At 46.7% G+C, this 58467-nt stretch overlaps 5 protein-coding genes across 6 annotated transcripts; 2 read left to right on the top strand and 3 right to left on the bottom strand.

The window, feature by feature from the left end:
• Window positions 18543-20975, bottom strand: LOC8063217. The gene is made up of 7 exons (XM_002465041.2): window positions 20582-20975; window positions 20338-20490; window positions 20015-20092; window positions 19801-19896; window positions 19465-19500; window positions 19164-19321; window positions 18543-19075 (listed from the first exon to the last, which is right to left on the bottom strand). The coding sequence occupies exons 1-7, from the start codon at window positions 20870-20872 to the stop codon at window positions 18913-18915; spliced, it is 975 nt and encodes a 324-aa protein (XP_002465086.1). The 5' UTR covers window positions 20873-20975; the 3' UTR covers window positions 18543-18912.
• On the top strand, window positions 27373-29608 carry LOC8066254 (uncharacterized protein At2g23090). The gene is made up of 3 exons (XM_002467618.2): window positions 27373-27630; window positions 27756-27796; window positions 29160-29608. The coding sequence occupies exons 1-3, from the start codon at window positions 27558-27560 to the stop codon at window positions 29277-29279; spliced, it is 234 nt and encodes a 77-aa protein (XP_002467663.1). The 5' UTR covers window positions 27373-27557; the 3' UTR covers window positions 29280-29608.
• LOC8063216 (guanosine nucleotide diphosphate dissociation inhibitor At5g09550) lies at window positions 33436-37257 on the bottom strand. The gene is made up of 13 exons (XM_002465040.2): window positions 37071-37257; window positions 36880-36942; window positions 36446-36529; window positions 36243-36350; window positions 35968-36140; window positions 35726-35837; window positions 34896-34976; window positions 34754-34816; window positions 34551-34652; window positions 34354-34478; window positions 33950-34160; window positions 33791-33865; window positions 33436-33679 (listed from the first exon to the last, which is right to left on the bottom strand). Exons 1-13 carry the CDS (start codon window positions 37155-37157, stop codon window positions 33620-33622), a joined length of 1344 nt encoding a protein of 447 aa, XP_002465085.1. The 5' UTR covers window positions 37158-37257; the 3' UTR covers window positions 33436-33619.
• Window positions 41535-44105, top strand: LOC8066253 (leucine-rich repeat protein 1). The gene is made up of 6 exons (XM_002467617.2): window positions 41535-41955; window positions 42524-42595; window positions 42679-42822; window positions 43038-43109; window positions 43191-43262; window positions 43755-44105. The coding sequence occupies exons 1-6, from the start codon at window positions 41732-41734 to the stop codon at window positions 43822-43824; spliced, it is 654 nt and encodes a 217-aa protein (XP_002467662.1). The 5' UTR covers window positions 41535-41731; the 3' UTR covers window positions 43825-44105.
• LOC8063215 (transcription initiation factor TFIID subunit 4b) lies at window positions 44146-57763 on the bottom strand. 2 transcript variants are annotated; one of them, XM_021464280.1, is made up of 14 exons: window positions 57575-57763; window positions 57305-57464; window positions 54527-55017; window positions 54116-54211; window positions 53086-53925; window positions 48078-48193; window positions 47918-48005; window positions 47668-47803; window positions 47531-47586; window positions 47398-47454; window positions 47162-47308; window positions 46427-46498; window positions 46097-46355; window positions 44146-44726 (listed from the first exon to the last, which is right to left on the bottom strand). In XM_021464280.1, exons 1-14 carry the CDS (start codon window positions 57608-57610, stop codon window positions 44575-44577), a joined length of 2706 nt encoding a protein of 901 aa, XP_021319955.1. In that variant the 5' UTR covers window positions 57611-57763; the 3' UTR covers window positions 44146-44574. The 2 variants fall into 2 exon arrangements, with proteins under 2 accessions (XP_021319955.1, XP_021319962.1); XM_021464287.1 differs by having other exon boundaries at window positions 53086-53913.

The following is a 58467-nucleotide window of genomic DNA, read 5'->3' as shown; positions in this document are numbered from 1 at the left end:
AAGTACCTGAGGGCAGTCACGGTGGATGTCGGAACCGTTCGTTAGGTCCCGAGGGCTCGATGCCTCCCTCGATGGGATCCCACTCTCGTGACACCCGCATGGGTCTCGGATATGACTTGCAAAGATGCGCCGACTCCCGGTAGGGTTCGGACCTTGGCCTCTATCGTGCTCATCTCCAGTCATCCCTCACTCAGTTATCCTGAGGCGACTGTTCGAACCTGTGTCGCAGGTCAGTCTCGCAACCTCTAGAACGTAGGTGGCCATGGCCTGGGGATTTTGGGCCTTAAAAGGCTTTCTTTAGGCCCGTTCTTTCGCGTCGGGGTCGGGCGAGACGGAATCTGACGCCCGAGCGAGACCTCCATGCGACGCTTGGTCAGCGGGGGGTCGGGCGCCGCGTCCCTTGGAAGGAACCGCTCTGACATAACTTTTCAGTGCGTTCCTTTTGAGGCGCGGCGCATGGGGACTCGAGACGGCTGTGCCGTCTCGCCCTGGTTTGGACGGGACGTTTCGTCTGTGAATTTAATGCGCGCGTGCGGTGGGCGCGGGAATCGGAGGGAGTTGGCGCTTCGAGTTTTTCACCTGAGTGGGCGACGGTTGCTCTCTTTCTCCGCTTGGCCTTCTTCGCAGGGGCGTGGTCGTGGCTCTCCCCTCCTATAAAAGCGGCTGTTGGGGGGCTCGATTTCTCTCCTCTCGTTCCTGCGCCATCAAGCCTTTGTCTTCTGCCCCTTCTCCTGCTGCCGTCTCTTCCACTTTCATCGCGCAGACTCTCCTCTTCCTCGCGGAGCCATGGCTGGTGTCGAGGCGTGGCCACCCAGCAATGTGACCAAGTCCGCGCTGGAAGCACGCGTGAAGGCGGGGATTCTCCGTCCCCTTAAGGATGTCGGGTTCCCGGAGTGGATTGTTCCCTCGGCGAACGACAGGGAGCCAAACCCGCCACCGGGCTACGTGGTTTGCTTCCTGTCGTTCTTAGACCGGGGGTTCGGGGTTCCGGCGGGCCGCCTGATCAGGGCCATCCTCCACTACTACGAGGTGGAGCTGCACAACCTGAATCCCAACTCGGTGTGCAGGCTGCCGTCTTCACCACAGTTTGCGAGGGTTTCCTGGGGGTTCCGGTCAACTGGAATCTCTGGCTTCACCTCTTCAAGGCGGAGATGTCGGCCCGCTATGTGGGGAAGGAGAAATTCCCCCTGCGGGCCGGTGGCTGCACCCTGCAGCTTCGTCAGCAGCGGGCCGGGCTGTACATATGGAGCTCGATGCCATCGTCGAACTGGGGGTGGCAGAGCGGGTGGTTCTACCTCCGGAACGACGGCGGCCTGCTCCCGAAGTTCACCGGGAAGATGGTGACGGAGGTTCCCATGAAGTGGGCGTGGGGTGCTCCGTCCGAGGAGCAGAAGAGGCTCGCCCCGCTTCTCGCGGGGCTTCAGAAGTTGCGAGATGCCGAAGTCACCGCGGCGACGGTGGCGATCGCCTTCCACAAGAGGAGTTTACTTCCGCTGGCGCAGCGGCGAGTGCCCATGTTTGAGATGACCCGGGGGGTCTATTGGGCCGGGACTAGGATGTTGGCCGAGCCGATTTCGGCCTCGGACATCACCGCCCGGGTCGAGAAGACGACGCACCCGGAGATGAAGAATTCTCGGGTGTTGCCGATGCGCCCTGAAAAGGGCTACGTTTCCCTGGTAAGTATGGATTTTTTACGCCTTCTTTTCGTTTCCTTCTTGCCTTTTTCTTGACTCCTGATCGTCCGCAGAGGATGGGGGTCGTCAAAGACTCCCTGCCCCCTGTCCCAGAGGACAAAGAGATCCGGGCCAAGAATCGGGCCCGGAACGAGGAGCAGAAGAAGGCCAAGGATGACAAAAAGGCCAAGGCAACGCGGAAAGCGCAGCGGCGGGAGATCTCCGCCAAGAATCATCGCGAAGCCGAGAAGGCAGGGGTCGCCCCGCCTCCGTCTCCCTAGACTTCGGTCTCGGAAATAGAGGGCGGAGGAGGCAGCATCGACTGGCTCGACGAGCTTGCGGAGGAGGATGATGTTATCCCTCCAGCCGGCGGAGGAATCGAGGCCCCAGAGGATTCGCGGGCCCGAGGGGGGGGTCGGAGGCCCCCCAGGGGGCCCAAGCGCCGGGGGGGGGGGACGGGCCGCCCCCCACATCATTGTGGATGATGAGGATAGCGCCCCTCATGAGGGTTCGGCCCCGGTGGGACCTCAGGAAGGGGAGAGGGCGTCGGAGGTCGGGTCCGAGGCGCTTCCGCAACCGGTAGTCCCAGAGGCTCCGGCCGAGCCCGCCCCAGCGACCAGGGCGGGAACTGATGCCTCGGCGGAGGCGTCGCAGGCTGAGACCGCCGCGGTATCTCCTGCGCCGTCGGCAGGCGAGGCCGGGATCGGACCAGCGGCCCCTGGTGCCGCGGGAGGCCCCTTGGGAGCTCCGAGCTCCCAGAAGAAGTCTGCTCCCCGAGCGAGGTACGCATGAGATTTCTGATTCCTCAGCTGATTTTTTGTTTTTCTCTTTCTTCTAACTTGAAGTTGTTCCCCCAGCCGCAAGCACAAGGCGCCCTCAGTGGCGCTGCCCCCCCTGAAGGCCGTAAAGAGGGGGGCTCAGTCGACTCCCGGGTCGGCTAGGCCCGTGTCTCCACCGCCTCCAGGCTACGAGGAGGCAGGGCGCCACCCGGGGCAAGATACGGGGGCGCCACAATCCCAAGGAACGGAGGACGCTGACCTCGGAGGCGCGGCCAGTCCTGCGTGCGCTGAGGAGGGGCGAGCCATCGTGGTGTCCAGCGTGGCACCATCATGATATTTGGGAGTTTGGAGTTCATGTCCCTCGGTTCCGGCTACGACATGATCCTCCTCCCGCCACGAGACGACGTCGAGCCAAGCCCCGAGCCGATCCCACCACAGTCAGTGCGTGGGAGACGTTCGGGACACCATGCGGGGGGCTCACGAAGGGGGCGTCAGAGATCTAGGATCTCCGACCCCACCACTGAGGCCAGGGTCCGTCCGGTCCTCCCCCCGCATATTCCTCATCAGGTCGCCCGCTCCTCCGGCCCGACAGGCGCTAGAGGAAGGGCTCGCGGGGCGTCAAGCTCCGCTCCCAGGACCAACAGAGGGTTATCGCGGCCACCCGTCCCACCCCGTTCGAAGGGGAAGGCACGGCCCGCGCCCGTCCTCCGCAAGGGGAACAAAGGGGCCTCGACGTCTCGTCCTCCTCCACCTGCGGATGAAGTAGCAGCAGCGGCACCTCCCGAGTTACCTTTTGGGCTCAGGAATGCCGCCGCTACCTACGCCTCTTCCGTAAGCACTTCATTAAGTGCGTACGCGGAACTTCCCGGGCACCACTTAAGGTCTACACTGGACCTCGTCTCCACATCGCCCGTCTCATCCTACCCAGAGGACCTCACCTCGGGCAACGATGAGTGGGCTGGCGCTGATTTCTCCGGGTGTGGCGACCCAGAGACCTTCATGCGTTTCTTGGAGGCCAGCAACTATTGTCTCGGCTACTCCGACTCCGACAACGAAAGCTACGACCCGTCACGAGAGTGCTTCAACTTAGAAGTCGGAGGCACGCCGCATAGCGCCCAGGGGGACGCAGGGCCCTCTAGGCAAGGGGACTCAGCTCCCACCCCCACAAATCCAGCACGAATGCTGGACCATGTACTTCGACGGGTCTCTGATGAAAACTGGGGCCGGCGCAGGCCTTGTCTTCATCTCACCCCTCGGGGTAAGGATGCGATACGCAATCCGGCTCCACTTCCCCGCTTCAAACAATACAGCAGAGTATGAGGCCCTTGTGAACGGTCTTCACATTGCGATCGAACTTGGGATCAAGCGGCTCGACATCCGAGGCGATTCCAGACTCGTCATCGATCAAGTCATGAAAGAATCTAGCTGCCATGACCCCAAGATGGACGCATACTGCAAGGCGGTTCGACGCCTGGAAGAGAAATTCGACGGCCTCGAACTTAACCACGTGTTAAGAAAGTATAATGAAGCCGCCGACGCGCTCGCCAAGATGGCATCCGAGCGGGCCACCGTCCCCCAGGATGTTTTCGTCAGCGACATCTACAAACCTTCCATCGACTACAAGGACGACGGGGGGTCGGATGAGCCCCAAAACAAACAGAGTGCCGACCCCAAAGACGCTGTCGCCCAAGAACAGGAGGCCATGGACATCGAGCCAGAGCCACCTGCGACTGACGACTCGCCTGATTGGCGCTACCCTTTGCTTCAACGCCTGGTCGATGGCACTCTGCCCCTGGACCAGGCTGAAGCGAGACGCGTGGCTCGTCGTGCCAAGACCTTCGTCCTCCTCGATGGGGAAATGTACAAACGCAGCCCCTCGGGCATCCTTATGCGTTGCATCCCACGTCAGGAAGGAGTCAAGCTCCTTCAGGACATACACTCGGGGGCTTGTGGCCATCACGCCGCACCTCGGACGCTGGTAGGAAATGCCTTCCGACAGGGTTTCTACTGGCCCACCGCTGTAGCCGACACCACAGAGATCGTCAGGTCCTGCAAGGGATGCCAGTTCTACGCTCGGCAGACACATCTCCCCGCTCAGGCCCTACAAACGATCCCCATAACCTGGCCTTTCGCTGTCTGGGGCCTTGACCTGGTCGGGCCTCTGCAGAAAGCGCCTGGGGGCTTCACCCACTTGCTTGTCGCAATCGACAAGTTCTCTAAGTGGATCGAAGTCCGAACCATTACAAGGATCAAGGCCGAGCAAGCCGTGTTGTTCTTCACAGACATCATCCATCGATTTGGAGTACCGAACTCCATAATCACCGACAACGGCACACAGCTCACCGGACGAAAGTTCTTGCAGTTCTGCGACAGGCACCACATACGTGTGGACTGGGCGGCAGTGGCTCACACCAAGACCAACGGTCAAGTGGAGCGTGCCAACGGCATGATCCTCCAGGGTTTGAAGCCCAGGATTTTCGACCGACTGAACAAGTTTGGAAAAAGGTGGCTCAAGGAGCTACCAGCCGTGCTCTGGAGTCTGAGAACCTCCCGAAGCCGAGCCACGGGCTTCACCCCGTTCTTCATGATCTACGGGTCGGAAGCTGTCCTTCCCACTGACCTGGAGTACGAGTCCCCAAGGATACAAGCCTACGACGAAAATAGCGGCAAGACGTTCCAAGAAGACGCGCTGGACCAGCTGGATGAAGCTAGGGACGTAGCCCTCTTACACTCTGCCAAATACCAGCAGGCCCTCCGCTGATACCACGCACGACGAATCCGAGGCCGAGCCTTTCAAGTCGGCGACTTGGTGCTGAGGCTCAGACAGAGCAACAAGGGTCGTCACAAGCTCACGCCCCCCTGGGAAGGACCTTTCGTCATCGCCGAGGTTCTCCGACCAGGCACCTACAAGCTCGCCAATGAAGCAGGGGAGGTCTTCAAAAACGCATGGAACATAGAACAGCTACGTCGCTTTTTCCCTTAGAACTTTGTAAAAATTTCTTTGTTCATCCATTGCCTTCAAGTAATAAATCAAAGTTTAAGTTATCAGAGAGCCTCGGACCTGCCAAGCAGAGTCCGAACCTCCCTCGGGGGCTACATGGGGGGAACCCCCTATGTCGACTCCGAATCCTTTTCTTTTTTCGCACAAGTTAAAAGAACCCTGACCCAAGGTCTTCCCCCTCCTTCCTAAAAAGACTCAAGAAACCAAGAATCCGTCCCCTAAATATTAAGGCATGAGCTCGAGGAAGGATCTGCGCTCACGAGCAAAGACCACCTCAACTCACCTTAGATTCGGAAACGAATTCGGGCTTCCAGAAGTTACTAAGGAAAGAGGAAATGCACTTAGGATTGGGGACTCCGACTTGCGCGATAACTCCAAGTAGCTCACCCGACCCCGCGCTGCCGAGGACGGATCGGTATAAAGAGAAAGGAAATAAGATACTTAAGGAAAATGCTTAAAAAGAGCAGTTATATTTACATCCGACATTAACGTTATATATATATGTTACAAGGCCCACTGGCCTCAACACCCACAAAAAGAAAAGAAAAACTAAGAATCCTCTTGACCTATCTACTCAGGTCCTTGAGCCCCGAGGGGGGGAAGCTCTGCCTCATCGTCAAAGAAGGCGGCCAAGGCGTCTCCCGGGACAGCCGCGGCATCATCAAGCCTCTGCACCTCCTCTTGGGCTTCCGTTTCGTCGTCAGGAAGGACGTAGCCCTCACAAACCGCCGGCAAATCAATGCCGGCGTAGTGAGAGCTCACCACCGCCAGGGCCTTCTTCACCCCGGTGTGGAGCGCCTCCCTCATCCTCTCCCCAGCCCGGGAGTAAAGGGCCTCGACCCGACTGCGCAGCGACGACCCCGACACCGATACCCCGAGCCCCTCACACGCCGAGGTGACCACGGCTTCAAGAGCCGAGCGGTCCGAAGCCTCAGCGTCGAGGGACTTTTTCAGGGCCTCGGCAGTAGAGATCGCCTCGACCACCTTCACCTCCAATTCTGATCAAAAAATAGAGCAAGAAACGAGAAGTCAGGAAAAGCTAACTCAAAAGTACAAGGGCGTCTAAGGAAAAGGGCGCAAGTCCTACCCTTGGCGCGCTTCTCGTACTCGGCCGAGCTCTGATGCCAGCGGGACACCTGGCTCAGAGCCCCGGCCAGGTCGGTCTGAGCTTGGCTCAAGGCGAGGTCTTTTTCGGCGAGCAAAGCTTCAAGCCGAGCGACCTCACCCTTGTACCCCTCAGCCGCCGCCTTCTGCGCCTCGGACTCTTGCGTGAGGGCCCCGACCCTCTCCTCCAGGGGGGCGACCTTGTCTCGGGTCTCCCGAGCCTCAGTGGCCAGTGCTGAGCACTTCTGCCGAAGATCGGCAGAAATCTCGCACTCCTTCGCGAGCTCCCCCTCGGCCGCCTCCCTGGCAGCCCTCTCCTTCTCAAAGGACGCCCAAGCATCCTTCTCCCGACGGAGAAACACCGATTTCTCCTGGGAGGTGGCTTTGAGCGCCTGCAAGATCAGAAGTCCCACGGGGGGTTAGTAACGCAAAGGTAAGCACAAAACTACTTTATAACACGGATAAAAATCTCACCTGAGCCAAATTAAACATGTCACGACCCACGAGCTGGTAGCTCGGTTAAGGGCCTCGACATCGGCACGCCCACACGCGTCCAGACCCTGCCAGAGGTAATTCTCTGACGGGTCATCCAGGACAAATCTGGCTCCCCCCTCGGCATCGCCGAGGTTGGGCCAGATTACGGGGCTCTTGCCCCATCCGGCTTCCTCCTCCCTTCCCGCCGCGGGGGCCTCAGGCGCCACGCTGGACACCACGATGGCTCGCCCCTCCTCAGCGCACGCAGGACGGGCCGCGCCTCCGAGGTCAGCGTCCTCCGGTGCTTGGGGTTGTGGCGCCCCCGTATCTTGCCCCGGGTGGCGCCCTGCCTCCTCGTAGCCTGGAGGCGGTGGAGACACGGGCCTAGCCGACCCGGGAGTCGACTGAGCCCCCCTCTTTACGGCCTTTAGGGGGGCCAGCGCCACTGAGGGCGCCTTCTGCTTGCGGCTGGGGGAACAACTTCAAGTTAGAAGAAAGAGAAAAACAAAAAATCAGCTGAGGAATCAGAAATCTCATGCGTACCTCGCTCGGGGAGCAGACTTCTTCTGGGAGCTCGGAGCTCCCAAGGGGCCTCCCGCGGCACCAGGGGCCGCTGGTCCGATCCCGGCCACGCCTCCGCCGAGGCATCAGTTCCTGCCCTGGTCGCTGGGGCGGGCTCGGCCGGAGCCTCTGGGACTACCGGTTGCGGAAGCGCCTCGGACCCGACCTCCGACGCCCTCTCCCCTTCCTGAGGTCCCACCGGGGCCGAACCCTCATGAGGGGCGCTATCCTCATCATCCACAACGATGTGGGGGGCGGCCCGTCCCCCCCCGGTGCTTGGGCACCCTGGGGGGCCTCCGACCCGCCTCGGGCCTCCGACCCCCCTCGGGCCCGCGAATCCTCCGGGGCCTCGATTCCCCCGCCGGCTGGAGGGATAACATCATCCTCCTCCGCAAGCTCGTCGAGCCAGTCGGTGCTGCGTCCTCCGCCCTCTATTTCCGAGACCGAAGTCTCGGGAGACGGAGGCGGGGCGACCCGTGCCTTCTCGGCTTCGCGATGATTCTTGGCGGAGATCTCCCGCCGCTGCGCTTTCCGCGCTGCCTTGGCCTTTTTGTCATCCTTGGCCTTCTTCTGCTCCTCGTTCCGGGCCCGATTCTTGGCCCGGATCTCTTTGTCCTCTGGGACAGGGGGCAGGGAGTCTTTGACGACCCCCATCGTCTGCGGACGATCAGGAGTCAAGAAAAAGGCAAGAAGGAAACGAAAAGAAGGCGTAAAAAATCCATACTTACCAGGGAAATGTAGCCCTTTTCAGGGCGCATCGGCAACACCCGGGAATTCTTCATCTCCGGGTGCGTCGTCTTCTTGACCCGGGCGGTGATGTCCGAGGCCGAAATCGGCTCGGCCAACATCCTAGTCCCGGCCCAAGGGACCCCCCGGGTCATCTCAAACATGGGCACTCGCCGCTGCGCCAGCGGAAGTAAACTCCTCTTGTGGAAGGCGATCGCCACCGTCGCCGCGGTGACTTCGGCATCTCGCAACTTCTGAAGCCCCGCGAGAAGCGGGGCGAGCCTCTTCTGCTCCTCAGACGGAGCACCCCACGCCCACTTCATGGGAACCTCCGTCACCATCTTCCCGGTGAACTTCGGGAGCAGGCCGCCGTCGTTCCGGAGGTAGAACCACCCGCTCTGCCACCCCCGGTTCGACGATGGCATCGAGCTCCATATGTACAGCCCGGCCCGCTGCTGACGAAGCTGCAGGGTGCAGCCACCAGCCCGCAGGGGGAATTTCTCCTTCCCCACATAGCGGGCCGACATCTCCGCCTTAAAGATGTGAAGCCAGAGATTCCAGTTGACCGGAACCCCCAGGAAACCCTCGCAAACTGTGGTGAGGACGGCAGCCTGCATCACCGAGTTGGGATTCAGGTTGTGCAGCTCCACCTCGTAGTAGTGGAGGATGGCCCTGATCAGGCGGCCTGCCGGAACCCCGAACCCCCGGTCTATGAACGACAGGAAGCAAACCACGTAGCCCGGTGGCGGGTTTGGCTCCCTGTCGTTCGCCGAGGGAACAATCCACTCCGGGAACCCGACATCCTTAAGGGGACGGAGAATCCCCGCCTTCACGCGTGCTTCCAGCGCGGACTTGGTCACATTGCTGGGTGGCCACGCCTCGACACCAGCCATGGCTCCGCGAGGAAGAGGAGAGTCTGCGCGATGAAAGTGGAAGAGACGGCAGCAGGAGAAGGGGCAGAAGACAAAGGCTTGATGGCGCAGGAACGAGAGGAGAGAAATCGAGCCCCCCAACAGCCGCTTTTATAGGAGGGGAGAGCCACGACCACGCCCCTGCGAAGAAGGCCAAGCGGAGAAAGAGAGCAACCGTCGCCCACTCAGGTGAAAAACTCGAAGCGCCAACTCCCTCCGATTCCCGCGCCCACCGCACGCGCGCATTAAATTCACAGACGAAACGTCCCGTCCAAACCAGGGCGAGACGGCACAGCCATCTCGAGTCCCCACGCGCCGCGCCTCAAAAGGAACGCCCTAAAAAGTTATGTCAGGGCGGTTCCTTCCAAGGGACGCGGCGCCCGACCCCCCGCTGACCAAGCGTCGCATGGAGGTCTCGCTCGGGCGTCAGATTCCGTCTCGCCCGACCCCGACGCGAAAGAACGGGCCTAAAGAAAGCCTTTTAAGGCCCAAAATCCCCAAGCCATGGCCACCTACGTTCCAGAGGTTGCGAGACTGACCTGCGACACAGGTTCGAACAGTCGCCTCAGGATAACTGAGTGAGGGATGACTGGAGATGAGCACGATAGAGGCCAAGGTCCGAACCCTACCGGGAGTCGGCGCATCTTTGCAAGTCATATCCGAGACCCATGCGGGTGTCACGAGAGTGGGATCCCATCGAGGGAGGCATCGAGCCCTCAGGACCTAACGAACGGTTCCGACATCCACCGTGACTGCCCTCGGGTACTTTTCGAAATGTGCCCATAAGGCCACTAGCCGACCCCTATCGAACGGGACTCGGACATCCACTCGGATCTACCCGCCTGCAGCTCCCGAGAAGTGTCGTCACTCACCCACCGAGGGTAGTACGGCACGACCCACCCCTCCTCCGAGCGAAAGGAAGAATGAGGGACGGAATTACAAGACGAGAAAGAACCTGATCGACCCTCGCGGGGAAAGGGCTCGGGGGCTTCCTCGCACCATGGGAACAGGCACTACGTGTAAAGAACACGCAACCTATCCCATAAAACACTCCAGACTAAAGATGTCAAGAGGTGAAAGCCTTTGAAGGAATAACACCATTCCTCCAAAAGGCTCGGGGGCTACACCCGGCGGGTGCGCTCGCGCGCACCCCCCGGCAACAGTAAAAGGCTCCAAGTCAACTACAGTCCACGGAGAAAGAACCCCTAAAGAGGTGACCTCACCTCTTCAGAGGCTTGGGGGCTACTGTTGGGTACCATAATAAGGGATGCCCAAATCAGAGCAACAAAAAACGCAAAGAAACATACTAATCACAATCATCAGGGCCTCGGACGCAAGTTCCGACTCGCCCGACCCCTCACGGCCTCGGACTCAAGTTCCGACTCACCCGACCCCTCAGGGCCTCGGACGCAAGTTCCGACTCGCCCGACCCCTCAGGGCCTCGGACGCAAGTTCCGACTCGCCCGACCCCTCAGGACCTCGGACGCCAGTTCCGACTCGCCCGACCCCGTCCAGGCTCGGGCGCCGGACCCCACTCCGCCTGGGCAACAAGACTTCCCCCGACATGACGTATGCGACGGCCCCCATAACGCGGCAGGGCAAGGCGACAATTGTTTCAACCACCCCAGTCACTGCAGCCTTACCTCTGTCACTATACACCCCTACCCCTGTTCACTGTAGCACACTACCACACAGTAGAAAGGGAATGGGTGAGGTAAATCAGCACCACTGTTTGTGGTCATTTTCCACTGTTGACAGGATGTGCAGCAGTACTGGTGATCCTACCCCCGCGACCCCTACAGGGTTCGGTAACCCTCTACAGGAACAGCCATGCCGTCAACCATCCCACAAGGACGAGATGGACCAGCCTCAACAGGGTCGGGGCTGTGTTTTCACCCCTCAATAAAAGAAATCTACTCATGTAAATACCTGGCCTTCCCTTGGGACTATAAAAGGGGAGCCAGGGTTCACAACTGGAAGGGACACAGGACCAGAACACGCACACAACACTCTTTCACAGAGCAACAGCCCGCACTCTGCCCACATCAAGCCGAGACCTGGGACTTAGCCCTCTCTCGCAACCAGCTTGTACCCCCTACTGCAAGCACCTTTGGGTGCAAGGTTATACAGAATCCACCGCTACACTGGACGTAGGGCATTCTTAGCCCGAACCAGTATAAACCCTCTGTGTCTCACTTGCATCACCATCCAAGTTTGGTCAATCACGCAGATTTATACTTGTTAGTGCCTAGACCGCGAGTCTAGACGCCGACAGGGAGGTTCTCAGGCTCCAGAGCACGGCTGGTAGCTCCTTGAGCCACCTTTTTCCAAACTTGTTCAGTCGGTTGAAAATCCTGGGCTTCAAACCCTGGAGGATCATGCCGTTGGCACGCTCCACTTGACCGTTGGTCTTGGGGTGAGCCACTGCCGCCCAGTCCACACGTATGTGGTGCCTGTCGCAGAACTGCAAGAACTTTCGTCCGGTGAACTGTGTGCCGTTGTCGGTGATTATGGAGTTCGGCACTCCAAATCGATGGATGATGTCTGTGAAGAACAACACGGCTTGCTCGGCCTTGATCCTTGTAATGGTTCGGACTTCGATCCACTTAGAGAACTTGTCGATTGCGACAAGCAAGTGGGTGAAGCCCCCAGGCGCTTTCTGCAGAGGCCCGACCAGGTCAGGGCCCCAGACAGCGAAAGGCCAGGTTATGGGGATCGTTTGTAGGGCCTGAGCGGGGAGATGTGTCTGCCGAGCGTAGAACTGGCATCCCTTGCAGGACCTGACGATCTCTGTGGCGTCGGCTACAGCGGTGGGCCAGTAGAAACCCTATCGGAAGGCATTTCCTACCAGCGTCCGAGGTGCGGCGTGATGGCCACAAGCCCCCGAGTGTATGTCCTGTAGGAGCTTGACTCCTTCCTGACGTAGGATGCAACGCATAAGGATGCCCGAGGGGCTGCGTTTGTACATTTCCCCGTCGAGGAGGACGAAGATCTTGGCACGACGAGCCACGCGTCTCGCTTCAGCCTGGTCCAGGGGCAGAGTGCCATCGACCAGGCGTTGAAGCAAAGGGTAGCGCCAATCAGGCGAGTCGTCAGTCGCAGGTGGCTCTGGTTCGATGTCCATGGCCTCCTGTTCTTGGGCGACAGCGTCTTTGGGGTCGGCACTCTGTTTGTTTTGGGGCTCATCCGACCCCCCCGTCGTCCTTGTAGTCGACGGAAGGTTTGTAGATGTCGCTGACGAAAACATCCTGGGGACGGTGGCCCGCTCGGATGCCATCTTGGCGAGCGCGTCGGCGGCTTCATTATACTTTCTTAACACGTGGTTAAGTTCGAGGCCGTCGAATTTCTCTTCCAGGCGTCGAACCGCCTTGCAGTATGCGTCCATCTTGGGGTCATGGCAGCTAGATTCTTTCATGACTTGATCGATGACGAGTCTGGAATCGCCTCGGATGTCGAGCCGCTTGATCCCAAGTTCGATCGCAATGTGAAGACCGTTCACAAGGGCTTCATACTCTGTTGTATTGTTTGAAGCGGGGAAGTGGAGCCGGATTGCGTATCGCATCCTTACCCCGAGGGGTGAGATGAAGACAAGGCCTGCGCCGGCCCCAGTTTTCATCAGAGACCCGTCGAAGTACATGGTCCAGCATTCGTGCTGGATTTGTGGGGGTGGGAGCTGAGTCCCCTTGCCTAGAGGGCCCTGCGTCCCCCTGGGCGCTATGCGGCGTGCCTCCGACTTCTAAGTTGAAGCACTCTCGTGATGGGTCGTAGCTTTCGTTGTCGGAGTCGGAGTAGCCGAGACAATAGTTGCTGGCCTCCAAGAAACGCATGAAGGTCTCTGGGTCGCCACACCCGGAGAAATCAGCGCCAGCCCACTCATCGTTGCCCGAGGTGAGGTCCTCTGGGTAGGATGAGACGGGCGGTGTGGAGACGAGGTCCAGTGTAGACCTCAAGTGGTGCCCGGGAAGTTCCGCGTACGCACTTAATGAAGTGCTTACGGAAGAGGCGTAGGTAGCGGCGGCATTCCTGAGTCCAAAAGGTAACTCGGGAGGTGCCGCTGTTGCTACTTCATCCGCAGGTGGAGGAGGACGGGATGTTGAGGCCCCTTTGTCCCCCTTGCGGGGAACGGGCGCGGGCCGTGCCTTCCCCTTCGAACGGGGTGGGATGGGTGGCCGCGATGACCCTCTGTTGGTCCTGGGAGCGGGGCTTGAAGCCCCGCGAGCCCTTCCTCTAGCGCTTATCGGGCCGGAGAAGCGGGCGACCTGATGAGGAATATGCGGGGGGAGGACCGGACGGACCCTGGCCTCAGTGGTGGGGTCGGAGATCCTAGATCTCTGACGCCGCCTTCGTGAGCCCCCCGCATGGTGTCCCGAACGTCTCCCACGCACTGACTGTGGTGGGATCGGCTCGGGGCTTGGCTCGACGTCGTCTCGTGGCGGGAGGAGGATCATGTCGTAGCCGGAACCGAGGGACATGAACTCCAAACTCCCAAATATCATGATGGTGCCGCGGCGGAGCGGGCGAAAACCGTCTGCCATCCAAATCTCCCCACCAGGGGCAGGTGGATGTCACGCAGAAGGCCCCTACCTGGCGCGCCAACTGTCGGCGTCTAGACTCGCGGTCTAGGCACTAACAAGTATAAATCTGCGTGACTGACCAAGCTTGGATGGTGATGCAAGTGAGACACAGAGGGTTTATACTGGTTCGGGCTAAGAATGCCCTACGTCCAGTGTAGTGGTGGATTCTGTATAACCTTGCACCCAAAGGTGCTTGCAGTAGGGGGTACAAGCTGGTTGCGAGAGAGGGCTAAGTCCCAGGTCTCGGCTTGGTGTGGACAGAGTGCGGGCTGCTGCTCTGTGATAGAGTGTTGTGTGCGTGTTCTGGTCCTGTGTCCCTTCCAGTTGTGAACCATGGCTCCCCTTTTATAGTCCCAAGGGAAGGCCAGGTATTTACATGAGTAGATTTCTTTTATTGAGGGGTGAAAACACAGCCCCGACCCTGTTGAGGCTGGTCCATCTCGTCCTTGTGGGATGGTTGACGGCATGGCTGTTCCTGTAGAGGGTTACCGAACCCTGTAGGGGTCGCGGGGGTAGGATCACCAGTACTGCTGCACATCCTGTCAACAGTGGAAAATGACCACAAACAGTGGTGCTGATTTACCTCACCCATTCCCTTTCTACTGTGCGGTAGTGTGCTACAGTGAACAGGGGTAGGAGTGTATAGTGACAGAGGTAAGGCTGCAGTGACTGGGGTGGTTGAAACAGTTGTCGTCTTGCCCTGCCGCGTTATGGGGGCCGTCGCATCCGTCATGTCGGGGGAAGTCTTGTTGCCCAGGCGGAGTGGGGTCCGGCGCCCGAGCCTGGACGGGGTCGGGCGAGTCGGAACTGGCGTCCGAGGTCCTGAGGGGTCGGGCGAGTCGGAACTTGCGTCCGAGGCCCTGAGGGGTCGGGCGAGTCGGAACTTGCGTCCGAGGCCCTGAGGGGTCGGGCGAGTCGGAACTTGAGTCCGAGGCCCTGAGGGGTCGGGCGAGTCGGAACTTGCGTCCGAGGCCCTGATGATTGTGATTAGTATATTTCTTTGCGTTTTTTGTTGCTCTGATTTGGGTATCCCTTATTATGGTACCCAACATTAGTAGTTGTGCCATCCCCTAGAACGACTATTATTATGGGACGGAGGGGGTACTCAGTAGTAAATAATTTATCAAGGCGACTCGAGGAATGCAGCTTATGATTTGTCAAGGTTTACGTGCTGCTGAAAGTCTGAAGCCTGATGACGTGATGATCCGTGTCTCGATGGTACGGTGACGCGCAGACGCTGATAGATCCCATCCATCTTGGGTGTGGGAGCACCGTCGGCAAATACTGTCGCGTTGTCACAGGATAGAAAACCTGCCGAATAATAACAGTATATATGTAGTACTACGTGAAAAACACTTCGGGCCTTGCAAAATAAATATTCTAATATTTTTATTTATATTTAACAAATATTATCTAATTGTACACTAACTAAATTCAAAAGATTCGTCTTATAAATTATAATAAACTATACAATTAATTATTTTTAAAAATTTATATTTAACACTATCAAAATGGTGGAGTTCTCCTAATATTTTTAGTTAGTAATAAAACACTACCACTAGTCAAATATTAGAGAATCCTCACTAGGAGGCATTTATTAGAAAAAGTTTATACTAAATTTTAAACGCTAAAACACTAGAAAAAACCCCACGTTACCGAACAAGTCAGGCGAGCGTCACGCGTGTCGGCCTTTCTGGATGATCTGCCGGACTAAATATGATGCATGTTAGAGACGATTCAAATTTAGTCCGGCAGTCGGCAGACAAGGGAACTGCTGGTTGTTAGGTTCAGCAGCAGGCCAGCAGCAGCACACAAGCAAATCAACAGATAAGTACGGGTACGGGTCCACTGTTATTCCTTTACCAATGGACCGAGTATAAACCACCGTGCCACCATCGGATATGTTTATGTTTACTGACTGCCTCCTTCAATATAAATGTGTTTGGTTGGCCTCCAAACATAATATTTTGCTTGGATGAGCTAGGTTTAGTATGTTCGGTTGCCAGTCTCTGGAGCCAGGCTCCATCTGGCCTTCCGCCTTCCGTACAGCCTAACTAGAAACACTAGGTGTTCTTTCTGGAGCCAGACTCCGACCGGTTCAGCTGAATTTCTCTCACCGTCCGGTGTTCCGTGCCAGCGGCGATGCTCCTCCTCCCCTGCCGGCGCTCCTCCTCCTACTCTCCCGCCGGCGTTCCTCATCCCCAGCTGGCGCTCCTCCTCCTTCTCCCGTCCATGCTCCTCCTTCTCCCACCGCCACCATCACCACGAAGGCGCGCGTGGCATGGTCAACCACGGCCAAGACGATGTGTTCCGTGTCGCCCCCGTCCTCCTTTGTGATGTGGTCTTTCTCTCGCTCCTCTTGGACCTGACATGGTGCCACCGGCGAAGTGGTGTGCGATGGTGCCACCGGCTAAGTCACCCGACATGAAGACCCGACCAAGATCTATGGTCTCGGCGGCCCACGGGTCTCGTCTGGCCTACTTCGCTTGCGAGACCAGCCACAGGACCGACGTCGCCGAGGCCCACGAGCAACAGCTTGACAAACTGCGGCATCGGCCATGGCTTGTTCCCTCTGCTCTCTCTGCTCGCCTTAAAGGTGTTCGATGAATTGCTTTAAAGGGATGAAATTACCTGCACAAAAAAGAGGTGACTCTATCCAAGCCAAATCGCCAACCAAACAAACTAGTTGTTAACCAAGCTTAGGTAGTGTAGGCAACCAAACAAGTTTGTCTTAGCTTGTTGAAGACAGGCTTAGACTAGCCTGACTTATTTTCTAGCCAGGCTAGAAGTTGGTCATGAAACCAAACACACTCTACAAGTCTAGCTATATCTTTATTTATATATTAAATAGTTTGACTAAATTTAATGAAACATATTTGGTCTCTTACAAGAATATATTGATAAATTTTGTATAAATTTGATCAAATTTAAATGGGTTGACTATATTATGCTTTATGTACTCTTTTGAGACGCATGGAATATGTCCTAGATTTACAGAAGCTTTTATCCTCGTCAGTTCCACCCGCACGCATTCTTGAGCCAATCATGACCTTGTGTTCGAGCATCACACACGAAACAGAGAGCATCAAATTTAGGTCCTTTTTGACAGGGCTCTCTCTGACTCCGACTCCAGCAAGAGGAGCCAGAAAACATGGCTTCTTCAGGCTCTTAGTTCATTTCGTGAAGAGAGAAAAATAGCTTTATGCTACAATAGCTGGGCCTTGTTTAGTTCCTCAAAATTTTTGCAAAATTTTCCAGATTCCCCGTCACATCGAATCTTTAGACGTATGCATGGAGTATTAAATATAGATGAAAATAAAAACTAATTGCACAGTTTGGTCGGAATTGACAAGATGAATCTATTGAGCCTAGTTGGTTCATAATTAGACAATATTTGTCAAATACAAACGAAAGTGATACTATTCCTATTTTGCAAATTTTTTTGGAAGTAAACAAGGCCCTGGTTGAGGAGGAGCTGAAACCCCTAGAAGCCTGGCCAAACATGCTCTTATTTGAATCTTTTAACTCCTCTAAGCTGAAATGGTGCGTGGGGAGACTGAATTCTCTGCACACGGGACTGTTTTTCCATTCAATAGCTCTAAAGAATAGTTGAAGGCCTCAAGTTAGGATTCGACAATTTATCGAGTGCCTTGTTAAGTTTTGTAGGTATTAAAGGGGGATTAGACGGGATTGAAAGAGATTAATAAATCCCAAAATTCAAAACCCTCATCATCTCCTTCGAGATGGGATTAACTGGATAAGCCCAAGTCCCCTTTTCATGTCTGAGTAGGCAACCTATTTTATTAGGCTCATATTGACTCCCTCCAAAATAGGTAGCTTGCAGTGTTTTTACGTATCAAAAACTCCCTCCAACAGAGACTCAAATACAGCATCTATTTTGCCTACCAGATGAGTTGAGATGTAGATATACGTCGTCGAGGCGGGGTGACGCAAATCTCTGCCCCGTAGTGGTGGGCCCATGCGCGAGGAGTGGCCACGGCGAGGAGCAGCCGGCTCGTGGACACTGCCGCCGCCGTTCATGCCTCCCCAGTCCCCACTCGGTCACGGCGTCACTCCTCCAGTCGCGGACTCGCGGTTGCGGTGAGTGCGGCTCCTCCACTGCCGGCGGTCGCAGCTCCTCCACTTCTCCCCTGCTCCGAGGTAGCAGGCGGCACCAACGAGGCGCAGCCGGCGCGGCCAAGCAGGCCTGACGACAACGAGCTAGGGAGGGAGGCAGGTGGCGCTGCCAGATCTTTCCCGTCGTCGCCGCTGCAGCCACCTTGAGCTGCACCTGCTCCCGCCACCGCTCGCGCGCTGCCATGGCTGCCTCCGACTGCAGCTCTTCGGGGGGGGATTTGTGTTCTCCTTTTCCTTAGCTGTTGGAGATGAAGAAATTTTGGGTGAGGATGGTTTCACTGTGCCGGACCCCAAAGGTGTTGAATTTGCGTCCTCATTGTTGAAGACAGTCTCACTAGCCATCCAAACATTAGGCTTGTACCAGGTCTACAATTACTAGGCTAACTAGCCATCCAAACAGCAAAGGCTTGTAATGTACTAGGTTTTTAGACTGAATACCAAGCTTCCAAACAGAGGAAATTAAACCTCGTAAGTTTGAACCCATGAAGTACCAAATTATACCTTCCTCATTTTGAAATATAAATGATTTTCAGTTATTGTGAATAAAACTATCATAAATTCGACTATATTTGTAAAGGAGAGTATTAACTGCTACAAAGATAAATTATGAAAATGCATTTCATATGTATCTAATGAGATCTATTTAGTACCATAAATATTTTCTGACATTCTAGAATTTGAATACCCAAACACTACTGAAAAATGTGTTGTACTTCCGTAATGTGGTACCTCTGAACTCTGTTATACTTGGTGTGGTACCTTGGTGGACCGTAGAAAGGTCTGTATGCCGCTCTCTCACTATACGTGTGATACCCTAACTCTTGTTGTGGCAAGCGAGACGACGGAGAACGGCTATCCATTAAATTTTCAGTCACAAAACTTCCATTTCTGACAAATACATCTTGTCTTGCCGCGTCGTACCAACATGGCGAACTGCCCATGTATTGCAACACTAGGCGTACTATGTATTTTTCAGTTGAGCAGGTCGTCCCACTTGCAGTACTGGCCGCCGGCGAGCGCCCGGTAGTAGCGGTCCCTGCAGTAGACCGGCCGTCCGTCGGCGGCCTCCGCGGCGGCCGCGGCGAGGTCGTCGTCCTGCATCACCTCCACAGGTAGCCGCAGCAGCTCCTCCTTCCTGCATGCATTGGTAGGGCGATGCAAGCATGAAACGAAGCTGAAGCTGTGACAATTGAGAGACCAGACCATGCATGACGACCGCGCACCTCAAGCTTGGCTTGGACGACGCGGCGGAGGGAGGCTGGTTCAGGGCGTGGAGGAAGTCCTCGACGGGCGCGGCGAAGGCGAAGAGCGACACGGCGCCGACGAGCAGCGCGCCGGTGCCCACCAGCGTCTGCTTCAGCAGGTTGATCACCGGCTTTACCTGCAGAGAAGAGATTCGTCAGTGAGCGAGACTGAGAGAGTGTGCATACAGAGGGACACTTTGTCCAGTTTGTTTGGGGTGCTCGTGGTTTCTGAAATTAGGTAGAGATAAGAAATAGACCCTGCCAAAAAGGTTTTGTCTACCTTGTAAGATCCCAAGAGCCTGTCACGAGCCAACACCTGCAGCGAAATGGAAATGCAGACATGTAAACTTATTCCTTTTGTACAACTAGTTCTAGGAGATGTGGCTAGCTTCGATCAGCGAGTTTAACAGTGAGATCTACTCGTTGAAGAACATGTGGCGTCTTATGTCAGTTTTCGGTATGAATGGGAAAGGAACAATTAATTTACTAATAATATGCAAGTGCAATCATACATTTGGGATCAAATGGAGTACTGCTGAAAGCTTCAAATATACTATTTTGTTCGTTTAACAATGTTGGTGCCTTGGTGGCCTGGTGAATCATGCTCGTTTGTTACCTCTGGTGGCTTTACCCACATTTGGCCGTCGTACCATCCGGTTTCTTCGTACGGTACCACTGCTGACAACAGCCTATCACCAACATAGCTCCATCCCTGCACACGGGCACGGTGACAGTTCAGAACTAATCCATCGGCAAAGATACCACCAGTTCTTGATTGTCTCGTTGTAATCCTGTAACTGTAAGTATGACTTGATACTCCGCGTCCTTACCAGATAGATCCTGAGAACCACCAATGACACCAGAAGCAGCGTCCCAATCCCAGCTGCTAGCACAAACTTGAGTGGATCCTGCATATATAGTTTGGACAGAATATCAAAGATGACGAAATGATAATGAAGCTAAATTACAAGGACGCATGCAAACTGACAGGGTCCTAGCCGACACACCCATATGGGCTATGTCTGGGGTCAAGCTACAGCTCCGTGTGTTCTCTGATTAATTCAGGTTATTAGGAGTTCCATTTGACTGACGAACTGAATGGCATGCTTACGTTTTGTCAGAAAAAAAAAGAGATGGAAGATTTTGATCGAACCTTTCCTGGATTGAAGCTTGCGGCTGCAATTGGAGCTGCGAGGACAGTGAAGGTGATCAGGCAGAGGCCGCCGAGCCGGAGGAAGAAGGAGCCTGGGCTCAGCTCCGCCCACGAGTAGAGGGTGCTATCCTTGAGAGCAGAGTACTCGTTCACCTGCACCAAAAAAAACAGAAACATGCATGGAATATCCAGCCACACGATCCACGGCGACGATATGCACCACAAATCAGTCATCTGCTGTTACCGGTCTTTGCTCGAAGGGGACTTGGATCTCCAGCCCGGGGTCCCAGCTCGGCCCGCCGCCGCCGGCGAAGCCGCTGCGGCTGCCGTCGGGCTCCTCCTTGAGCGCCATCACCACCACCGTGGCGCTCCCACTCCTCGGCCGCCTCGCGACGACGCTACGCCGGCTGCGACGCCAGCAGCAGGGCGCTGCCGCCGCGTAGCAGGCGCCGCCGCCATGGTTGTCATAGCCGCCGCCTGGAACTGGAAGCACCACCGAGTGGACGCCGCCGACGATCTTCAGCCGGAGCAGCATGGATAGCTCCTCTGTCTCTGTTCTTGGCCCCTATGCTATGGATGATGGAGGAGGAAGAGCGCCATGTAAAAATGTGGTGCGCGCGGTGCGGCGACGGCGAGCGAGGCGTGTGCATCTTTTACGTGGTGCGGGTGCTTCGGCGACGGCTCGTGTGGCTGGGGTGTCGCGGCCTACACGTGGCGGGCGGCCCGTGGCACGTTGCCTGCTCGCTTCGGCGCGCGCCGGCTCATGGCCTGCCTCTGCCCACTGGCCCACTCGGCTTTGTTTAGATTTGGGCTAAGAGCATGTACCTCGGCCTGCATTACATCATACCTGGGCTAGAATGTTTTTTTTTAATTTTGCAACGAAAGAACAATTATATTAGATAATAATTGTGTACATGAATATGTTATAAGTACTTTGGATTACATAAATATCAAGAAAAAATCATTTAAATTATATCTAAGCTATAAATAGCTCTAGATCTCAAAACCAAACATATATAACGTTTTGCGGTATGGATGACCGTACTGACAAACACTCAACAAAAGGGTCAGCAAAAAGGCCCGAGAACAGATGCCCAACGAACGACGGCCAACATTCATATAGGCGGAGTTGAGAAACTTGTTTCTTTCTGGTGTTCTTCTTATTTTCCTTTCTGCCACCGAGAAAGACTGATGTGAAACTTATTCTCCCTAGTCTTTAACCGTGGCCAGATCTAACCACGATAAAACGGAGAAGAGATCGGAGAAAATTATTCTATGGTGGAGACACCATCTCCGTCTTGATGTCGCCGTTCGAAAATAAAAGTCTCCATGTCGTCAAATCAATGAGAATGCCAACGTCGTAGTTGTTGCACGTATCTTCAACGTAGTCACCATGAAAAAAGCGGTTTCACCCTACCATCTCACCGTCACCAGAGAAGAGAAGTAGGAAATGAATCTACAAAACCAAAAAACTTGGTATAGAGAGATCTTAATAAAAAAACTTATTAAAAATGATGGATCCCCGTTCGCTCCGGCCTTCGGTGATTAACACGGAGAGGGAGGGGCACCAACCATGATGAAGATAGGAGCAGCGATGGCGGCGGTGCTGAGACACACGCTCCTGGGCTAGAATCCTCTGCAAAATAAAAATAAATATGTGTGTATACTGGGGGCTAGGATTTTTCTGTATCTATTCTATTATTTTAGCATATAATGAACAAATCACCGTACCCCTCATCAAGGCCCTAAACATACCACGTTCCATGAAGAAGAATGAGAACAAAATAATCCTACAACAAGTTAACAAATTATCCACCACAGACATTGCACAAACAATAACCCAAAAATATCCCTTTATTTATTTATTATTATAAATATGTGCCATTATTCACGAAATAAATCCGGTTCCTTTATTCCACTTTTAGGTTATGTTTGGATGTAGTAGGATTTGCATCAATCCATATGTGTGAGGGTGAATTGGAATAGAACTTGAACTCTTCCAATCCAACGCAATGCATGTGGATTAAGATGAATCCGATAATATCCAAACAAAACCTTACATGCATTTATGAGATTAAAGTTGCAATTTTTGCAAACAATTTTTTTATGAAAAATCTAATAAAAAAGGTTAAAAAACAGAAAGATCGTTTGATTTGATATGAGATGTGCAAAAACAGAAGGATGTACAAAAAACTAAAAGAAGATAGAGTGAAATACAAGACCCTGATCAATAACTTACAAAGTGGAAAAATCAAGTATCTGCTCAATAGAAAACTAACATTATAACTTTGAAGTGGGAGCGATCATCAAACCAAGTACTCAACTATCTTTTGACTTTTCATAAAATTAATGCATTATATTTGATTGTGTGTCTTAATAAACAAATATACTTATGTTCCCTAATTTTAGTATTTGTCACTCCCTTCTCTCACTACGGGACACTGATGCTTTGCCGAGTGTCTATGTCACCTCTCTTGCGCGTGTCTCCGCTCTTAACCACTACACCACACTATGACTTGTGTTTATATTGCATTTCGGGTCCTGAAATATTATACTAAATTATATGTAAATTGATTATTTGAGGTCCTAAATGATTTCAAATCAAAAAGTTGTCAATTACAGAATTTCATAACTTTTTGGGATCTACAATTTTTATTTAGGGAGTTTGTCCATCCGAGGTCGTTTACAAAATTTGAATTTTAAATTTGAGAAATTCAAACGTAGTTTTTGCATGACAAGATGATTCCAAAATAAAAAGTTGTTAGCTATAAAGTTTCATAACTTTTTGAGATATATAAAGTTTATTTAGAGAGTTTTTCCATCCGAGGTTGTTTAAAAAATTCAAAATTTAAAATTTTCAATTAAAAACGCGGTTTTGTATGACAAGATGAACTCAAATGAAAAGGTTGCCAAATACAAAATTTCATAAGTTCTCAAGATCTACAGAGTTTATTTTGGTTATTTTGTCATTTGTTCATCCGACATTGGTGATTCTAATATTTTTCTAAAATCTTATATATCTCTCTCGTAGTTTCATAAACTATAAGAGAGATGTAAAATTTATAAACAAATTTATTTTAGCTTTGTCGAATAAAGATAAAGAAATAATCAAAATAAATGTTGTAGATCTTGAGAAGTTATACAACTTTGTAGTTAAAAACTTTTTGATTTCAATTTGTTTAGGGCTTCAAAATTCGATTTGAAATTTTCTTTGCCGAGTGTTTTTTGACACTTGGCAAAGAAGCCTTTGTCGAGTGTTTTTCTTCGACACTCGGCAAAGAACTTTTTTGCCGAATGTCCGAAAATAAACACTCAGCAAAGCATTTAACACTCGGCAAAGATGCGGATTCCGGACGGTAGTGTCTTGTACAAAGTCATGCAGCAACTTAAACTCAGATCTCCCAAACCTGCTGGTAGTGATATAAGGCCTTGTTTAGTTTGGAAAATTTTTTGGATTTCGCTACTGTAGCATTTTCGTTTGTTTATGGCAAATATTATCTAATCATAGACTAACTAGGATCAAAAGATTCGTCTCACGATTTACAGGTAAACTGCGTAATTAGTTTTTGTTTTCGTCTATATTTAATGCTTCATGCATGTGCCGTAAAATTCGATGTGACGGAGAATCTTGAAAAATTTTGCAAACTAAACAAGGCCTAAGGCTAAAAGAGTGCATCTGTGCAATATTACGAAAACAGTAATAATATAAATTTGGATCGCAATAGGATCAAGCCCATCCTAAAACGAAGAGCAAACCATATAGCCTCCCTAGTGGACTAATCCCTATGATCTCATTACGTGGCATGTTGTTTCCAGTTTTTTTTTGTCGCTATAATATGGCTGTCATCAATGACATATTGACAGTACCATCCTATTGCTGCGCCGGTGTAAGCTAGTGAGGCGCTGACTCGCAGTAAGTTATTTGCATGATGTTTACCTTTCTTATTACTGCGTGTTGATGTCCCATTCAGGTATGATGAAGCGAGATTTCTTCTCCCAAATCGTCAAATTACACGCTTCATTACTGCTATAGTAGACCAAGGCCAAAGGTAAGTAATTGTTAATCATGAAGCTAAGTGTGATAACTTCAGATTGTCTTGCTGATCCTTGCTCAGAAAGCTTTTCAGACTTCGCCTCACGCCAGACCGACGGGATGGATCATTGCTCAGCCATCACCTACACGTACTGCCGGCCTTCTCTTTCTCCTGCTGGCGCCATGTCCATGTGCATCCGACGACAGGATCGTCCCCGGCAAGCCGCTCTCCCCTGGTGCCACCATCGTGTCGGAGGACGGCAGCTTCGCCCTGGGCTTCTTCTCCCCTACCAACGACAACTCAACTCCGGCCAAGCTGTACGTCGGCATCATCTCTGGTACAACGACATCCCCGAGCTCACCGTGGTGTGGGTCGCCAACAAAGAAACCCCTCTCACAATGCAAACAGCACGTCCCCTCCACCAACGCTCTCCCTGGCGGCCGACACCTCGGACCTCGTCTTGTCCGGAGCCGACGGCCGCGCTGTCTGGACAACGAACGTCACCGGTGGTGTCCTAGGCAGCCCTGCAGCATCGCCAGCCACTGGTGGCGTCGCCGCGGTGCTTCTTAACAGCGGTGACCTCGTCATCAGGTCGCCCAACGGCACCACACCCTGTGGCAGAGCTTCGAGCACCCCGCGGACACGCTACTCCCCGGCATGAAGATCCGGATCAAGTACAGGACGCGGAGCGGCGAGCAGCTGGTGTCGTGGAAGGGCCCCGGCGACCCCTCGCCGGGGAGCTTCACGTTCGGCGCGGACCCTGACAGGGTCATCCAGCTCTTCCTCTGGCAGTGGAAGTGGAACGGCACGCGTCGTCGTCGTCCCGTGATGCGGAGCGCCCCGTGGACGGGGTACATGTCTACGCGGTGTTCGTAAGCACCGAGGAGGAGATGTGATGTACCTGACCTACACCCTCTACGATGGCGCGCCGTGTTAGTTGATCTCCTTTCCAGATGGACCCAAAGGCCTTCTGGGTCTTGTTCTCGCGCCCTAATCGGGGGCGCCCAACCCTACATGGTTGGTGGGCCCCCGTCGCTGGCAGCGCCTCTCTCGGATCGGATTAGAGTTTAGGATGTCGGTGGGGAAAAGGCTGCGCGGTGAACCTCGTACCTAGAGCTCCAGCCCCCCACCTTCCTTTATAGCGCCGCCACCACAAGGAACGTCCCCGACGCAGATCCGATGGCTTCACCAGCGAACGACGCCACTGCGAACGCCAGCGGATCTACGGCGGCTCCGGCTCTCAGCAACGGTCTAGTCTATTTACCGTTTCTGTTTTTTTGTTTGTACAGTAAATCTTATTTAGGGCATGTTGATGTACATATTATTATTGATTAAATGTAAAGAAATATTCCCGATCTATGAACTGCGATGCATTACGAATCTAACACTCCGCACACCAGGTACGTGCTGACCTACTCCGGCGAGTACCAGCTCCAGAGCTGGAACAGGAGCAGCATGGCGCGTGGGCCGTCCTTGGGGTGTGGCCGCCGCCGACCGCCGGTTCGTCGTGCAGCAGCCGCTACGGCCACTGCGGGCCCAACGGCTACTGCGACAACACCGAGGCCGTCCCGACGTGCAGGTGCCTCGACGGCTTCGAGCCGGCGAGCGCGGGGGAGTGGAGCGGCTGTACTTTTGCGCGGGGCTGCCGCGTGTTGAGAAAGTGCGTACTGCAGTCTCTAGCAGCACTGTGTGCAACGAGCCTTCTCACGCGACTCAACGAACGCAAACAGTGATCTCAACAGTAGATGAGAATAGTAAATGTTCTCTTTTTTAATGATGGCTTCACTCTCTCTATATAGGGTTCGATAACCGATCTAAGACAATTACAAAAATACCCCGTCACAATGGGAGAATATCCCGACATATTCCTATGCTACAGCCTACTGACCATAAGTTATTTATGTAATTTCACTCTACGAGCTCCTCACGCGTTTCTCGCCTGGGGTTTAGCTTGTCGAATGCTTGGATCCTTCGTCCGGTGCTGAACCTTCAACGCTTCTACGCCGAAGGTTCGTCGGCTTGGCCACGCCGGAGGTCCCCTGGTGTAGGCGCACCGAAGGCTTGCCGGCCTCGCTGCGTCTTTCGTCCTTCCTTTGGCCATCCTTCGTCGCGGGGAGATCCGAAGGTTTCTTCCTTCTCCGCTCACGACCTTCGTCGTTGTCTTAGTCCCTGCATTTGCTCAGTATCACAAGAGATGCGTTAACATTAGTCTTGCTCAGAACTTCCGCACTGCTTCGTACGAAGGTTCCTCGGGCGGAGGAGATCCTTCGAAGCAGCCAGAGAGAAGAAAGCATCCAGTCCCCAACACCGCCGCCGGAAGGAGAAGGACGCGCCACGGTGCGGCGATGGGTTCCTGGCCTTGCTCGGGATGAAGTCGCCGTTCCAAATTAGTGTCGTTTTCGATTTCTGTGTCACAAGTTTGGCTTAATTTATAGAAAATATGTGTAATGTTGTATATCTAAATAAATTTGTTAAAAAAAATTAGATTTAAAAATCTTTTCAATGATACTAATTATATAATATAAATATTGATATTTTTAATATATATTTAATCAACACTATTTCTCGTAAAGTGAGAAGACAGTTATTTTGGGACGGAGTGAGTATGTTGCTAGTTTAGACATTTTACGGTGCTAAATGAGGTGTAACGTAAATTTGAAATATTGTATTTGGACTAATACTGTAGCCTTGTTTAGATGTAAAAAGTTTTTAGATTTTGACACTATAGCACTTTTGTTTTATTTGATAAATATTATTTAATTATGGAGTAACTAGGTCTAAAAGATTTTTCTCGTGATTTACAGGCAAACTGTGTCATTAATTTTATTTTTTCATCCTTGTCACGAGATTTAATATCATGGAAATCTTGAAAATTTTTTGGTTTTAGGTGATCGCCTGTGTATGGCAATCTCCGATTCTCGGTCGGGTAATGATTCCTCGCGGCTGGATGGACGGCCGAGATCTCCTCAAGAGTACCTTTCCGGCACGGCACCGACGGGCACGGCTTCCAATTATTAAAAAAAACTCCCGTTGGGCGACTCCGCGTCGCTCAGATCCATCAGAGATCTCTGCCCACCCCCCTCGCCACTTCCCGTGAACCACAAACCTAACGCGGAGCGGCGCGGGCCGGCCGCCGGGCGAGGTGCGCGTAGCTGCTGCCATCGATCGTCGCCGGGTCCATCCACCATGGGCGGCGGCAACGGCCAGAAGTCCAAGATGGCCCGCGAGCGCAACTTGGAGAAGAACAAGGGGTCCAAGGGTGCGCCCCCTCTCTCTTTCTACGCCATGTCCCTTCCGGTTCTTCGATATTATGTGGTTTTTCTTCGGGCGATTGCTCTGGGAGGGTGCTCCGATCTGATGGATCTGCGTGTTTCCGCTGTGCAGGGAGCCAGCTTGAGACCAACAAGAAGGCCATGAGCATCCAGGTACACCCTGTTACAGATCCGTGCCTTTGCTCTTACGTTTTTTATGTCTTTTGGTGGAATTTCTTGATGGATTGGTAGGGCATGTTGTGCTTAGACTGCTGGATTAGTGACTGTGGCTGTAACTTAGATTGGAGTTTTATCTCCACGGTTAGGGTCAGTTGTCAATTTTTACGTGGGGGACGCCATGAATGAAGTAAGTTTTACATACTGCTATGTGCCTATTAGTTTGCACCGCTCGAATTGGAGGCTGAAAATAAAGATAAGCTGTATCTTTATATATGGCAAAGAACATAACCAGTCATAACGTCATCCTTCCCCTTAATGGGGCTTCTCTGATCAGTCAAGCAGGCAACACAGTTTGTCTGTCTAGTTGTAGTTACAGCCCAATCTTAGGGCATGTTTGGATAACATGGGGCTAATTTTTAGCTCAAATTAGCCACAGTGAATTCAAAGATGAGGGCTAATAGGTGGGCTAATTTTTTCTTTTAGCAAAGTCTTGAACTGGTCGTTATCCAACTAGCTAGCCAACCATAGCTAATTTGAGCTAATTTTTAGCCCCAACTACTAGCCTTGTGTATCCAAACAAACCCTTATGTTTGCTCATTGGGTACCATTGCAGCGGTTGGCTTAGCTTATAGTGCTTACTCCCTTGTTGACAAATATGCTTATTTATTATTTATTATGTTGATTGATGGAAAATCAGTTGTCTGTGGCGAAATTTGGCTTCAGAAATGGCACTATTGTACTAATCCCAACTATTACCCATGAAAAACAACTTAGTCCATTTGTTTTGTCTGTGCAAATTATTCTACATCAGGCAGTAGATTCCAATCCATTGCTTGGAGTTGAAATTCGAACTGAACCTGGACTATGCTCTATTTTCTTCTCAGGCAAAACACCAATCACGCCCACTGTTCTGAACTGTTTGATCACTTTGATGCTTGGAATCTATTTGGGGCTTTTCAGAGTGTTATTGAGATACCTAAACTCTCAAATTGTGGATGAGTCTAAATTTTGTTTAAGTGTGCCACTAGGTCTAAAATCTCATCAATTCCTATGTACTTGCCTACATGAGGTGTCTGGCATATTTAACTGGTTTAGCCACATTTGGGCCTAGATATGCATTTTAGTAGTTAGGGGACATTAGATGACACCGTGGAACGCTGCTTAGCACCAGTGGTTCCATGCAAGTTGTATCGGTTTCTTTGTTAGAGTTCACGTTTAATAGAGGAGTTTTAAATTTCTAGATGTACTCAAACTGAAGTAAAATTCTGCAAATTTTTAGTCTCGGCTGCATATTTTCACAAGCTGGCGTCTCAAGTGTTTTACTGATACTGATTTGTTTTGGCCAACCTGAACACAGTGCAAAGTATGCATGCAAACATTCATGTGTACCACGACTGAAGTGAAGTGCCGGGAGCATGCCGAGGCTAAGCATCCAAAGACAGATGTGTACCAGTGCTTCCCCCATCTGAAGAAGTGAAAAGCCTCTGAACTAGCAACCAGTGCCGTGGTCATGGAGTTGAGGAAATGTGTCTGTTAGCTATGCGGTTTGGTCACAGTCAGTACAGGTCAGGAGCTTTGCCTGTGCGGAGGGTGTTAATTCCGTGTTGTCTGCCGTCAATCATGCGTCCTGTCCTATGTTAACCTATACATAAGAAAGTGATGTGTCCACTTCCAGTGAAACCTATTGTCTGCCGTTAAAACCTGGTTGGTTTCAGAACGATGATTTTCATGTCCAAACAGATTGCTGGTCCGTGAGAATTGTGCCAGTTTGCATGTTCTAAATATGTCTCCTGGCCATTGCAAGAATCCCTTTGCAAATACGATGTATTGTAGTTTTACTCCGAAGATATGCCTGACCCATTTAGCAACTAGTCCATAAACGTACTTTTTTCCAAATATAGTTTATTAGTGTATACATTATGTAATATATTAACTGTTCGTATAGCTGTAATATCGCGAGGATCGACTAGCGTTTCTAGTGCTGGCGCTTGAACTTGTGCTCATATGTGGTTCGGCAGGTTCGCGAATTTCTGCTGTTACGTGGTTTATGTATATTTTATGAACAGTTCTTGAGGCAGAACGTGGTCAGTGATGAATCAGAATCAGAACTAGATTAATGTGGAATCATGGTTGTAGGACAAATTCAAGAAGGAATTAAGGTCCTACCGATGAAGAATATAACCTGAGACGTTCGAGCTAGAGAAAAAATGTCTTCCAAAAGTTTTCTTTAATTAGATCTCCACATATTGTCATCCTCTAGGCCCTAGTCAAATTTTAAAAAGCATTAATTTTACGACGATACGTGCATTTATTTTGAGAACTGAGGAAGTAGATTAGATATGCTGCTGCCTAATAATGCTGTGGTTGCTCAGTTTCAAAATAAAAAATAAAAAATGCTGTGGTTACTCCAATCGCCAAGAGCCCAAGAGGTATGCCCAGGTGATCCTCCAGCCTTATACAGCCCAATAGCTGAGGGTTGAGGCCCATGTCAAAGACCTTAAAATTTCAGATGTCAAAGACCTTAATTCTCCTAAAAAAAAAGGGTGCTGATTGTGTACGTTTCCTTGATATATAAATATGTATACTGACATATCTGAGTACACTTTACGATTATTAAAAACTTGTTTTTGGACATCTAGTTTCAAGTTAAAAAAAAAACTTCCTCTGATTCTAGATGTAGCCATTTTAGATTTGTCCATGAGGATTAACTAAGTAAATCAAGTGGCGTCAACGCCCTTCATCTCTTATGTGTACAAAAAAAAGGGTCATCATCCAAGGAATGGTACACCATCCATTACAAAATATAATGTTTTTTTGTTTTGCCTTAAGTTAAATTTATCCAACATTAACCAAAAATATAAAATAATGTATCAATATTTATGACATCAATTATTTTCACTGAGTTCGACATAAATGTGTCTTGACAGTGCATATATTTAGTATCATAGGAATTAGTATATTTTTTATAAACTTAATAAAAATTAGAGGAATTTAATTTATGACAAAAACTAAAAAAAAATTACAGTGGAGGAAATAATGTTTATTAAGCATAGATAAGAAAAAGAAGAACATGGAAAAGATACATAAAATTTCTAAAATAATCTAGTGGAGTGGAGTGGATAAAATGACCTACAATGGAAATCCGGGACTATGCGCTTATACAACTTCTTATATGAAAATTCTCATGAATGGATGCCATTAGAATCCGAAAAGAAAAGGAGAAACATTGCACTAGGCAGCATTACCAATTGTCCTCTTAAAAAGTGAGTGGGTTCCAAAAACAATAGACCGTGCAAGTCAATACTTTATGTCCTCTAGAGTCATGCCTTTTTGTGCTTTGGTTGGGTATATAGCTGCTTTGCATGCCGTGATGTTTGGTTTTGTGGTGGTGGTGGTGGTCATTGCTTTATTTTGCAGGCTCGCAGCACGTTGTCCATGTCGGGCAGAGTCCAGTGCATGATGATGCTTCAGTGGACGAATAAAGCTGTGGCTGCACAACGCAAATTGGATTCGTTCACTGGACGACCGAATATAATGAAGAATCCCAAGACTTTGAATTGTCCTGCCTACGCGCTTGAGCGCCACATCCACGGCGAGGACCGAAGCGCCCCCCTTGGACACGCTCGCTGGAAAATGTTTTGTCCACCCGGGCGATGTACATGAGTTATGGGTACAAGGCCACTGGCCACAGATCCTAGAGTTGATTTTTTTTTTCAAAAGAATGCTACAAATTTTTGCTTTGGCATAATATTATTAAAAGAAGAGAATAGAGTTTACTAGGTTCAGACTCTATAAGGATAAAAACATTATATATGTCTTGCGGAGCCAAAGATATGTGTACATTTTATATGCTTCTTAAAAAATCCACATTTACATGGCAAGGGCGGGTCCTTTGAGGGCTGGCCATCCACCCACACAAACCCCTAGCTAATGCCTCCCAGATGCATGTCAACTCAGGGTTGGCATGTCTGAAAGGGCCCAATGACCCAAAAGAAGAGGGTCAATCGGGCTTAAAAAATTAGAGCAACAATGATTTTAACCTACACAAAATTATTTGACCTGCTTGCATGGAGGCACCAAGACTAAAAGGATTAGACTAAGAAATCCTTAGGCCCATCATACTAAAATATGTCCTTAGAAAGGTTCACACTAAGGGAAGGGTTCTTACGAAAATAAACCTATCACTAAGCACATTCTAACTTGTAAATCTAGTTGTAAAAAAAGAACTTGGTCACAATAAGTAGCAAAGCACATGCAAGAGCATAAAATCTATAAAGAGTCAGTCATATCTTTTCCCCCCATGGTATTAGGTTGTTGTCATAACTACTAGTCCATTTTAGAGGAGCAGAAGAGTAAAAAAGGACTCACTTTAGCTCCCTGAGTCACAAGGTCTCAAGTCTCCACTAATGAATACCCATTCTCCATTCTGGAACAATGTGCAAAACAATATACACTAATAGGTGCCTCCTAATAGGAAACTCCATCGAGAAGGTCACCTAGTCCTCCATTGGTCCAACTAGATGATCTGCTAGGCGTCACACAGTTGCACCAAATCATATGGTGATCCTACATATGCCAATTTTTCAACGGCTAGAAGGGAATATGTCGAAATAAACCTCATCAAATGATCCGCTAGCAAGGTGTCATGAAGTCACCATCAAATCATATAGCATAGTCCACTGACTTGGCCAACTCTACACATAGTCGAGGCACACCATCACTAGATGATCAGTTGAGCATCGCGAAGTCGCCATTAGATCAAATGTGCACACCAGTAACTTAGCCCCACTTGACACACAGTCAAGATAGGGCCTCATTGGTCGATCTGTCGAGTGTCACTAAGTCACCACCAGATCTACGATGCACGTAAGTGGATTAGCCACTTAACACATACTGAAGTTTGGGCCTCTCCGGGTTATCCGCTGAGGTGTCACGAAGTCACCACCTTATTATGATACAGTGACTTGTGACCACTCAACTACTAGGATCAAGTCATAAACTAACTGTGCACAATGCCATAGGATGACCTGGCCAAAAAAATGGACAATTTTTTTTTTCAGAATTCATATGTTGGGCAAAAAGCTTAAAACAATCATGGTTTTCACATGTGCATGGCCGCAAAGGATCAAACTCACCACCTCTAATTTAGTAAATATATTGTAATACATATTTGAGATCCTATGAATTCAAATGAAAAAGTTTGAACTTCAAAGTTTCAAGTACCAGAACTTTCGTTTAGATCATTTCTCTATCCGAGGTAATTTTAAAAGTTCAAAAAATATGAATTTTAAAATAATTAATCTTAAAATAAAATTTATCAGACCTAAATGATTTTGAATGAAAACATCATCAACTACAAAATTACACATCTCTTAGAGTACTATAACGTTATTTTAGATTATTTCTTCATTTGTGGCACTTTGAAAAAATTTAAAAAATGAATTTCAAATCTAAGTTTAAAACAGAATTTTCAGTTTTGGTTTATGAATTGTAAGAAAAGAAACATCGTACTTATTGGCTCCTAATCAACATCAATTTCATAACTACTTGCATTGCTAGGTTTTTGGCCCTTTGGGTGAACCGACTTGAATGGATAAGAGTAATTCGAATAAACAAAATTGGGCAACGTAAACTATCTTTTCACCAGTGAATAATGTAACATTTATAAATCCGAGCCACTGTAGTTCATTACAAGTGACAAAAATGGAACTCCAAAAGCATGAGCAATGGATTTCAATAAACTTATCCATCTATGGAATGATTTTAAAAAAATAGAAGAAGTAGCTATCATGTAGAGCTGCAAAAATAAGAGGATGTTCAAGCAGCTTCTTGCTCAGCAGCACTAGCAGCATTCAAATCGACTGAAAGATCAAGCTCCTGCATTGCATCAGTGTAGGTTTGTTAAATTGTTAGCTTAAGCAATTTCTATTGTAACATCACCTGAATAATATATATTTGTGATTCTCTATGTCTGTGATAATAAGTTACCTTTCCAGTGATCTTGTTGTACAAGGCGAGTACATCCTTTACCGTTGTCTCAAAATGAGTGGTTGAGTCGTAGCTCTACAAAATGATGGTGTACTTGTTACTTACCAACACACCTACAGTGTGGTCTTTCACTATAAAATTGTGCGTGCATGTACTTACATTTGTCAAGAAACAACTATCCTCCTCAGGATTGTTAATGGGTTCATATCTGTCATAGATGTCAAAGAACGTCTCCTCTACAGGGCCAAGCAGATCGATCCCAGGCTTCAACTCAATCTCGGGCTTGTCGGTCTCAGCTTCAGTCGAAACGAAAGCAATGAACTTGCCTTTTGGTGCAACATTGTGAGCGTAAGAGCAGCAAAACACGTACCTGCGATGGAACAACACAATTCAAGTTATTTTTAAAGGGGGGCATCTGTATGTGATCTGTTCTAATACTAATATATACTAGTTTACCATAAACAAGTAAAACCTTATGCGGAACAAGAATCGACTATAAATAAATAGCATGTTGTATTTTGCAGTTTCTTTAAAATTTGTTGCATTAGCACAAGATGACTTACATGTCTGATTTGCGCTTTAATTGCTTCTTTGGGAGGATGATCTGCACGGAGTGTGAATCCTTGGTGTCGGGGATTGGATGCTTCATAATACATATCGCACGGGCCACCCTTCCAACCTTCTTCACCTGCTCATTGGTTCAAGAATTTTAGAAACTGAAGCCATGTACAAGTGACTCACCGATTCTCCACATATATACCTTTTCAGGCAAATATGAAGGATCACAAACAATCTTCTTGCACTTTGCAGTCTCCCCTTCAGAAGTGACTCCGTATGCTTTTCCACTCTCATCAAACTCAACCTGCAAAAGGTTTGCAAATTTGGCACAGTTGTCAGAAGTTTTGAGCTACCATTTTGTTTGAGTATTCTCATATTGTGTGTTGACTGAAATACTTTAGTTACCTTGCATTCTGGCTTGTTCAGCATGTACGTGCCACCATAAACAGCGCTCAAACGGGCAAAAGCCTTTCACGACATGCATCATTTCAGTTTATAGAAGCTTAAAAGGTGGCTAGTTGATTCATCATTGCTTTATAGGGCATACCTGAGGAAGTTCTCCCAAACCATATAGAGGGTAGATGTAAGGGGACCCTCCTTGAAAGCGTGCAAGTGATTCTGCATAAAGCTATTGAAATAGAAGATCAACATTAGGAACATGTTTTGATTTTTTCCTCTCTATAACCCTATTAACATGCATCATGATTCAAGACACTGCAATATATTTATTGTGCAACTAAAGGAATAATTTACACTAATGAAATGTAATGTAGGCTGTAGAATTTTCTGTCAATTAAACATATGTAGCGTGCAACTACAAGAGGATATCCAATCATGTATTTTTCTTATTAGATAATGGAATAAATTAAAACATCCAGCCTCTACATTTGAAGATGTACACTGCTGACAAAAGTGTGCCACAGTAGTGAAGTTCAAGAACAATGAACCAAAAAATAAAACATAAATATAATACTTAATGTTTTTTAGAGGTCATTTTAGTACTCATAACTTTGGCCTAATATGTTTCTAATGAAGTTTATTTGATACCATAAATATTGTTTTTCTTTGCTATATACTTGGTCAAACTTAGGATAATTGACTTAGGGCAACTTATGATATCTTATATCCAGCACCAAGGTAGTATATAGTAGGAGATTGCCTTTCAAACTTTTTTTACCTTCTAGTGATTATTTTGTTTTGAGAGCATGCCGTGGCAAGTATTTCATTAAGCAGGAAGAGAGTTCGATACAAAGATTTGGGGTGTGGTAAACCTTCTAGTGATATAGTTTAGGATCTCAACATTTTCCTTTAAAGATGAATCAAGTACCATTCAATATAGCATAATTGTGTGTATATCAAAGTATGACAATGTAGTACCTTCATTCTCTTGACAGTGTCAATTGCAGGCTCATCCAGGTAGCTATCATCCCGATGAAGCGCTAATGCATGCCCGATAAAGTCAACTGTATCATCCTCCAATCCATATTTGCTGATCCAAGATAACATTTTAGTTTTTGCATTAGGAAACAAATGGTGGTGACAAAATAATACAAATTGGCTTTCTAACTTGTTCCCAAAGATCTAACAACTGAAATGCAGCACAAGTGAAAACAACTTACGAGATGACTTCTTTGGTGGTGACCTTGGTCAAATCCAGGCCCTCGTGAGATTTTGGGTCATCCTCCTCGTAATCCTGCACATATATGAAGAACTTGCGAGCACGACGCTTCTCAAACAGACCCATCAGGTTAGATTTCAAAGCTTCAACATCGGTTGCAGGGACTTTGTGAATCTGTTAATTAGCATAAAAGAAATTAACAAAGAGTGAATCAGTGTGCATACATGTTTCACAATTAGATCATATCTAAATATATCAGACTCATATAAGCCATACCTTCCCGTTGTTGTACACAAAACTTCCATCAACGGCCTTGAAGTTTAGATACTTTGTCACACTTGTGTGGATCAGAACACGAACCAGCGCACCATTTGCCATCATAAACTGTAAATTCAGAACATATTTTGAACTGCGCGACACCACCAAAACACTGTACAGGGGACAGCTAGCTAGCAATAGAGAGATCAAGGGTAACAGACCTTGGGTACCATGTCAACATTGTATTCTTTGCTGATGCCCAGATGCTCAGGAGGGCTGTCATTGCCTTTGAATCTCTTCCAGAGCTAAATGTGCCACCATACCACCGGAAGGAAACATTAGAAATCAGAATAATGGATACACAACTTCAACAATAGACTGAAGAATTCTTGGATGCGCATGACAATAGGCTGAATTGGGCGCTTAATTTATGTGTTCCCAAGCAACGTACAATAAGAGCATAGTTGAAGATGTTTGGCAAAAAGGACATACAGGGGAAATTTTAAACTAGCTCATCTTGGAGAATTTCACGGAACATGCATATAGGATCCATATGATGTTTAATTTAGATAGAATTTGTCAGAGACTGCGCAGAGTACAAATAAATGACAGTGCTGCCTTCCATGGTCACGCGATAGAGATATATATATCAAACCTTAATAAGATTCAGGGATGATGATTCTCCTCCATAGTAATCATTCCTATCCATGTGAAGAACCTGTGTAATCATATATATTATATAACAAGAATCTCGTCCGGTTCACAATGGCAGGAAAAAGAAATAAAAAACACAAGGACAGGCCGGATCGGAATGAAGAAGAATCATATCATGCACCCAGCTGCAACCTTGAGGCCATCGACGGAGAGGAGGCCGCTGATGATGCACTCCTTGAGCCCCGTCCCCAACACGATCACGTCGTACTCCTCATCCATCCTGCAGGTGTCGTCCTGAGCAACCTCTCGCTCTCTGTCCCTGCTGCCTGCTAGCCCCCCTGCCTGTCGCCTTTCTCCTCGATCTCACGCTCTCGCTCACTAGTTATATCTCTTGTTCGTTTACCGTATATAGGGGACAAGACTTACGGCCGGGAGGACGGCGACGGACATGATCGACCTGCATGCGCGGAGGAAATGGTCGCTGCGTCCCGCGACGATGTCGGTGGAGGCGGTCGCGGTGCCACGCGACACGTTGCGCGCGCGCGCGACCCGACGCCGGCGGGAGTTTTTGCCGGATCCGATTTGAGCTGTGGCTGTGCATTATGCACGCTCGCCCGCCCACCGATTCACGTACAGGCGTTCAGCAGAGAGAGACTGATCGACCACGTACTGCAAATTAAACTTAGCCGTTTTATTAAAATTTCCCCTGCGTATATTACTGCTACGAAATAATTAAGGCAATAATATATCGAACACACGAAACACAGTTTTTTACGTGGAAAACCCTTGCGGAAAAAACCACGCATGCTAACCGACGATCTTCACTATATGATGAGAGTTTACAGAACGCAGAGAATGCAATGAGTTGTCTCTCTCAACTCTTCTCATACGGACTTACAAAATGTATTTAAGGACGGACTAATTGCAATCAAATATGAAAACAAACCCGCTAATAAATATAACCCGAACCACGGATCATCTAGGTGTCCCCACAAAACTCTAATTATAATTCGGGTCATATTCTGTTGATTTGGCAATCAAACCGGCCAGTGCGCAAATTGTTAGTATACTTAGGTGGGCCCCGTTTGGATCCATTAGTAGCTAATAGTAGCTACTACTAATTTAGCAGGGGATTGTTTAGATCCACCTGCTAATAGGTGGTTGGATAGTGATTTAAAGGTGCGTATAAACTATTAGCAATATTAACAACTCTAAACTTGCTAATAAAACTAATAGTTAATTAGACCTTATTTAGATCCATTAGTAGTTAGCTAGCTAATAGCACACATAATTGATTAACTGCTATTATCTGATTTGATCCAAGTAGTAAGATAGTTGTTATCTATAGTTCTAGCTAATAATTAGCTACTTTATTAGTTGTACCTATTTCGATCCAAAAGAGAACTACTAGCAAGATAACTATTATCTATAGGATCCAAATAGGACCTAGTAACCCTCCAACTCATAATTGGTAAGTTTATTAGCAGGTCTGTTTGGATCTTCTAATACTAATTTTAGCTGGTAATTTGATCCAAGTATGCCCTTAGTATTATATACATCACTGTATTAGTTGTGCCTTATTTTGAGCTTTATATCTTGTTGCCATCACATATATATACAAAATACTAGAAGATACCCCGTACATTATTGTGTGAATTGTCAACAATTTGGAATGAAATTAAGTGAAGATAACGTGGATAGCTCATATTAAGATGTTGAAAGCAGTGGGATGATATGACTATTAGTGAAGATGATGTGGATAATTAGTGAGTGATGCTGTGGATGGCTTGTATGTTGAAATAGACTTGTCATGGGAATTAACTTTACAAGAGATATGGATAGATCACGTGGATGTGGATTAGTAGTTTAGTACCTAACTTACGTAGGAACTTGTACTTGATGAATGCCGTAGTTCCAAAGAGAAAATGAGTGTGCATTCCACTCGATTACTTGTCTTGTCATTATCATTGATTACATGCCCTCAGGCGCACACTGACATTGCTTAAAACAAAGTTACGTCCCCACCCCTTCTGCAAACGAGAGCTTCCTGAAACTATAAAACCAAATATAAATTCAACCCAAGCATAAATTGAAGGAGAAAAAGGAAGTTACATACAATTATCTCCCTGTCATCTCGACATCTTGTTTTTTTGAGTTAAAGCCAAGATTGTCTTCTTTTTCTATTAATATATACTCTCGTTGTCCTATAATAACACATTCTAAAATGACTTAAGTGAATACATGATGTATGTACCCATGGTTAAATCCAACAAGAGGTTTATCCTCAAATTATATTTTTCTTTTTAATAAAAACTTTGCCAAATATGAGTAATACATTATATTTCAGTATAAATTTTAGAAGTCATAACACACTATTTCGAGATGGAGAGAGTAGTTTACTAAGCTCCACTTTCTTTTTTCCAAAAAAAGGCAAAAAAGGTATAGCTACCCTAATCTTCTTACATATACTTAATGGCTCAAAATAAGAAGCAAATATAGGGCCTGGGCTGCAACTCTGGTCCTAGAGAAGAAAAATCACTAGAGTTGCCTAATAAAAGTGTAGACATTGTAAGAAAAATGGACCTCGGCCAATTCAAGTTTGGATTTTGGTGTTTGATGATCAACAAAAACCAAATTGGACTAATGAATTTGCGAGTGTTTGTTTTGTAGTCCAATAGAGTGCAACAGTGACTTGGACGAAGACGACTATGTGATCCAATGATCAACGCCTCAAGCAAAGACTTTAGAAGCATAATAGGAAGCTCAAGATGTCAAGCAAAGTTCAAGCATTAAGATAGAAACCAAGATGGACGAAAGGTAGCGAAGAATGAAGTCATCGAAGCGCAATAGGGTGGACCAGACCCTGACTTAAGGGCGACCGAACCCTCCCTTCAGCGTCTGATCACTAAACCACAGAGTTAAGTGAGGACCGGACCCTGCGACCTGCGTGTCCGGTCGAGAATCAACAGAGCGACTCCAGATGGCATGGCATGACAGGACTCAGGCGACTGGACAACTAGACTCGACAATGGCAGCATCCGATCAACACGACTAGACTCAGTCATGCGTCCGGTCTTGAGCATGGCCCACTGTTAGTCTAAGGTGCGCATTCAAGGCTTTGAGGAACATTGGGGGTTCCTTATGTTGTGACTGAGCAAATATGTATATTATGCTCGGCAAAAACGGATTTGTAAGGACCAAAGGCTTTCTCATTCGGAGCAAGGCCTATTCTGGGGAAACAACTAAACCCTAGAATGTTTATGATGTGAGGTTGTGGGCTGATTTCTATTCCACAAAATGGTACGATTGTTGTATTCCGATTAGCGGTGTCTAGGAAAGAACGAGACTTATCGACTGCTATAAACCATTATTTCATTTTGGCTTCAATGGTCACCTGTGGAGTGACCGGACTCTACTAGGAGAGCTACGGAGTGACCAGACTCTACCAGGAGAGTCCGGTCTGGACCAAGAGTCGGGTCCGGTCAGTCGCCCCTCCAAGGACCAACGGCTCTATTTGCTTGGGGCCTATAAATACCCCCCATGGCCGGCTATTTTAGGTGTGTGTGAGAACCCAAGCAGTTGTCACATGAGTTGAGACTAAATTTTAGTTGCTCAAACCATCAAAGTGCTAAGCGTATTAATAGGTGATTAGTGTAGGTGCTTTGCGAAGTGTGTTGCTATCTCTACCGTAAAAGAGTTATGCAACCTAGGTTCCAACTACGGTGCTACTGCTCAGAACCAAAACCAATACCCTCTCTCTGAGAGAATGTTTTAGGTAGCTTTAGCACACAATAATTAAGGAAAATAACAATTGAACTACTTTCTTCATCCTAATTAATAAGACGTAAGGTGGTCTTTTGCCGAGCTACGTATTTTGTCCTTGTTTAGTTTACCAAAATTTTTGGCTTTAGCTATTGTAGCCTATTTGTTTGTATTTGATAATTATTATCTAATTATAGACTAATTAGTTTTTGTTTTTATCTATATTTAATTCTCCATACATGCGTCTAAAGATTTATTGTGATAGGGAATTTTAAATTTTTTTAAACTAGACCAGGCTTTTGTCTCAAGATCGAGTATAGCATGTACTCCCTCCATACCCAAAAAAAAGCCGTTTAGAATAACGATACAGTCTCTAAAGTCTAACTTTGACTCTTTATTTTTTATAAAAATATTTATATATTTTTATGAAAATATTTTTCAAGACAAATCTATTCATATGGTTTTCACATTTCCAAAATCAACAACTTAAAAGTTATTTATTATTTATATTCTCAATGTTTGACATGAACCTTATCCAAAATGACTTTCTTTATGGATAGAGAGGGAGTATTACCTAGCGCTGAACATGCATGGTCTGGTCTGAACTCTGAGGCAGACATGAGGAGTTCCCAAGACCAACCTGATTTTCAGTTTATTACGTAACAGGGGGACGGACTCCGGCGAAATCATGGAGCAGAAGCCAGTGCAAACCTGTGATTCTTGCTCGTGGTACCCCCGCCGGGTACGCATCGCATTTTGGTCCATCTTCCTCGTGGTGCTTGGTCCACATTGGACCGTGGACTTGGCCGTCCTCGCTGTACTCCTACTATAGTTGTGCTGACTTGACCGCCCACAGGCCCACCGCCAGCCACAGCCACAGCTGAACCCCCTTCATCAGCACGCAGGCAGGCAGCTTCCGGCCCTTTTCCACTCCCTCAAAGCTGAACCGGCAGGCTCCCATCCTTCCTCCGCCGCCCCGCTTCGGAGCTGCCCTCATTTGCTTTCCCCTTTCACACCGGAGAGCAGAGCAGCGCGCACCAGAACGCAGAGGCAACAAGCAAGAAGAGCCAGAGCCGGTCTCCCAGTCTCCGATGGCGGCTCGCGTCCTCGGTGCCCTGCTCGCCGCCGCCCTCGCCCTCGCCCTCGCCCTCGCGGCCCCCGCGCGGGCGTCCAACGACGAGGGCGACGCGCTCTACGCGCTGCGGCAGCGGCTGTCCGACCCCAACGGCGTGCTGCAGAGCTGGGATCCCACGCTCGTCAACCCCTGCACCTGGTTCCACGTCACCTGCGACCAGGCCAGCCGCGTCGTCCGCCTGTGAGTTACTTCTTCTCTCTTCTTCTCTCTTCTCTTGCCGGCGATCTCACCCTTGCTTCCCCTATCCATCCGAGCTTCCTGTGTGGATTTGAACGTCTCTGTTCGGCAACTTTGATTCTTGGTTGCAACAATCCGATGTTTAATTGTATCTTGAAAAAAAAAAGAAAAAGAAAAGTCCATCGGCGCTTGCTTTGAGTTGATCACACGGCGACCCGCCTGCCTGGAGACAAATCTTTGTTTCCGAGATCCAGGATGCGCAGCTGCCAGCTGCTATGTGCCTCGCAGATTACATGTGGAGCCATAGCAATGGACGATTGGATGATCTTTATCTTTAAAAAAAATGGATGATTGGATGGTCCAGTCCTCGAATGATTTGCTACAATTTCATGGTCCGTTGGCCCCCAAAATTGCCCATTCGAGTGGGGATTTCTTTGTTTATTTCCAAACATCTCTAGTTAGGAGCATAACTAAGAATATCAAGCTTTCCTACTTCATTAACTTGTATCTTGTTTAAGAGTCGATGATTATGTTATCTGATGACTCTGTCCTTTGTGACAAAATGTTTCAGGGATTTAGGCAACTCCAACGTCTCTGGCTCCATCGGCCCTGAGCTCGGCCGCCTTGTCAACCTCAAATACCTGTACGTATTATCTGAGTTCTAGAATTTCTGATACAGAGTGGAGCTTGATTGAGTTTTAATGGAAATTGGATTTTCATCTGCAGGGAGCTATACAGGAACAATCTTGACGGTGAGATCCCAAAGGAACTGGGCAACCTCAAGAACCTGATCAGCTTGGATTTGTATGCCAACAAGCTCACTGGAGGAATCCCCAAGTCGCTTTCCAAGCTCAACTCACTCAGATTCATGTATGTATCTTCGCAACAGCTGTTTTGCTAACCACAAAAACAGTTCTTTTTAGAAGAGCACTAGTACTCTTAGGTGTTTCTGAGTTAGAAATGGACAAGTGGTTATGTGATACTTCAGGTCAAAAGGAATTTGGTTTGAATCTTGTAATTCCAATGGGCACGCAAAAAGCTTTCCTCAGCTGTTTACTGAAACCTGATCACGTTTCTCTTGATAGGCGCTTGAACAACAACAAGCTTACAGGATCAATTCCAAGGGAGTTTGCCAAGCTCTCCAACCTGAAAGTCATGTGAGTGTAGACCTTTATCATATTCCGTTGTTTCTTCAATTTGCATGGTCACTGATTGTTGGTATGTCCTCTGACATGCAGCGATTTGTCGAACAATGATCTCTGCGGAACTATTCCTGTTGATGGACCTTTCTCAACCTTTCCTCTCCGAAGGTATGCATCAAAGCTGACTTACTACATATGTTGTGGAAAACACCTACAGCTTGAAACAACAGCTGGGTTTTGCTAGATTTTGATTCTCTAATGTCGGAACACTACCTCTGGACTTTGCACATCTCTGACTGCTGTTATCTTCAAGAATGTGCTCTTAAGGTCCTCCAAAATTATGAGATTTTGCAAATGTGTTCCGATACAAACCTACACATATATGTTACATGTTTGCAACTAAATAAATTAAAAGTTATTGATGTTTGCAGTTTTGACCAAATCTTATCCTAGATGACATGTTTTTATGAGTGGGTTGATAGATCCTCAAACAATGCACAAAATTGATTAGAACCTATGTCAGCTAAGAGCCTAAGACCATACATTGATATTGCATTGTTTCAATGCTAGATCGTTGAACTTGTGTTTTTCTCAACAACTAGAACTTCAATGTGAATCCGTATGATTTTGGTAAAGCGTTAACACATCTCTACTTTCCAGCTTTGAGAACAACAGCAGGCTCAACGGTCCAGAGCTACAAGGATTGGTTCCCTACGACTTTGGATGTTAGATGCCGACACCGATGCATAACAATCAACAATGTATCCCGTCCCTAGTTGAAAGGAGGAAAAACAAGATAGTAGTAGAAACCTACGTAGCTTGGAGAATGCCGTGACTATATAAATGTATAATATTCAGACAAGATTTGACAAGGGTGTCATAGCAGGTCGTGATATTCTGTGTGCATTCAGCAACAACATAAAAAAGAATGTATTCAGACAAGTTCTGCTTGGTTGATATTTTGTCCCGATGGATAGCTGCTTTTATGCAGCCGTGTTGATATTTTGCAAACCCAAACAATCCATTGAGAAATGAGGGTACATATTGTTCATGAATAAATTTAAGCCTCCAATACATACATTTCATGTTTTCTGTACAACGGTAAAAAATGTTGGTTACAATTCTATCGCATGATAAAAAAGAATAAAACACTTGGCAAGTCATAAGCATCTCAAGGAACATCCTACTCCATCTGCTATACAAAACTATAACGATGTTCATGCCAGCTGAAGTTGGCTGGGCGCTGTAACCAACAGATAATTATATAGAGAGAAAAAAATACTGAAAAAAAAGAAACATTTGCAGACTGCTCCCTTGAAAAACAAAAATGGCTCCAGGGAAACGCTGGCTTGCAAGTAATTGTCAAATCCCCGCAAAATTGATCGTCAACCAATCATCCCCATCACTTGGTGATTGGGCTCCCTCATATTGACCAAAAGATGCCCCTCTGTAATATGAAGTGCAATGATTTTACTGCAAATTACTTTGCAGATGGTTCTGTCAATGGCCTTCCGTACAGCCGGAAAAGTAACGAGGATTTTGACATCTGAGGCTCTCGTTCAAGTGCTGCTACCACATCCTTTATGGAAACACTCCGCACCACTTTTGTTAGCGATGACCTTCTAACACCACCTAGAAAAAATGCAAAAGATTTATGACTATGAAAACAAACTAGTGCATGCATGCTAGATATTACTCAGTTTGACTTAACCTAGAAAATTCAGTATTTAAAATAAATTTGTTCATATCTTACATTCTAGAATATGTGTTGTTTATATATTATACAAGTTTAATCAACTTAGATTGTTTGGTGGTACCCTGATAAACAAAGGAATGGTATTGTCGGCTTAGGTTCTATTGAATTTGAAATGAGGTCATTTTAAAGAATATTTGTAGTTTTTACTGAATTAGCGTTGGTAGAATGGCACATAATTAACATTTTAAAATGGATAAGTGTACACTTCAAAACTGAAAACAGAAATCCAGGGATGGCATAGATGGCAGGGCCTACAGATGTTTTGCACATTAAGCTCATAAATTCTACATCTGCAACTTGCCAATTAACATTTCATGGGTCCAAAGACGCAAATATATTTTTCTTTGCATAAGATGTTTAAGTTATTTTAAGTACAAGGACGATGGGCTGGAAGTGCTATTTCAAGCACTCCAATCATATTTCTCATCACGAACTTTGTAGGGAACATGATCTCTCAAGTCCTTCACCATTTTCATGTCATTCATAGTTTGTTTAGAATGAACCCCAAATGGTACTACTGCTGAATATTTGCTTCGTTTAAGAAAATCAAGCGCCAAGTTCCTTTTAATCAGCACATATATCTTAGACAGATTCCTTCAAGAAAATTAAAATAATTTAAATTGCACACAAACAAAATTTAGGTTCTGCAGTGTTCTGACAACTTATGCTACCATTTGAATAACAAATTGATGATTTATAACAATAAAACCAATATCATAACCATATGAGGTAACATGTGAGGCTTGAGCGAGTTGCAGAGCTCTATTGCGTTCCAAAAAAAAAGAGTTGCAGAGCTCTTCCCAAAAGAACATTGTGCTGACCCACATCATCGCACACTTATAACAGCTATGAATGAAAATAAAAGGATACAAAGTATGCTATGCACTGCATTTCCCTGAATAAGCATCTTATTGTTGAGAAATGTCTCAACTACTAATATCATGGTACCACCTGAATACAAAAGGTAAACTTAGCCAACTTGACATACACAAGCAGACAAGGCACCCAGACAGCATACACACACTCGGAACCCTACTACTAACCTTGAACAATATATAGACCAACTAATTGGGCTCACAGTACGCAAATTTAGTGTTTACATCAAGTTGCAAATCATTATTCTAATAATTATTATAAGACTACACGGTTATGTGTTGAAAATTCAAAACAAGAGAATACAGACCACAGATGTGTAGTGCACTCTTGTTTAACAGCAAGAATACAAGAGAAAGGAGATCAGTCTTACCAGATCCAAGCATTGTGGAGTAGCCTCTCTTTTCAACTTCCTGTTCTTCCCTCGAGTCTTTCCCAGATTTCAGTGATGGCCTGTGTTGCAACATGTTACCTGGTATAGAGCCAGAAGAACCATCACCTCCCTCACTTCTCTGCTTATTTCGTTCAGCTAGCAATTGCCACTTTGACAGCATGTCATCTCCCCCAGCTGCAACTCGTGCAGCAACATTTGCAGCTGTAGTTCGCATCTTATCATCGTCCTCCTTGTAAGTCTGCATACAATAAACAGAATCATCAACAACTCTAGTGTACAAGTATCCCATTACTATGGACAGAGACTAACCTTTGCATGCTTTGATAAACCACGAGTCTCGTTTTTGTCTTTTTCTAGATCAACATTTGCATTGCCATCTCCCTGCACATACAAATACACTCATTAAAACTACCCAGTCCTGAAAGCTACACCAAGAACACTAATTGAAACATATGATAATTGTCGTAGTATCTTCCAAAAGATGATGCACTGAAGAAGCATGAGGCAATTGTTCTGAAGGCAGTATGAGTAAAGGAATCTCACTTAACAAAGAGGTCAAAACAGTTTTTGTTTAATGGGGAAAAAGGTGGCCAAATGGAATCTGCGTCATGCTATATGTGGTTACTGATCAGTCACATGTAGTTTGGTGTGGGATACCAAATGTATGATTCAACAATGGATGTGATTTGGAGTTAGAAACTCCAGCTTTTAACCATATATTTACTAGCAAACTTGCTTGACATTAACACTAGCACATACTAGAGAAGTGTTAAACTACATATAACCAAGGTTCTGAAGGTAGTAAATCATCCTGTGGGGACTTGATTATATCTTGTCACCTAGGTGACACATAGGAGGCAAGAGGCACTTGTGGCTACCTAGATATGCCTTGTCGACTAGGTGACTCCTTAAGAACCTTGCACATGACATATATTGGCAAATGAATATTATAAGGCAAGTGTTCCTTATTCACCTTAGATCATTAAGTCATGATTTATGTGAATAGAGATTAAAAATCAAACTGAAACATCGTGCAGAACTAACATCATTTTGCTTCCTAATTCTCTCAGCATCTTCAGCCTGCTTTTTCTCCCACTGTTCTCTTGCTTCTCGGTTCACCCTCATAATATGACTGCGAACATCTGAAGATAACGGATAAAAACGATGCCTTGACTTTTCAACATCAACCCTCTACAGACAATAAGAACATGTTTAGTGAATTCGAAATCTCAGATAGTTTATTTGGGAAAGAAAACTGAATGAATTTAAAGATACCATACCTGTTTTGAGAACCTTATTATACTGCTTATAAACCCCCGTAACCTCTCCTCCACACACTGGTAAAATTTTAAGTTAGATATACATAGCCAAAACAACCGGAAAGGCTTTTAGCATTTTACAGGATAATCTCACCATGGACAGACAGCGTTCCACATCAGTGCCAATGACCTTCAAATTACATTTACTCACTGCCGAAACATCATAGTCAGAGAATAGATGCCAAAATATTTTTTTTATCAAGTAAAATATAAAATGATGGAGGTCTTAACTGATTACAGCTAATTTTTGGGTCAGGGGTCCCTTCCGTAGAATGAGCTTTTCTTCTTCTAGTTGAACAACTTTCCGAGCAGCTTCTGAAACTCGACTCTCTTCCTTTGGACCAGAGAAAAGTTGTTCCTCTTCTTCCTGACAGAAAGGACAAACTGTTATACCTTCAAAATTCATCAAATAATAGGTGCTACATGGAAAATGTCATGCACAAAGCAAATAAACAAAACAGATGAATAAGAAGTCAAGTACCCTCAGATTAACACCACTAACTGCAGTGACATCATTAAGCTGGTCAATGCTTTGTTCATGGAAACCTCCAGATACCTTCTGCTTTTTGCTGACAAAACATAAAACACCTCAGAGGCAAAACAGAATGTAATTATAGACTAAGAAAAGACATTGAACTTACCTAGATGGTGGAGGGGATGAGCCTAATGCTTCCAAAGGCTTCTTCTGTCCAGAAGTTGCCTTCCTCTGGGGTGTTTTAGAAGCTGCTGCAGGAGGTGCTTGCACAGAAGATTGGATCTAACAATAAAAGCAAACTGATTAGAATACAATGGCAAAACAATTACCCACAATGCTGAATTGTGACATTGTGAGATTCAGTAAAAGGCAAAAAAAAATAAAAAATGAGTGAACACATGAGATTCTATAAGAAATGAACAGAACTCAACCAAGCATGCAGCCATGGATGCAAACATTTTTTTTTCCTCAAACACCATGGATGCAAAACCCATGTTTGCATGTTAAACCCATGCAAACATGGGTTTAACAAGGTATAAACATACCATTAATGCTCCCATCAAATTACAATATTTTACTGTTATCCACTCCATTCTTTTGTTCGTTAGGATATTTACTCAATTGCTAGTTTTAAATAATTGCATGTTTTCACTACATAACATATAAGTTAGATTCTGTCATGGGCATAAAGAGGGGCGCCGTAGGGCGCAAGTGTCCTAGTTGGGCCTTAAGCCCATTAGTGTTAATTAGTGTCTCTCATAGTTATTTGTCTATAGGAATAGTACCATATTGTCTAGGCACAAGAGGTGTTAGTCCTATGTACCTTTTATATTCAGCCCATGGGGCACAATGGAAAGCAAGCAATGAATTATGAAGAAACAATTCTAGTCTCCCTCAATCTCTCAAGCTCTTGGCAAAGCATAAGGCCTAGTTATCCTAAAGCTCTTGGCAAAGCATAAGGCCTAGTTATCTATCCTAAAATACCCTCGTTCATAACATCTGGTATCACGAGTCTGTCGATCCATCCACATCTGCTGCCAATCCTCTACATAAAAAAAAAAAAAATCAATCCAGATCGCCGGCCGATCCATCTTCCACGGCCATCCACCACCACAGCCCCCAGCCGCCGCGCCTCCCTCTCCATCAGCCACCGCCAACAGCAACTATCCCGTCGATCCCCTTTGTTTCCAAAAAAAAAAAAAAGATCAGCCGATCCTGGCAGCCAGCAGCAACGTCACCTCAACCCTAACCACGCCGCCGCCGCTTCCCCACTACGCGCCGCCACCACCACAGCCCAACCCCCACCACCATCTCGCGCAGCCACAACCCTGCTTCCAGCCGCTGAGCCAACTCTCCGATCCCGATCCGATCAGCACTGTCCGCCGCCGATCCAGCAGGCGCGACCTCGACCCGTCGACGCCCGTACATGATGGAGTTCCCGCAGTTTGATGGAACCTCTGATCCGGAGGCCTTCATCAACCAGTGCGAGCTCTACTTCCGCCGGGAGCGCATCATGGTGGAAGAACGGGTACGGCTAGCTTCTCGCAATTTGAAAGCTGATGCCCGCGAGTGGTTCCGCCAAGTCACGCAAGATGAATACCCGGCATGGCGTCGCTTCACCGAGCTCCTGCAGCGGCGCTTCAAACCAACTCCGCGCCCCAATCCGCTCCACCGGCTGTCTCTTGGTGTCGACAACTGCCTGCGCAGCCTTGCGGAGATAACCGCACAGCTGGACCGCCTCCGGGTGCGTCTCGAGAAGGAGGACCGTGAACGCCGGGCAGCTGTACGCCTCCAGGCAGCAGCACGGGGACTCCTGGCACGTCGCCGAGCGCAGGCTCTTCGTGCCACAAAAGCATCAAAGGAGCAAGCAACGGTGCGCCTCCAGGCAGCAGTGCGAGGAATGCTTGTCCGTCGCATGGTGCGGCAGATACGCATGCTCTTCAGCTCGACGTTGTCGTACGTGTTCATCCACTCGGACTCGCCGATACGGCCTGCGGCTCCAATTGCAGTGGAGGTTCAAGTATGGGCGTTTCCAGTGCAGCGACCTCACATCAGCATCCAGCATCAGGCATCAAAGGCTATCTCATTCATCCTTGTGCCTGCCGTGGTGCTAGACACTTTCAGCATAAGAGCCAGCTGCTTCACACTCCACCCTTCAGTCTACATGAAGCCAGCAGAGGCGCTCTTTCCATGGGATCCAGGTGGATATCCTTATATTTTAGTCTTCAATAAAAAGGGGAAGCCGAGATGTAAAAGGCTTAACCCTATTTCGCTTCAGTTCTCCAGCTCGAGGACGAGCTGGGTCTCCAAGGGCGGGGGAGATGTCATGGGCATAAAGAGGGGCGCCGTAGGGCGCAAGTGTCCTAGTTGGGCCTTAAGCCCATTAGTGTTAATTAGTGTCTCTCATAGTTATTTGTCTATAGGAATAGTACCATATTGTCTAGGCACAAGAGGTGTTAGTCCTATGTACCTTTTATATTCAGCCCATGGGGCACAATGGAAAGCAAGCAATGAATTATGAAGAAACAATTCTAGTCTCCCTCAATCTCTCAAGCTCTTGGCAAAGCATAAGGCCTAGTTATCCTAAAGCTCTTGGCAAAGCATAAGGCCTAGTTATCTATCCTAAAATACCCTCGTTCATAACAGATTCCTTGTGTGGTTATGTGGTTGCACACATATACAAGCCACTCTGAAAGATCTGATATGGGTCATCAACCATATACAATCACAAATATAGTACGGAGTGGACTTGGATGAATAGGTTAATGAGTTCTGGCACAAATTCTACATGGATCATGGAAGTACTAACTACTAACGAGTATGGATTTATAGGGAAGCCATTGATATTGAGCTTTTCATCTGCAGGGGGCACACATCTAGGACTTGTTGCACTTAGATGCACTCAGGTTTGTGAATTGTTAGGAAGCTACAACCCAACACCGTTTTTCTTAAAGAAAAAGTCCAGTTGCAGAATGATGTTGGAACAAATTACAAAGGTTTGTTATAATTGTAACACCAGGGGTCTAATATTCCCTTATGGCCTAACCCAGTGTGGGGCAAGCCCTCATGTCCATAGCACAGTGCTTCCAGTTTCATCCTTGCATTATGTCAAAAAGTTAACATGGAGATGCTATGTTTGGAAATTCAAGGCTCATAAGTTGGGCCCAACCAACTCGGACTGCAAACCCAACCAGGAAAAACCTTTCCCATCAGGCTCTGGATTGGTCCTTGGGAGGGCCCAGGTTTGATTATTCATCTCAGAGCAAACTTCGGGTTGAGGTCAGAATTTGTGATTTCAACTTCAGGTAGCCCGAACAGGCCGACATACCCAAAAATAGAAATGAAAAAAAAAACCTCATAGGGTTCAGGCTGACCATTTACAACCATAACCCCTTGTTTATTTCCTGATTTCTGCTCCAACCCTAACTTGACACTGCAAGCTGACTTGTGTCATCCTGCACGACCACCGCAGCTGCAGTCATGAGCTCATGAGCACGAGGATGAGCCACCACCCCAGCCACAAGCACGAGATACCGTTGTCCGCCAGCCATAAAGATCACGAGCTGCCGCCACCTTAGCCATGTCCTACGCTACTCGGCCACACGAATACCCAACACAAGCTCCTGAAGTAACCTCGGACTTAAAGAATTTTAGTCATGGTATTACAATAATCTTCCCTGTTGCATATGGCATGTTCTGCAATTATCGGACAGCATGAGTTGATCACATCTCAGTAAAGACCACAACCCCTGTGGAGTTAAAGCCATTCAAATTCGTGTCCGTGATATGATCAAGTGATACATATTCAGAAATTGAGAGCTTTCCAAAAAGAATATTCTATGGTGTTTGCAAAAACTTTTTGGATAGCAGTATAGCACTTGTAGTGGAAATATAAGCTGTTGCAAGTGATTAGCAGTTACTTGTTTATGATCAACTGTAAGTCAAATTTAATTCTTGAAGTTCCACTTCGCAAATTATTTCATTGCACTTGAATGCAAAATGATCTAAAGGAGACACATTTAAATGACATGCTGGTTACAAAACTTTCTTTTCCTTGCTCAAAACACTGCTTCTCAGTTAATAGAGATCAAACTCTGCATGCAACAACTTAATCTTCACGGAGTGACAGAAGACTCATTTACTAGATTGTGCATCAATCAGATTGCCTGTTGCTATATCATAAGGGGCACCTTTAAGAGCTTCACAAGTTCCACAGCAAGATTATTTGGATCTACTCACCCTATGATTTATTATTATAACCTTGACAGCATACATCAAAGGTAGATTGAGATCCAAATTATGGTCTAAATATTCAAAAGTCTCAAAAAATCAAAGCAACACATGAAGTTGAGTATAGCCGCAACAATCTAGTTTGAAATTCATCCTACATGCCAAGAAGCAAAATAGACAAGCAGTCAACCTGGCACCGATCATCATGTGTCGACAGTGACACTTCTGTTTTCTTAATCTCAGCATCAAAGACGAATTTCAAACTGAATTGTTGTGGCTATAACTAACTTTAGGTGTGCTGCATACATGATTTTTTAGATGATTTTCGAAACATTGTAACATGGTATTTTTAGCTAACAAGGGTGTCATATGATTTTCCGGTCATTTTTCCAATGCATGGTAAGTCCAATGGGCTATTATTTTCTTCTTAAAAAAAGACAATTAGCCAATTACCTAAGTAGAAATAGCACAATCCCTAGAAGCGCAATGTGCATTAAATTGCGTCGGCTGCAAAGGATGTTTCTGCTTTTTCACTAAAAAATAGTCTTCCCTTGCTATTATTTCCACTCTATATAGAAGTTTCTCTGTAGTATCCCTACATAGGCTTCTATCTATGATAGCTGTCCTTGCTTTAGTTCGCAAACAGGCAGGAAAACTAACTGGTAAACTTGCTGAACATGCTCAACTGATCAATATCAAGTTTCAAGTGTAGTTATGTGTATGAGTAAATGCAGCTTGGTATGGTCATATGAGTTTCACATAGAAGTTTGGCATTGGCAAGATCAGCCAAGAACATTTCAAGGTTTCATATAACTTAATAAGAAAGATAATGCAAATTGTCAAACAAATTAAACCTTCGGGAAGTAATATTTTCGAAATGATTTTTTTATGTGCAACAAAAAGTACAAGAAAACATATCAACACAATAGCAAATTAATACATACCTGAATTTTAGCCTCTTCTTGAATGCCATGAGATTGAGTCTGACTTAAGCTTGTTGTGGTTAAAGGCTTAGGCGCACTCAATTGTGGTGACTGGCTTTCCGTGCCAGCACCGACTTTTGAAGATCCCAGGGCTTGATTGACTTGTTTTGCATGCATTGCAGCAAAAGAATTCTGTGAAGATTCAGAGTTTTGGCTAACAGTTTCCTTATTCATATGTACTGATGGAGCAAAAGAATTAGTTTTTTGCTCCTTGTTTGCTGATTGTTGCCTAGTAGATTGATTACTTGGCACATTTCCAGACACTATGGATCGCGTTGGCACACTCCCAGCTACTGTGGCCACAGCTCCCTGGACCAATTGTGCTCTTGGATTGGAATCTGCCATTTGTGGTCTAAATGGTGCAGCTGGACCTCCAACTGGCCGCGGAAATGGACGTGCATGAATACTATTTGCTCCAAACACTGGTGAGGATGTCTGTGGACGCTGCACATGATGCTGCATTGTTTGTACTGGTATGGAGTTATTGGGTGGACGACTTTGTAGCATATGCACCCCTTTCCCATCCGACATGTTTCCCATTTCATTAGGCTTATGCAAATTGGTTTGTGAAGGTGGATAACCCGTATTACTCTGCATTTGGCCAGACGAGGACGGCCGAAATTGAGGTGGTCGAGTGCTGTCAATAGCTTGTTTCATAGGGGTGGTGTGAGCCCCTGGATATCCCTTCTGTTCATCCCCTGTCATAGAACCACTGGGAACAGTCTGCTGACCAGAAACTTGACCTGATAAAGAATAGTTGCTTGGATTTGTCTGAGCGCTTCGCTGTGCCTGAGCAGTGTGCTGACAAAAAATGAGTAAGCAACCCCCCAAAACAAAAGGTGCTGGTAAGAATGACTACAATAAGACTACATGAAATGCTGATAGGTATATAGACAGACCTACTAAAAGTACAAAGCTAAGCAACAGTTATAAACGGCGGCAAGCCAGGCTATGTTTACATATAACTCAATGAAGTCAAAAGATTATTTACCTGCATTTGATATTGTGAAGCAGCTTGCTTAAGCAATTTATCACCAACAATATTCCTTACAACTTTTAAGAAGTGTTCCTTGCTGACTTCATTTTTCTATTAAAAATAGAAGATCAAATTTAGAAAAAGGATAAGCAGATTAATGGCTTTCATGCAAGTTCTATAAAAAACAATAAAAAAGATCCCATGTGATTACTTGAGACTTACTGTCTTACTGACTTGAATCAATATAGGATTACTCTAGTGTAGTAGTACTAAAAATATCCAAACCGATGTTTGGTAGCAAATAAAAGTTAATACTGTAATCCATATTTCTATTGTTCTGTGATTCCGATATGTTTATTAGAGCTTTCTCTACAGATTGACCAAGCAATGACCAAATATAAAATTAAGAAAAAACAATATACAAACCCGCAACTTGGCGAAAATGGACTGCACTTGCATATCCCTGTCTTTGTCAAGGTAACGTCTCAAAATTGGAATTAACATGTGAAATGTAACGACTGGGGCTTTTGCGGTTGTAGTTGCACTATTTGTTTGGTTCGTGCCTGGTGTTTGTTGACTCTTCATTTGCTGCATAGATTGCTGCTGAGTGATAATTGGTGTTTGTTCACTCTTCATTTGCTGCATAGGCTGCTGCTGAGCAACAGTACCTTGTTGAGATGTGGTCCCAGGCTCTTGCTTTGCCTTCAGTAAATCACATTCTTTTGGTGTATTAGTGGTAAGGGGGTTGTTATTAGAACCTTGAGAAACCATTTCAGGTCTTGACGGCTGATCATTTCTAAGTGCATGTGTCTGTTCCTGTTGCTGGCTCTCCTGGTTTACAATTTCATTCTTTACTGGATCTTGCCACTGACCATGACCATGGTTTAATAGTGACTTGTGTTCCTGAGGTAAAAGTCCTGCAATTGGAGGTCAAATTATGCAGGAACCATGTAAGTACAGAGTATTAGACTAAACTGATAAAAACAATCACAGCATAGGTCAGCAACCAAAGGGGGTCATTTAAGATAATAGTATATGGGAAAAGAGTAAAATGCACCATGGTTGCTGAAAATTGTGCATGTGTGTGATCTATGCATGGTACTAGAAATTCTGTGCAAGCCAGACACTAATCTAGATTTTTGGGACATCCTGGATTTCAGGTGTCAAGTCATTATTATTAGTACACCATAGAGAGTAGTTATCAAATCAGAAGGGCCCCATATTGACAATACAATTGAAGTCACTGGAAGATCCAACTATGCCACAACTCACAAGCAAGAGCTTTATAATGCCCCTTAAATTGGAAACCATATCATATCATATACTCTTATAAAGTTAAACCCCACTAATGATTTCTCTCTTCATGCAAGGTGTCCACATCATTTCTCACTAAGTGACCCACTAAATGTTCTATCTCTTCATGCAAGGTGTCCACGTCATTCCCCACTAAGTCTATGTCATCCCATATTAATTACTAAATATCCATGTCATCTATATCATGTGAAATACTATCATATCATATACTCTTATAAAGTTAAACCCCACTAGATGATTTCTCTCTTCATGCAAGGTGTCCACATCATTTTCCACTAAGTGACCCACTAAATATTCTATCTCTGCATGTAAGGTGTCCACGTCATTCCCCACTAAGTCTATGTCATCCCATATTAATTACAAAATATCCATGTCATTTATATCATGTGAAATACTTTAAATAATTAATTTATTATCATACAAGTCAAGTACGTTATTTGTTTGATCACCTATTTCTCTATAATGCAATCAAATATTCTATTGTTTTTTATTAGCTTAGCGATTCTTTACCAGATCTAATACAATAAAATACATGAAGTCAAATTCATATATATGTATACAAAATATATTGAATACCGTATATATATATATATATATATATATATATATATAATGATTTATTTTTAAGAAAATCCTGCAGCAACGCGCGGGGAATTCACCTAGTATACCTAAAAGTTATGTGAAACTTGGAAGAGGCCAGCTTTTGAAAATATACATATATACCAATATGCTTCCTTCACATGATAGCTATATTTTTTCTTCCATATGGAGTAATGCTTCTCAAGCGAGTATAGGTTAGAAAAACCGAGGACAGTGAAATAACAAAACAAAAAAAACATAGCATCACATGCAAGCTAAGAGATGGATACAAAAAATAAATGTACTTTTGCTTACTTGCTGAAAATATCCCTAATGTAGCTTTTATTTCAAAACTTCATTGCACTCATAACACCAATGCCAAAAAAACTCTGGTTCAGATCCTCCAAACAAAAGGGAAACATAAATACATTCCTAAACAGAATACCATCAGATAACTCCCTAATTATGTTGTTTTCAAGTTCTATTTTTGTTGCAAAGTCCATCACAACAAGAATAGAAGTGTAAATTTCATTCTCTGTTCCAATCTCGATAGTCAAAGGGTCACACAAACACCCATATAGAAACCACTCTAGAATAATTTTTGAATCAGAAACCCTAACATGTCTTCAAGTTCAAATGATTTTTTTTTGGCAGACTACATACCTCCATGACCAACTGTACAAACATCATCCAATCTGATTCAAACTCAAGCACAGATAATCTTAAAATAAGACCTACATATTGGTGATAATTACTGAACTAAGTCAGAAACCCATAGCTATTTCTAATAAATCCTAGGCTAATTTCAGAAACCTACATGATTTTCAAATCCAGAGACTATTATTTGACCCCAAACGTCTTGAGCACTTTCTTTCTTTTTATTTCAATGCAATCAAGAAGCATGAAGCACAATTTATTTTCTAAAAATATATTGGTGATGATTTATTTGTAAGAAGACATAAATGTCAAACCCTATTCAAATCAAACTCAATCAGAGACTCATCAGAGAGTTGAGCCAACCTATTTTTGAAGGAGAGATTCATGGAGGCGCATTTGTTCAAATTGCCTACACAGTGCAGACACTAAACAGAAAAATGGAGCTCAGCATTTTTAACTCTGGAGCTGCATTCTGTCACCGTAGACAAAAGAAACGTTGGTTGAAGTCTTATTTTCCCCAACCCAAGAGCCGCATTATCCAAAACCACCCGTGCCCGTTTCTTGACTCCTGTAACCCCCAATTCTCGCCACAAGTAGAGCACGCCGCGAATTCAAAGAGAGAACAGAAAGGGGCAACGGGGTCTGGGGGCTCACCGGAACCGTGATCCGTGTGCTGGGACGAGGAGCAGGAGGAGCCGGCGGGGACGCTGGTGCTGGTGCTGGTGCTGGCGCTGGCGCTGGCGCTGGCCTCCACCTCGCGGTTCAGCGCCGCCGTGAAGGCCTCGACGTCGGCACCCGAGTGCAGACTCTCATCCTGCGCAATTCGGAACAAGAGGAAGGGCACGGTTCCAATCAAATCCACCCGCCGTGACTCCCCCACAAGAATCCGAAAATGGCAAGAGAGGCCCAGGTCAGGCGGGGCACCTCGTCGTCCTCGAGTAGCTTCATGATGGGATCCATGGCGCGGGGAGCTTGGGCGGCTGGTGGCTCGAGGTCGGTCCCGTCTCCGTGCCGCTCGCCTCGCCCCTCGCCTCGCCTCGCCTCTCCGCCGGCTCCTTCAACGAACGGGAGGAAACGAACTGAAACGAAACGAAATCCCTTCCTCCCTTGTGCGGGCACGGGCAGGAAAGGAAGGGAGCACGAGAGGAACAAGGCCGGCTACTTTTCCTCAAGGCGACCTCCACGCTTATTGGGCTCTTGGTGGGCCTTCTTGTATCCTCTGTCTAAATGGCCCGCCTAATATCTCGATAGGGTTACAGATTTCAGTTTTCTTATAATCCTTTTTGGATGAACATGAAGATCTTATTCTGGGCTGTGGAGACTAGAAAAAGAGAAGCTAGTTTTGATTCCAGACCCGTTTTCATTTTAGGCCGGCCCCAAACGAACACAAATTCTCATTCACATCTGGATTGAAAACGGACCGCAGCAATCTATTTTGTTAATTACACTAGGCCGTGGAGACTAGGAAAAGAGAAGCTAGTTTTGATTCTGGACCCGTTTTTATTTCAGACCGGCCCCAAACGAACACAAATTCTCATTCACATCTGGATTGGAAACGGACCGCAGCAATCTATTTTGTTAATTACATTATTATTTTCTCAAAATATTTAGAGAATCAAGTGGAAGACTTTATTGTAATCGCATCTACAAGCTAGGTAATTTAAAATGGCGTAGTAGCACTACTATCACATAACATGGTAGCAGAAAACCTGGTTGTAACATGGATAATAAAACTTAAATGTTTTCAATGGATTAATAGTATAACATGTGTATTTAGCCGTTCAATCACTCGGCCACTTAGTCACTTGATCATTTAA

Source organism: Sorghum bicolor, chromosome 1 (genome assembly GCF_000003195.3).
Source record: "Sorghum bicolor cultivar BTx623 chromosome 1, Sorghum_bicolor_NCBIv3, whole genome shotgun sequence".
Classification (NCBI taxonomy): Eukaryota; Viridiplantae; Streptophyta; class Magnoliopsida; order Poales; family Poaceae; genus Sorghum; species Sorghum bicolor.
This window is presented reverse-complemented; position numbering and strand designations above follow the sequence as displayed.

Excerpts from the sequence above, each read along its gene's own strand:
- LOC8063216 (XM_002465040.2), bottom strand. The coding sequence starts at position 37,157 with ATGGATGAGGAGTACGACGTGATCGTGTTGGGGACGGGGCTCAAGGAG. Across the intron at positions 36,530-36,879 it reads CATCCCTGAATCTTATTAAG|CTCTGGAAGAGATTCAAAGG; the intron begins GTTTGATATATA and ends TGGCACATTTAG. Across the intron at positions 34,817-34,895 it reads GTTTGGGAGAACTTCCTCAG|GCTTTTGCCCGTTTGAGCGC; the intron begins GTATGCCCTATA and ends ATGTCGTGAAAG.
- LOC8063217 (XM_002465041.2), bottom strand. The coding sequence starts at position 20,872 with ATGCTGCTCCGGCTGAAGATCGTCGGCGGCGTCCACTCGGTGGTGCTT. Across the intron at positions 20,093-20,337 it reads CAAGCTTCAATCCAGGAAAG|GATCCACTCAAGTTTGTGCT; the intron begins GTTCGATCAAAA and ends CTATATATGCAG. Across the intron at positions 19,501-19,800 it reads TGTGGGTAAAGCCACCAGAG|GTGTTGGCTCGTGACAGGCT; the intron begins GTAACAAACGAG and ends ATTTCGCTGCAG.
- LOC8063215 (XM_021464280.1), bottom strand. The coding sequence starts at position 57,610 with ATGGATCCCATCATGAAGCTACTCGAGGACGACGAG. Across the intron at positions 57,465-57,574 it reads AGCTACTCGAGGACGACGAG|GATGAGAGTCTGCACTCGGG; the intron begins GTGCCCCGCCTG and ends CGAATTGCGCAG. Across the intron at positions 44,727-46,096 it reads CTCCACAATGCTTGGATCTG|GTGGTGTTAGAAGGTCATCG; the intron begins GTAAGACTGATC and ends CATTTTTTCTAG.
- LOC8066253 (XM_002467617.2), top strand. The coding sequence starts at position 41,732 with ATGGCGGCTCGCGTCCTCGGTGCCCTGCTCGCCGCCGCCCTCGCCCTC. Across the intron at positions 42,823-43,037 it reads CTCAACTCACTCAGATTCAT|GCGCTTGAACAACAACAAGC; the intron begins GTATGTATCTTC and ends TTCTCTTGATAG. Across the intron at positions 43,110-43,190 it reads CTCTCCAACCTGAAAGTCAT|CGATTTGTCGAACAATGATC; the intron begins GTGAGTGTAGAC and ends TCTGACATGCAG.
- LOC8066254 (XM_002467618.2), top strand. The coding sequence starts at position 27,558 with ATGGGCGGCGGCAACGGCCAGAAGTCCAAGATGGCCCGCGAGCGCAAC. Across the intron at positions 27,631-27,755 it reads GAAGAACAAGGGGTCCAAGG|GGAGCCAGCTTGAGACCAAC; the intron begins GTGCGCCCCCTC and ends TCCGCTGTGCAG. Across the intron at positions 27,797-29,159 it reads AGAAGGCCATGAGCATCCAG|TGCAAAGTATGCATGCAAAC; the intron begins GTACACCCTGTT and ends ACCTGAACACAG.